The 72,089-nt window shown below is 30.5% G+C and overlaps 8 protein-coding genes, 1 long non-coding RNA gene and 1 pseudogene across 23 annotated transcripts in view; 7 read left to right on the top strand and 3 right to left on the bottom strand.

Annotated features, from left to right (window-relative positions):
- The first annotated feature begins 6,753 nt into the window (after positions 1–6,753).
- LOC107616578 (uncharacterized) lies at positions 6,754–7,560 on the top strand. Its single transcript, XM_016318533.3, has one exon. It carries the CDS (start codon positions 6,924–6,926, stop codon positions 7,365–7,367), a length of 444 nt encoding a protein of 147 aa, XP_016174019.1. The 5' UTR covers positions 6,754–6,923; the 3' UTR covers positions 7,368–7,560.
- A 16,251-nt stretch (positions 7,561–23,811) lies between these two features.
- On the top strand, positions 23,812–25,542 carry LOC148546766 (uncharacterized). Its single transcript, XM_088497949.1, has one exon. The coding sequence runs from the start codon at positions 23,812–23,814 to the stop codon at positions 25,540–25,542; it is 1,731 nt and encodes a 576-aa protein (XP_088354075.1).
- Positions 25,543–26,753: 1,211 nt separating this feature from the next.
- Positions 26,754–27,725, top strand: LOC148546765 (uncharacterized). The gene is made up of 2 exons (XM_088499345.1): positions 26,754–27,335; positions 27,441–27,725. The coding sequence occupies exons 1-2, from the start codon at positions 26,754–26,756 to the stop codon at positions 27,723–27,725; spliced, it is 867 nt and encodes a 288-aa protein (XP_088355471.1).
- Positions 27,726–36,536: 8,811 nt separating this feature from the next.
- Positions 36,537–41,659, top strand: LOC107616727 (uncharacterized). Of its 10 annotated transcripts, none has more exons than XR_015899920.1 (10): positions 36,537–36,774; positions 37,098–37,165; positions 37,261–37,293; positions 37,389–37,499; positions 38,223–38,288; positions 38,372–38,457; positions 38,830–38,876; positions 39,038–39,068; positions 39,438–39,503; positions 40,648–41,659. It is a non-coding gene; the product is annotated as an uncharacterized LOC107616727 (long non-coding RNA). The 10 variants fall into 10 exon arrangements; XR_015899919.1 differs by having other exon boundaries at positions 40,069–41,659; XR_015899916.1 differs by having other exon boundaries at positions 39,438–41,659.
- Positions 41,660–44,939: 3,280 nt separating this feature from the next.
- Positions 44,940–47,351, bottom strand: LOC107617957 (glutamyl-tRNA(Gln) amidotransferase subunit C, chloroplastic/mitochondrial). Its single transcript, XM_016319857.3, has 5 exons — positions 47,130–47,351; positions 47,001–47,041; positions 46,149–46,204; positions 45,241–45,289; positions 44,940–45,143 (listed from the first exon to the last, which is right to left on the bottom strand). The coding sequence occupies exons 1-5, from the start codon at positions 47,349–47,351 to the stop codon at positions 45,068–45,070; spliced, it is 444 nt and encodes a 147-aa protein (XP_016175343.1). The 3' UTR covers positions 44,940–45,067.
- Positions 46,346–46,960, bottom strand: LOC148546764 (uncharacterized). The gene is made up of 2 exons (XM_088497960.1): positions 46,949–46,960; positions 46,346–46,795 (listed from the first exon to the last, which is right to left on the bottom strand). The coding sequence occupies exons 1-2, from the start codon at positions 46,958–46,960 to the stop codon at positions 46,487–46,489; spliced, it is 321 nt and encodes a 106-aa protein (XP_088354086.1). The 3' UTR covers positions 46,346–46,486.
- Positions 47,352–47,541: 190 nt separating the features above from the next.
- LOC107617956 (protein GET4) lies at positions 47,542–52,749 on the top strand. The gene is made up of 12 exons (XM_016319856.3): positions 47,542–47,680; positions 48,482–48,561; positions 49,408–49,486; positions 49,864–49,945; positions 50,120–50,270; positions 50,393–50,483; positions 51,131–51,214; positions 51,387–51,433; positions 51,623–51,751; positions 51,900–51,984; positions 52,265–52,342; positions 52,429–52,749. The coding sequence occupies exons 1-12, from the start codon at positions 47,633–47,635 to the stop codon at positions 52,447–52,449; spliced, it is 975 nt and encodes a 324-aa protein (XP_016175342.2). The 5' UTR covers positions 47,542–47,632; the 3' UTR covers positions 52,450–52,749.
- A 376-nt stretch (positions 52,750–53,125) lies between these two features.
- On the bottom strand, positions 53,126–56,174 carry LOC107618640 (uncharacterized). 2 transcript variants are annotated; one of them, XM_016320753.3, is made up of 6 exons: positions 55,881–56,174; positions 55,586–55,651; positions 54,989–55,085; positions 54,271–54,487; positions 53,466–53,808; positions 53,126–53,310 (listed from the first exon to the last, which is right to left on the bottom strand). In XM_016320753.3, exons 4-6 carry the CDS (start codon positions 54,417–54,419, stop codon positions 53,245–53,247), a joined length of 558 nt encoding a protein of 185 aa, XP_016176239.1. In that variant the 5' UTR covers positions 54,420–54,487; positions 54,989–55,085; positions 55,586–55,651; positions 55,881–56,174; the 3' UTR covers positions 53,126–53,244. The 2 variants fall into 2 exon arrangements, with proteins under 2 accessions (XP_016176239.1, XP_016176240.1); XM_016320754.3 differs by having other exon boundaries at positions 55,055–55,085.
- Positions 56,175–64,030: 7,856 nt separating this feature from the next.
- The window catches only part of LOC107617998 (protein-tyrosine-phosphatase PTP1-like), a 15,238-nt pseudogene continuing 7,179 nt past the window's right edge, over positions 64,031–72,089 (top strand). The window contains exons 1-7 of the transcript XR_015900170.1: positions 64,031–64,342; positions 64,480–64,575; positions 64,739–64,821; positions 64,960–65,100; positions 65,202–65,336; positions 65,811–65,959; positions 66,057–66,198. The product of XR_015900170.1 is annotated as a protein-tyrosine-phosphatase PTP1-like (transcript). The remainder of the gene's footprint in view (positions 64,343–64,479; positions 64,576–64,738; positions 64,822–64,959; positions 65,101–65,201; positions 65,337–65,810; positions 65,960–66,056; positions 66,199–72,089) is intronic.
- LOC148546762 (uncharacterized) overlaps positions 71,061–72,089 on the top strand; it is an 8,208-nt gene continuing 7,179 nt past the window's right edge. For all 4 annotated transcript variants that reach the window (XM_088500588.1, XM_088500585.1, XM_088500586.1 and 1 more), the window contains exon 1: positions 71,061–72,089. This exon is cut by the window's right edge and continues 1,509 nt beyond it. In XM_088500588.1, coding sequence (XP_088356714.1) covers positions 71,211–72,089 — 879 coding nt within the window. In that variant the 5' untranslated portion in view covers positions 71,061–71,210.

Genomic DNA, 72,089 nt, shown 5'->3' with positions numbered 1-72,089 from the left:
TTTTAAAAAATTAATACATGTAAAGAGGAGTAGGTTTCGCTCCCAAATCACTAAATATCGAACCACTATCAATTTGCTAAAAATCGACAAAACAGATAGGCTTTAAAGAACTTAGAATATCAAATGAATAGAAAATGAGAATTCTTGCGTACATGGATGAAGCCTTCAATATGGTATAGGATTTGTGTATTATACATTTATTCAGTTATGTTGGTTGAGAGTAGAGAATTAGTTAATGAAAGGTATGAATGACATAAGATTCTGTTAGTTATTAGTTAGTTAGAATTCTGTTAGTATCTGAACTGGCAACACTTATCAACACTACAAGTATTTGTAGCCTAGGTCAGATTTTTAAGGTTTAATGAAAATTGGATTAACGTAAATCTCACAATAGACCCTAATTAAAAATTAATGAAAACATGGACAAAATCTGCTATATTTGGGTAAAACTAAAATGAATTTTTCCTGATAATGCCTTTTTCTTTTTCAATAAACTAATAAACAAGAAGAACATTAATGTAATATTTATCACATGGTTATTACTTATTAGTAGTTTATTGACAACTGGCTTGGTCCCTAGACTCAGAATATTTCACTCCAACATGTCATATGCACTTCATTCATAGTTCATACCCTAGATACCATTGATGTAATTCTCTCTTCTTTATATATATATATATATATATATATATATATTTCACTATTAAGATAATAAGATTTGGCACAAGATATGCTAGACAAACTTTAGGGTTGTCATCCTCTTTCATTTTTTTTGGGCACGTGGATATCAAGAAGAGTATGGTCTATCGATTGATGATACTTTGGGGGGCATAACAGTCAAATGGATGGTACTAAAGAGGCAATTAATGTGAGTGGAGTAACCTATGATGTAACACTGACACGGACACGGAATACGACACGATATAGGACACATCGATACGCAAATTTTAAAATTTTACATGACACGGAAATACGTATACATATAAAATATAAAGTATTTTTTAGATAAATCGTAATGATATTTTGATATTTTATTAATATTAAAATATAAATCAAATTTTTTAATTATTTTTAATGTCTTATTTTAATTATATCAAGTATTTAAAATATTTTTTATTTTAATAAATGATAATATATATTATATCTAAATTTATTTTAAAAATATATGTTAAGAATAAGATTGGATACGCTAACACGTAATGGTATTTAGATGTGTTCAGACGTGTCCGGAGAAGAATTTTTTTTTATTAAGACACGATTGGACACAATAGATACGCGTGTCGGACAAGTGTCGATAAATGTCGTGTTCGAAATATATCTGATGGACACGACAACTCAGTGAAGTGTCCGTACTTCATAAGGAGTAATCCTTAAATGTTTCCATGCCCAAATTAGCATTATACTCATTCATCTTTTTTATGTTTTTTTTTTGTGTACCGATATTTTTCAAGTATGATAAATTAAGTAGTAATTCGTTGTGGGTCAAAATTCATTTTATTTAAGAGTTTATTATTGAACAATAAATTATTTAAGTGGACTAATGAATTAACTATTAAATTAATAATTTTCATCTTTTTTATATTAAAACTTAAAACTGTGTGAGACAATTCAAACTTTTTTTTTTAATATGATTCTTCCTTTTGGACAAAGTATATCTAAGTGTTTTTGTGTTTTTCAATATTCTGATTTTGTCTTTAAAATTTAAAATATTTTAATTTTATTTGAGTGTTTCTAAAATAAATAAATATTATTGATTTTTAATGGAAAATGTCGGTCATTATTATATATTATTATTCTTAAATTATCGTGAACTTTTTCTCTTATTATAAAAAATAATAAGGATAGAAGATAATTAAAAAAATTACACAAAAAAGAGTAACATTTTTCATTACATGGAAGAGATAATTAATACTAATCCCCTATAATACTAATTAGATTTTTCACGATAATAAACAGTGGACATATATATTCTTTTATCCATAAATAATGTGAAACGAAATAAAGTTGTTTATGTATTTCGTCATTTACAATAATAGATGTTTCATTACTACCACATGAGTATGAAAACAATATAATTTTGAATAGTGTAGCATTATTATCTTTTGAATTTTCATATAATTTTTATTAACTATTCTTTATTTACTACGAATCCTATCAAAACAGGTAAAGTTTTTGTTCCAAATATTGTTATCTATATGATGATTTTTCATAAACAGACGCATCACAGTAGCTAACCGGTACATATATGCACCACTGCTAAGTTCTACGTAATAAATTGATAGGACATAGAGTGTTCATCTTAATTGCTATTGTAGAGGATCAATACAAATTGGTACTTTTTCTTTAAGGACTAATTAATACGAAGTCAAAATTTTCATAAGCTAATTGTTACTTTATTCAACATTTTTTTTTTTGTTGTATCATTTAATTTGATGGTGAATGTTATGGTGCCTAAAAAATATTGCCTATTTACTAAAAAAGGTTAAAAAATAATATTTAATTTAAAAGATATAACAATAAATAATTTTTAAATAATTAAAACTTACTATAAAAGATAAGTTAGGCAAAATTTAGACACCAACTCATAGGCACCATAGAATTGGCCTAATTTAATAGACTAAAAATTAATCTATGTAGTTCTAAGCTCCATTTAAACAACTTAAACAATTACCCCTTGTGACAAGACACAAGACACTAACTTATAATTATTTTCTTCTCCACCCATTTTTTTTCCTTTTGGGTACTACATCTCCGCTCAATTAATATTTGAAAATAGTGTCACAACATGGATAAATAAAAATGTTTGATGCACATGGCTTGGGCCAAAATATACGTTGAAGTAAAATGGGGGGTCCACTTTGGAAGTGGATTAAGGAATCTTGCATCTGGCTGGTGCACTGAGGTCTGGCAAATGGGCCCAAAGTCAGTCAAAAAAGTCAAAAAATGGATCAACTTGTTAAGTGGGCTTCTCTCAAAAGTAGCCCAAACTCGTTGGCCACATGCTCCCACGTGACCAACAGCAAAGGCCATTGTTCAGTGCTGCACCAATAGTCTTACACAACAATACCCGTATCTCCCAAGAAAATCACATGTAGGTAATTGGTCTTAGCATGATTTGTAGTTTATTATAAACTTTTATTTTTTTAAATATTAAGTCTCGTTTGTTATTGAATTTCGTCTGTAAAACTTGTTAAAAAGACTATAATTTTTTTTATAAAAGTAAAAAAAATTAAAACATAATTTAAAAAAAAACTATTTTTTAATAAAAATTATTTATATATAATATGTCAAATTTAATGTTTACAAAAATTTTTAAATTACTTAAAATATATAAAAGTATTTATAATATATAATAAATTTAAAATATCTAATTAATTAATTTAACAGACCAAACAAGTCTCAAAGATTGTTAACGCTAATTAATGAATTTGGACCTAATCTATTAACATATTAAGATTTTTATAATAATTTAAACTTGGACTTAGTTTGTAACCTAAACCAAATCAGGCCAACTACACATTGTAGGTCTAATCATCTCACTTATTTTCACTCCTATAATAAAATTTATTAAAAACTCGTTTATCTAATACACATATCTAAAATTCTAATTAAAATAAAAAAATAATTTATTTGATAAAATAATTTCGAAAACTTCCAAAATAATAAAAAATTATTATAACTAAAATATCATATCTAAAATTTGTTGAACAGCAATTTAAATATTTATTATATTTCCACCCTACTAGATGGCAACTTGTTATTATGAAATGCCATTTCTCGAAAAAGAAATTGACAAGCACCCATTTGGGACAGAGACATGCATGATGCGGCCAACAGTGGCAGATATTTTATTTTCAACTTTAATAACTCATATCTAATAACACTCTTTAAAAATCACAAATTAAAATAGTTTTTATAGAAAGAATATGTTAAACATATAATACATTAAATTCATTGATGATCACTCTTAATTCCTTAAGTGCATGGGGAGGCAGTGTAGATCATGATCGAGATTTTTATTCGTACTTAGTCTTGATTTTATATATAATCAATTATACTATATGTCTATTAAAAATTACATATTCATATAGAATATATGTTACTATAAAATATATATAAATTAATTTTGATGTATATATAATATTTTTTATACATATTATATAAAAAGAATTGAAAAGGGGGATCAAAAAGTTGGGAAGATAGTGGCAAGTGGTGGGTTGAATCCATAATGAAACACAAATTATGCCAAACATCTCTCCACTCACAACCAAACCCAAACTGTCAGGAGCCATATACCATACTTTTGGCATTTTCCGGTCTTAGAATATCTCAATCAATATTAATTTAATTTGATTATATTATTCATGAATTAACTTATAAATATAAAATTATTTTATTTTTTATGAGTGATTAATTTTTTATATTTTTATAATATAGCGCTATATATAAAAGAAGAAAAAGTCTAGGGGACCAATATTTTTATTAAAATTTGACCAGCATTTAAATAGCAAAAAAAAAGTGAGTAATTTCACATTATTAGATAAAATCTCACACTATTAAAAACACTAATGATAATTAATTAATGGTTATAAATCACAAAATTTACTAGTCCTAAATCTTTTCAAAACATTTGAAAAAAGAGTTTAACAATAAATTTGATACTTACCTAAAATATTTGGGACACTGTTGAAAGTTGATAATTTATTGTAAGAAAAATATGAGAAAAGGAAAGGCCAACATGGATACACATCGCGATCATGCTCATTCTGTAACGGATAAGATCCCTACAATATCTCTAAATCTCAGAAGGTAAAGTCACGGAACCTTTTTTGGCATGAAAAATTGAAAGGGAACTATTATACATTGATACTAATTTCAATTTGTCTTGAAGAGAATTTAGCATTTACATTATAAAATGTCATCAGCACCTACTCCATTACCATTTTAATACATTATTAATATGAACTATTTATTGAGTTGGCTTACCTTCAACTTCAACATGTATAGCTTACCATAAATAACACGACACATGATTAATAGCAACAATGCTTTTTATTTGTTTTTCAAAGGATAAGGTGTTCGTGTTTTGTCTTTTCGGTAATGTTAGGAAGATTAAAAAAAAAAGTCAAAATTTATTTTATTTAATATTTATTATTTATCTATGTTAAATAGAATAAGTTATGACTATTTTTTATTAATTTTTTTATTATCAAATATTTTTGTTTATTTTTTATCCCCCTTCTTAATTGGTACAGAAAGCTTATTAAGGTAACTATATATATATATATATATATATATATATATATATATATATTTGAAATGATATATACTTTGGGATAAAAAATCAATATGAATTAAATAATACGAATAATAATCTCAAAATTATAATTTATGATCAATTAAACTCGAAATAAGATATGTATAATTACAGTTATATTATTAACAAGAATGAAATTATTAGAATTACTCATTATTTTATGGGTCAATATACTTCTAAAAAGAGATATTTTTATGCCTGCCATAATTTTAAGTCTAATTTGGGAATTAGACGGTATTGAAGTTAAATAATATTTGTGTTAAGGAGTTGACCAATTTAATTAGCGAACCCAACCTTTTATTTTAAAATAATTAGTCAATTAAAAATTTAGCCACATTTTTTCAAAAAGAAAAAATGACAAAAATTAATTAAATTTAATTTCGGTCGAAAAAATTAGTTTTCAAATTATTTGGGTTTTAGTACAATTTTGGCATTTATGAAAGAAAATACAAGCGTCAAGTATATGCGGTGAACATGAAATTAAAACCTGAAAATATCTATGTGTAGGGTTTGTAGGAAGAATAATAATAGTGACACAATGATGCAATTGCAATTGAAAGAAAGTAGTATTAGGCGTATGATAGATGAATCAATCAATTTACCGGTAAAGGCGGTGGTGGAATTCAAGGTCATGCTTGCGACTACTACTCATTTCTCATTATCTCCATATAATATCAATATATAACATATATATACCATGCAATCGCCCCAATAAATTAAATATTATTTACTCATTCCTCATGCCCCTTTGGAGATATCTTTTAGGGGTCAGTTAGACTATTTAATTTACATGATGCATTCATATCATTAATAGTTTTAGGCATAGTAGTATTTTTTTTATAAATATTTGTAAATAAAAAATGATTAGAGATTATAATTTATTTTTTTTAATTATTCTCTTAATTTTGAAATAAAGAAAATTTAAAATTTTTTATTCTTTTAATATTTTTAAAAATAACATATATATTTAAATTTTAGAAAGATAATTAGAAGAATGAATTAGAATATTTAAATGTCTATACTTAAACATAAAAAATATTTCAAATTTTATATCTCTTAAGAATAAGTGTTTTAAAATATTTTTGAGTATGAGATATTTTCATTCCTTAAACGAACTAGTTTTTAAAATGAATTAGAACTATGTCAAATTGACAATTCTGAAATAAAATAAAAATAAAAATTCAGGTGCAGTTAATTTTATGTAAAATTGATAATTAAAAATTATTAAATAATTTGATTGATTTGACTAAATTTTTATTTAATTATTTTTAGTTATTAACTTTACGTAAAATTGAGTGCAGGTGAATTTGCATCTAAAATAAAAAGAAAAAGGCAAATGGGGTGGCAATGTTGCACTAAGTCATGATCACGTTCACGGGTTTTAATTACAATCTTGTGAGTCATATCCAATTTGATGAGTTATCATCATAAGAAAACCCACTATATAAGGCATCACTCCCATGCATTGTGTCCACCCTCGTGTCAAACCTCACAAGATTCACAACACAACCCACTACTGCTTTTACTTTCCAACAAAACACACACAAAGAAAAACCCTACTTTGCTCATAATATATTACTATATCTCAAGACAAAGCCAAAATACAATGCTAAAATTCAACACTCTCAAACATTTCACTTTCTTTCTTGTTTTCTTGATTGCTTCCGCGGCCGCGGCCGGAGGACACGGCGGAAGAAAACTCTTTTGGGACATGTCAAGTGGTAGAGCACCCTCCTCAGGGACACCTAACGGTGCCTCTGGGTCGGGTCATGGTCCAAATTGGGACTACAGTTGGGGATGGGGATCCGCACCCGGGGCAGGATGGGGCTATGGCTCCGGATCGGGCCGCTCCCCAACAGGTTTGGGTAGAGGCTTCGGATATGGGTTTGGATCTGGGACTGGATCCGGATCCGGGTACGGATATGGATTCGGAAGTGGCGGAGCTCATGGAGGTGGATATGGGTCAGGAAGTGGTTCTGGTGGTGGTGCAAACAACGGTAACCGATCACCAAATTCAGTATCTCGGGACAGAACCAACCATCATGGCTAGATTTATTGGCTCCTACATATATAGTTCATAGTATGATAGTAAAATATTTACTCTATATATATATTTTGCATGTGTGAGAGTGCTTGGTGTGTATGCATGAAAAAGCTAGCTAGCTATATGAAAGCTTTGAAATTGCTCTAAACCTAATGAAAAAATTAATATAATTTTCCAATTATCGTTTTGGGTTGATTAATTATTTTGTTTCTAATAATCTCTTAAAGAGCTATATAGCTAGCTAGCTATTTAGATGCTTGCAAGATTTGGGAATCAAATTTTTTGTAGTTTGGTGTGCTATCAACCAAAATTCTCATTGTTATTATCAACAGAAATTAAAAAGTTAAAATAATTATTAGATGTTAGTTAAATAAGGCAGCCTTAATAATTATACCCTGATTATGTTAAATGTTTATGTATCAATATTTGGATGCAGATAATAAAACTGACAAAATTAATTAAACATTAATGAGAGATTGTGGAGAGTAATTCAAGATTTTGCAACAGTAAATTTGTGAACTTTTTAGTGCCTACAAAATTGTTGTCTAACTTGCCTAAAAGTAGAGATAGAGTGAAGTGGAACCCATTTCTTAAATTTTGAATTTTAGGAGTAAATGTTAGGCACCATAACAGATACCTAATAAATTATCCTTAGTTTTTTTTTTTTAATTTTATTTTATGTTGGTCTTACCCAAAATCCAGTCTATAAAATAATAGTAAAGTCACACTGAAAAATACAATAATTTTTAATTGTTTCTCTGTGGTACATATGGTGGTAGAACCGAAGTAGTGGTTGAAAGTGGTGGTTTGGTAATAAAGCACAATTGGTAGTAAAAGTGATGGTAGAGTTTGTCAATGGATCGGAGTTCACCCTAGCTAGTTAATAATTTGGTTAGTTTTCTTAATTAAATATATAGATCCAATCTTTTTTATGTATTTAATTATTTTAAAATTTTTATTATAATTTTGTCGACATCAATATTTCATTATCACAGTTGTTTATTCAATCTTAATTACATATAACTCCAAAAAGTCAAAGAGGTAAAAAAATACTCTATCTAGACAATCATGCATCCATAAGGCACATTACACTTTTATAAAATGTGGCAACGAATAATGATGATTAGTATTATATATTATAATTTTCAGAAATGTTGTGCAAACAAATTAAATTGACGATGATAATGTCCACGATGACATGCATATTACTGATATGTTTCAATATGGAATGTGAATAACTTGAATTCCCACTTAGACCATGCCATTAATTAATAAGTTATATAATGCTACCAAATCTATGTTCTCATAATCAAAGTGATCAATTTTATGGTTCTCAGCATATACACGTGCATTTACACACCGTCACCACCCTCCACTATTTTTTTTATATCCAAATTAAATATAACATAATCATCATCATAATTATTTAGTGCTACATGTAGATGTATCAGTGTTATGCTAGGAAACTAATGATTTTTTTGAACAATATAAATAACGAATTTTAAAATGTATCTAATTCAAGTAAAATATACTACACTTTAAATTATTCACTTAAATTTTAATATTAAAATAACTATTTGCATACCTAATAAATTGAACATTTAATATATTTATTGTTCACATTGTTTAATATTTTTATTATCTATCTATACTTTTCCTATATGTTAATATGAATAATGTTTCTTTTCAAATTAACCCTTCATTTGACCTTTTTTTAGTGCATTCCCAGCACTTGTTTAATCATAAATATGAGGTGAAAATTTTCAATACATCAATCATTTATTGCACAAGTAATCTACATATAAGTTAGGCCCTTTGAAAAATTTTAAAAGTAATTTTTTTGAATTTTTGATTTATGAAAAGTAATAGTATTAATTTTTGGTGTAATTTTTAAAATCAAATTGCAGTTTTTTAAAAAGTTATTTAAAAAATTATAGAGAAGTTAAAAAATATTTTTTTATATAATACTATTATTTTTTATCATATTTCTATAAAATAAACACTTTTAAAACTAAAAATTTAAATACAAAATAATTTATTTATAAATTATTTTTAATATAATTATTTATTATTTAAATTATTTTTTCAAAAAGAATTTAATTAAATTATTTACCTAAACTGGACATTCATAGGAACCAACTTTCAATTTGTGCACTATGCATAATAAGCTAAAATTAGAGATAAAATAAACGGTTCACCTATTAAAAAGAAACGAAAAACCCTTAGATAAGGCACATTAATTAACCGTCCAAATATAATGGACTTCAATTCCAACAAACCATGGTGGCACATAATAATTAAGCTGGCCTTGTATTGTCAAATTAAAGATTCATGCATGTATACCTCAACTAGCACTTACCAAACTTTTTCAGGGTAGTTATTTTTGCTGGCCTATTAAATTATATAAAAAAATTACGATTATTTTTTTATTATTATTAACAAAGCTAAGTGTTTGGAGGCTGAAAACTGCAACGTTTTTTTTTTTTTTTTACCGAATGTGATACTACACTATACAAGTATAGTCTTTTTTTGTTTGTTTGAAAGAAAGTAATATTATATTAATTGTTAACAATGGATATTAATCTGCCAACTAAATTATATTTGGTCTAGTAGGAACTACTTGGGCTAAGGTGTGGGCCACTACATTACTATTTCTCTTAACATGGGCAACATGAAAAGAGCTAAAACTTTTTAAAAGGGCCTTTGCATTAAATCAAAAGCCCAAACTGATTATGTGATGTATCTGAAGCCAGTAAAGCATTCACGTGCAGCCGAGGCTTGGTCAGATAGCAATTTTATTTGGCTCACTTAAAGCTACATCGAGTTCAAATCTTCATAGAAGAATATAGAATTATACTAATAGAATAATAGTAGAGGTGAGTGTGTGAATTGGTGTGTGTTATGTAAGACAAAAAAAAATATTCATAGTAAAATTAAGTTGGATTGATCTAATAATTAGCTCATTAGTTTATTTAAGTAACTGTCGAAAGTTTAAATTTTATCTTGTGCATGCAACAGAATTGCGGTAGCTTCTGATTCCCGCACTGACAGAAATAGATCTACTCTTAAAGTAGCAGGGGCAAATGCCCCACTGAAAATTTAAAATTTTTTTAGTAATTTTTAATAATATAAGTTAATTATTTCTACCACAAAACTAATTTTGTCCTTACAAAAAATTAATATAGGTTATTAGCAACTTTTGTAGACATTTTTATGTTTGAAATAAGACTGAATAATAATTTTAGTCTTTTGATTAGTTGAGAAAATAAAAAATTTACCTCTAAAATTATATATTAGGTGTTGTGATATGAAATTTATTGAAACGCTTTAAAATTTTAAAATTTTAAATATAAAATTATAAGATTGCAAGGGTTTTTTTTTTTTTCTTTGGAATGTGATTATATACAAGTGTATAGTCTATATAATCGGCATAATAATGTAATAATAATAATTCAGTTACGAAGAGATTATGAAATATTTGATTATACAGCATGAAATGTAGAGAAAGCACAAAAAGAAAGCAAAACAAATAAAGAAAAAGAATAGAACTATTGAAGGTTTATTAGTAATATAATGATTACAATAATATTTTTCCATTAATCATTTCTAGTATATACTCTCTATATACTACTAATACTCTATATAGATTAATTATTTCTAGAACTAAATACTCAATAATCAATTATGCAGGAAAAAATTTTTTTAACTGTTCTTGGATTTTTTATTTTTCTAAATTTTGATCAAATTTAACTTCTCTTATCTTTATATCCTTTTTCAAACTCGAAATTGGTTTAGGAATAAGGCTTTTTTTTTTTTTATAAAAGTAAAAGTAGTGATATAATATAATATTGTAATTTTTTGTATTTTTTAAAATTATAGAAGTTACACAAATTAGAAGATTCGATTTTTGTACTTCAATTTTTTTTATTTTTTAACACAAATCAAACAGTTTAATTTCTATATCTCTCACAAATAAGACGGCTTGATTTCTACTTCTCTAATTAAATGGTTTCACATTTAAAAATAACACTCCAACTGTCCATATTTTAAAAAATATCATTGTTATTCCAATATAAAAAACAAGAGTGTAAGAATAACTCAAAATTTGACCTTAAACATCAAAAAAATAGGAGCAGATAATGGAGTAAATCTCCAAAGTGGTATTTGAGATTGACGTTGTGCACCAAAATCGTCTCTGAGATTTCAATTACACCAGTTACGTCCCTGAGATTGAAAAAATTGCACCATGTTAGTCCCTGATCTGTTTTCCGTTAACGACGCGCTAACGTGGCTTGATGACGTGGACCTTTGGTGACACGTGTCACCTCATGGTTTGGACATGTGTAACGGAATAATGACGTGTCAGTCAACGACACGTGCATGCTGATGTGGATAGTTATGCCACGTGTCACAATGTTATTTATCCACATGTTATCCACTATGTCATCATTACATATGCACCAAATTAGTCCTCTTACTTTGCATCAAATGACTCATTTTAGTCCTTAAAATTGAATATCGTGTACCAAATTAGTCCATTTATCAGTTTGTTCTTATTTATTTTTTTGTAAATTTAAAACTCTTAATTTTTTTGATACATTAATTTTATTTTTATTTTTTATTATACAATTTTTTATAATGAATTTTTTAATTAATAATTTTAACTTCTTTCATTAGAGCACATGTTAGCTAAATCCAAAATTTTATTATTGCCTCTTGTATTTATTTGTATTTGTTTTTGGTCCAATTTGGATAAACAACTTAATTAAGCTTCTTTTGAAAAAATAGTTTAAAAAATAAATATTTATATTAAAAGTAATTTATAAATAAGTTATTTTATATTTGGTTTTTTAGTTCTAAAGTGCTTATTTTAAGATAAGAGCGATAATAAGCTTTTTATTATGAGAGAAGTCTTTTTTTTTTTAACTTCTCCATAAGCACTAAAATAGCTTTTTAGAAAGCTGCAATTTGGTTTTGAAATTTTACCAGGCATTAATACTATACATTTTCATAAGTTAAAAGTAAAAAAAAAAAAGGTAACTTATGAACCTATCCAAACGGGCCTTTAATATTGTTCAAGTCATGGTTACAATAAGTGCTATATTAATTAATAGTGTAATATATGAAAAGGCCGCCTAGCTAAGTTATAGATAAAATGAATTATTATAATCGACAGTATAAATCTATTTTATTAATTTAGTGAGAAGTCAATTATATGAGAAATCGAACATTCTTAAAATGGATGAGAATAATGAATTTATATTAGTTAATAAGTGATTTATCAAGTATTCTTAAAATATTTATTAAGGTGTTAAATATTAAAAAATTTGTATTAAAAAATATTATACTCTTAACTTACACTCTTTACTAAATTAATATCAATATCTTATATAATTCTTTTAATAAAATATTATAGAAAAAAATTGTATAATTAAAACTAAAATTTTTAAAATATTTTATAAAAGCACTTATATTTAAATAACTTGTGAAAAGATAAAATTAAAATTAGTGTATTTAAATATATTAAAAATTTTGAATTTATAAAAAAAGAGAACAAACTGATGAAGGGACTAATTTGGTGTGCGACATTTAATTTTAGAGACTAAAATGAGGAGAATGGATCTTCTCAATTGTTAAAAAAAATTGAGAGTGTAAAGTGTGATCTCTATCCCTTCATTGCTCTCTCTCTCTCATATTTATTATTGGTCCCACTAAAAAAATTAATGGTGAGAGATCACACTTTACTCTCTCAATTGTTAAAAAAAATTGAGAGGATCAATTCCCATGATATGTAATGATGATATAGTAGATGACACGTGGACAAATAAAATATTGTGACACGTGGTATAACTATCTACGTCAGCATGCCACGTGTCACTGACCGATACGTCATTATACCGTTATACGTGGTCAAACCATGAGATAACACGTATCACTAAAGGTTTACGTCATCAAGCCACGTCAGCGTGTTGTTAACGAAAAATTAATCAGGGATTAATATGTTGCAATTTTTTTAATCTTAGAGACATAATTGGTACAATTAAAATTTCAAAAACAATTTTAATATACGATATCAATCTCAGATACCACTTTAAAAATTTAGTCGCAGATAATGGCTTGATCAACAAATCTACTACTTATTCTCATACCAAAGATTATAAAGTATTTGGTTCTGCAATATAAAAGCAGAGGGGGTAAAAAAAAACATATAGAGAAAAAGAATAAAACTATTTATGGCAGCAATAAAATGAATACAACACTTCTTTCATTTTTAGTACTATGTATATATTACTAATATCCTAATTAATTATTTTTAGAACTAAAGACTCAACCACCAATTATACAAGAAAAAAAACTTAGCTATTTTTGAATTTTTTGTTTTTCCGAATTTTAATCCAGTCTAACTTCTCTCATTTCTACAAATTTATGCTACAATTTCTTTAATTATAATTCTAAGCAAATTATGATTGTTTAACTAGTGCATAATACAAAACATAATAATCAAAGCCTCTGCTAGACTGCTAGTTAACTGCTTAGGACTTAGGATGGTTGGAAATGTATAATAAAGAATTGGGTTTTAATTTATAAGGAGGAATCCTAACACACATTATGAATAATTGAACATAAGAATGTGTTACAAATATTTTATAGGTACTCCAGTTTTATATAGGTTTAATTATTTTATTTGTTTTCATAATTTTATTAAACTTGTAATTAAATTTTTATAATTTAAAATTTATAATTGAATCTCTATCTTAAATAATAACTTTTAATTAAATTCCTTTAAACTATTTTTTATTTTAAAAATATAAAATATTTTTGAAATTTATTTTTATTTATATTTGGTGTAAAATAAATTATAGAATATTCTAAAAATTAAATTTTAATATTATTAAGTTTTTTAAAATTTAATTTAATTATAAATTTTATCTGAAAATAATGTTACATAGCTAGTAAATATTATTATTTTTATCAATACTTGGCCAGTAATAATTTACACCTATATTTATAAACTTTTTGCATATGAAAAAACATATAATTTGCACATATATTTATAAGAATTTTATGCACATAAATCAATATAGTTTGCACTAACGTTTTTCAGAGTTTGTACACATGATTAGTAAAATTTATGGGTTATGCTAGATAATCAATAACTTTTTTGAACAATATGAACAACCACCAATAAAATCAAAACACACTACACCTCCAAATTACCCGCATAAATCTTAATATTAGAATAACCATCCGCACACCTAGTGAAATAAACATCCGATATATCCATTGTTCAAATTGTTTAGTATTTTCATTGTCTACCTATACTTTTCTAATTTTTTTTGTTAAAAATAATTTAGTGTTTATGCTGGCTAAATGATAACAAAAAATACTAAAAATGGTTGGTTTTTAAGATTTTTTTATTTATTTTAAAAACTGATTATAAATTTTTAAAGACCTAATTAAAAATTTAATAAAATTATAAAATTTAATAAAATAATTAAACCTCCTTTACAAAAATTAATGAAATTATAGTTATTATTAGCATAAGAAAGGAAAAACCATGCATTAAACTTAAAGAGAGATTATTATTAATATATATTACATTAAGATGACAGCATCATCACACAACATCACAAATAGAATTATATAAAGAGTAATGAGATTGGATTTTTTTTAATTTTTTATTTGAGAGAGTAAAATATGAGAAGGTATGAAAAAAATTAAAAATTAAAAATTATATTTTACATCCTCAATTTTAAAAAAAAAATTCATTTCTAAATTAAATCTTGCTCTATATAAATTTTATACTGGAATTTATTGAATTATGTTGCTATATATAAATTTTAATCACATAAAAAAAAGATGTAGTTTAGGAAAAAACAAAAAAGAAATTGGAGGGCTAATTTGATGTAGAATTATCCACGACCATGAACAATGAAGGTTATATTTATACTACAACTATATATAATTTAAGAACTTGCCTCCAGTATTAAAACACATCCATTCAGCACAAAATATTTTATGAACTTTTTTCAAGAATTTGTTTCTGGTCTCAAAACACGTTCATTCAGTGTAAAACATTTCATTTCTTCAAGGATTTGCTTCCAATATCAGAACACATACATTCAGAGCAAAATATTTCATGAACCTTTTTCAAGAACTTGCTTCCAATATTAGAACATGTACATTCAGGAAAAAATATTTCATGAACATTTTTCAAGGACTTGCCTCTAGTATTAGAATACCCACACCAACCATGGTGAAAAGCGGAGTACCACCATTTCGTATTTTGCTGGTTGAAATCAATACCTACATTATGTACATGAACTGGAGACAATCTACACAATGCCAAAAGTAATTGGCTTAGCAACAATGTTTTACTTTTATTACCATGTACATATTGTTTCATCCCAGTTACACATTTTTTTTCTTTTTGTCATTGAACTTTGTTGTTCCTTTTGGATGATTCTTTCAGCATTAGAGTTTCAAATGCATTAGGAGCTGGAAGTTCAGGAAAGACACGAGTGGCGGACGTAGCTGTCATGACTCTTGCAGGCTCACAGACTTCTTTGGTGAACTCAATCATTTTTGGGTGCCAAAATATTTTAAATTATGTTTTTAGTTATGAGCAGGATTTGTTGGATTATGTCACAGATATGACTCCCATAATATGTGTTTCTATTATATTAGACACCTTACATGGTACCCTTTCAAGTTGGCACTTTTTTTCTCTTGACATTATTATTCAATACATAATTCATGTCTTTCTATAAAGTGTAACACTTGATCATGTTAATATATAGGCATTGCTAGAGGATGTGGTTCCCAGAAATTAGGAACATATGTGAATCTAGGAGCTTATTATGTTTTGGAAAATTTACTTGCTATTATATTGGGTGTTTTAATACAGTTGAGAGGAAAAGGCTTGTGGCTTAGAATAATGAGTGATATCTTCTGCCAAACAATTCTGTTTTCTCACATTACAAGAAGTACAAATTAGAAAAAATAGATTTGTCCTCATTCTCCTAGTTCTTAGGGTCCGTTTAGTTGATTGGCTTCTTTTCTATTATTTAAAATGTTTGGTTGAGTAGTTTCATGACATGATACCAGAGTTCTATGTCTGAAAGGTCTAGAATTCGATCTTTGGTAAACTCCAAAGGTGAAAAAATAGCATAAGACAAAAAAATAAAAGGAGAAAAGAAAGCCTATGCAAAAATCAAGCAAATCCAAAAGAGACTCTTACTTGAGAAAAGTGTTAGAGATATAACCATTTATATTATCTTCTTCTATTAGTTTAAACTTTTGGGATGAATGGTATCATAACAGAAAGAAATGTGAGCATTTTTCAAAATAAAATAGTAGAGGTCACTTATATTAAGGACAAGTTATTCAAAAAGTCATGTTTGATTCCATTAATTGTTGATAAAAATATTTTTTAATTGTTATTTCATGCTATATTTTTTTTTGTTTCTTTGCATTGATATAGTCTAACACACCACTTTAATTTCTTTTATTAAGTAATGTTTCCGGTCTCAAGAAATGATGTCACACAAACAAATCTGATTATATTTACAGAGTTACATCTAAAGCCATGAAATCTTTAGTTGTTTGATATTGCAGGCAATAAAGGCAAAGAAAAGGGTATTTGAAGGAAGATTTTCTGTTGAACATGCATTAGCGTGAGGGGTTGGATTGGAGCAAATAGAGTAAAATCCTTGAAGCTAAATCATTGTCCATTTGGCACTTAATAAATATTAAATGTTTTAGCCGATATTTAGTATGAACATGTGTTAGCAGAATTGTCATGTGTTAGGACAAAATATTTCATGAACCTTCTTCAAGGACCTGCCTCTAGTATCAGAACACTTGCACCAACCATGGCGGTCAGGTTGTAAAATTTGGAGTACCACCATTTTGCATTTTCCTGGTTGAATTCGGCACCTGCATTGTGTACATGATCACTGGAGGCAATATTTGTTGAAGTCGGAAAAATATTTCATGAACCTTCTTCAAAGACTTGCCTCCAGTATCAGAACAAGTTCATTCAGCGTAAAACATTTCATTTCTTCAAGGACTTACCTCCAGTATCAGGACATGTGCATTCAAGGTAAAACATTTCATGAACCTTCTTCAAGGACTTGCCTCCAGTATCAGAAAACATCCATTCAGCGTAAAACATTTCATTTCTTCAAGGACTTGCCTCAAGTATCAGAATATGTGCATTCAGTGCAAAATATTTCATGAACCTTTTCAAGGACTTACCTCCAGTATCAGAATACGTGCATTCATGACAAAATATTTTATGAACCTTCTGCAAAGACTTGCCTCTAGTATCAGAATACCTACACCAACCATGGCGGTCAGGTTGTGAAAAGTGAAGTACCACCATTTCACATTTTGCTAGTTGAAGTCGACACCTGCATTGGGTACATGATCACTGGAGACAATCTACACAATGCCAGAAGCAATTGTCTCAACAACACGGTTTTACTTTTATCATCATGTACATATTGTTTCATACCAGTTACAAATTTTCTTTCTTTTTGTCATTGAACTTTGTTGTTCTTTTTGGGTGATTCTTTCAGCACTAGAGTTTCAAATGCATTGGGAGCTGGAAGTCCAGAAAAAGCACGAGTGGCGGTTGTAGCTACCATGACTCTTGCAGGCTCACAGGATCTTTTGGTGAGCTCAATCATTTTTGGATGCCAAAATATTTTAAATTATGTTTTTAGTTATGAGTAGGATGTGTTGAATTATGTCACAGATATGACTCCCTTAATATGTGTCTCTATTATATTAGACACCTTACATGGTACCATTTCACGTTGGCACTTTTCTTTTTTGTCTTGGCATTATTATTCAATGCATAATTCTTATCTTTCTATGAAGTGTAACACTTGGTCATGTTAATATATAGGTATTACTAGAGAATGTGGTTACCAGAAGTTAGGAACATATGCAAACTTTGGAGCTTATTATGTTTTAGGAATTCCACTTGCTGCTATATTAGGTTTTTAGGTATAATTGAGAAAAAAAGACTTGTGGATTAGAATAATAAGTGGTAAATTCTGCCAAACAATTCTGCTTTCTCTCATTAGAAGAAGTACAAATCGAAAAAAACAGGTTTGTCCTCATTCTCCTAGTTCTTAGGGTCTGTTTAGTTAATTGGCTTCTTTTCTATTATTTAGAATATTTGGTTGAGTGGTTTCATAACATAATACCAGAGCTCTATGTCCGAAATATCTAGAATTTGATCTTTGGTAAACTCCACCAGTGAAAAATAGCATAAGACAAAAAAATAAAAGAAAAAAAGAAAGCCTATGCAAAAATCAAGCAAATCCAAAAGAGGCTCTTACTTGAGGGAAGTGTTAGAGATATAACCATTCATGTTGTCTTCTTCTATTAGCTTAAATTTTTGGAATGAATGGTATCATAACAGAAAGAAATGTGAGCATTTTTCAAAATAAAACAGTAGAGGTCACTGATATTAAGATCAGGTCATTCAAAAACTCATGTTTGATTCCATTAGTTATTGATAAAAATATTTTTTAATTGTTACTTCATGCTTTATGTTCTTTTGTTTCATTGCATTGATATAGTCCAACACACCACTTTAATTTCTTTCATTAAGTAATGTTTCCTGGTTTTAAGAAATGATGTCAAGCAAACAAATCTGATTATATTTACAGAGTTGCATCTAAAATCATAAAATCTTTGGTTGTGTGATATTGCAGGCAATAAAGGCAAGAAAAAAAAGTATTTGAAGGAAGATTTTCTGTGAAACATACATTAGTGTGAGGGATTGGATTAGAGCAAATAGAATAAAATCATTGAAGCTAAATCATTGTCCATTTGGCACGTAACCAATATTAAATGTTTGAGCTGATATTTAGTATGAACATGTGTTAGCAGAATTGTCATGTGTTAAGACAAAATGTAACACCCTACCACACTAAACTTTATGCTTAAGTCGTAAAACGAAGGTGGTGTGGTATTACGACCTCTAAAATAAAATGAGTACATATAATAGTAGAAGAATTATAATATGCTAGGAGCTTTGAAGAATAGGGGAAATAAAAGTCACGAAATAAAAGCGCAACGCTCAAGGAACGAGTTAACTTGCGTGCTAAGAAAACCATAACTATTAAATATAAGATAACAAAAGTAGGAATAGAGTGCCAAAGATACAAAATAACAAGCTCCTAACTCAGCCTGCGAAGTCAAGACTGGTCGGAGAATATTTACAGATATATACATACATATCCAAAACCCAAAAGTACATATACACATTCCTGCCTCTCCATAAACCTCTAAGAGGATAAAAAAGAACAAGTTATGCGGAGAGAAAGCTAAGTACATATATATACATCATAGCATAACAAAATAACCCTGTAACCACTCCGCTTCAAGAGTCCAGACGCCTAATGAGATGCCTCTCGACCTGCATCTGAAAAACAACAACATAGTATGGAATGAGAACTGGAGGTTCTCAGTATGGTAGAGGTGCCACACACATAATATATAAGGTCCTGGGAATGCCAGAGGCAATCCTAGAACGCCGACACTCAGATTATAGAGCTTAAAGTATTAAACAGAAGCCATAAAAGGTGGTTTTCTAAGAATATTTAATCCTAACTTAACTTAACCTTAAAATCTAAGTCCCATACTGCCATTCCTCCATACCTCCAACTCTATCATGCATTTTCACAGACAAATAAACAGATAAAGGCAAGCACAAGACGGTTACAGTTACCGCAGGTAACAAATACACATTTAACATGGCAAGTACACATAGGCACACCCAATTAAAGCACAAGCAAGTAATTCAAGTATTATGCATATGATGCATGCCTGTCCTATGGCTGATGAGGCTCATCTGTCGGTCATCTAGCCAACCCGACAAGTTTGAATTGTCCTTAGACTGTCCCCCGACGTGCATCCCCAAGAGTCTATGCATAACTTTTTCTCATATAGTCAATATTGCTCAATGGGGGTAACATTCCCCGGAATTTATATAGTGCTCGGTCACACTTACGTCGTAGGGTCAACAGAGTATCGAGTTTTCAACCTGGTACACGTGGTGGCAAGCCACGGCACTTAATCCAGGGAATCTCGTATCTCAGATTATTCAAATTCATAAGCCATTTAAATAATTCAATTATAATTCATCAACATCCACATCATTCTCAATCGCTTCTCATTCATCATTATACGTCAATCATACTCAATCCTTATCCTTCATTATCACACCTCCCATTCCGTCCATCAATAGTCCCAATTCAAAACATAATTCATTCCTTTCTAAATGAATCAAACTTAAAACATGCTCATTTTCTTAACAATTCTAAATCAAACCATATAACCTTTGAATATAAATCTTTTTAAATAATCATATAAACAAAATCTCTAATTTTTATAAAATTTCGACAGCATCTCCTTTAAAACTCGGACTTTACCACCCTGTTCGGGTCCAAACCTGCATTTTTTTCAATTCAACATACCCTTCCTCATTATCATAACAATCACCACAATAAATATATCTCAGATCAACAATTAAACTCATACAATATTCAAATCCAACAACCAAAATTCAACTAAGAATCATAGTTCACAAATCCTAGGCTTTTAACACAAAATACCTCATTATCACAACAACCTCCACAATAGTTATACCTCAAATTAATAATTCACCAAATCATTAGTTAATCAACAAGCACTAAACCAACTACGTTCATCAACAATAACATTCAACTATAATTCTCTCCAAATTAACATAACAACATTCACCATCCAAAATTAATAACTAATCATCCAATAAACTTCAACCAATTATATTCATCGACAAATTACTAAACGTTAAACGTACACCTGCATTCCAACTTATCCTATGGTCATCTAGCCTAAGTTTTCACAGAACATTATATATTAAATGCAAGAAACCTAAACCATACCTTAGCCGATTCCCAAGTATTATTCCAAGACAATTTTCCTAAAAGAACACAGCCCTCAAAATCTCAACTAATTCGCTTCCTCCAAGTTCCAGTATTCACAATTTTGAGCTCCAATTATTTATTTTCAACCTAATACACATTCATAATACATATACATCCAATTTAATACTCAAAGCTCAAATTCAATGAAATTAAAATAGAATTATCGTACCCTCACCTTACCCAAGCTTTACATAAGCAAGAGTGAACGTTTTTCTCAAGCTAATTGGATCCTAAAACATCAGAAATCAAAGAAATTCAACACCCCTTCTCAAAACTCGAAAATTGGTGGAAAATAAGGCTGAGTGAAAAATAATGAGTTACCTATGAAATTGTTCCAGTAGAAACGTAGAGCTCAACGCAGTGAACGCGTGGCCGCAAACGGTGCGGCGATCGGAACTCGGACAGAGGAGTTACGTCAGTTGGAATTTCACCGTAGGGTTACGGGATTCCTTTCTCTCCTTTCCCCTGCAACTTCAACGTTGCTGAAACGGGGAAGAGGAGGACGTGGGTCCTTTTAATAAACTGGTCCGGTTGGGCCCACGGCCCAGTTTAGGTCCGGTTCAACCAGTTCAGCCCGTTCGGTCCAATCTTGGACCGTTTTCTTCGAAATTGGTGTCAAAATTCTCGTTTCAATGAGCTCTATCCTAATTTAATATAATATTCACATTTCTAATTCTCCTTATTAAAAACTAATTTATTGACTAATTATCTACTAATTTAACCGGGGTTTACACAAAACATTTCATGAACCTTCTTCAAGAACTTGTCTCTGGTATCAGAACACCCGCACCAATGTTAGGTTGTAGAAAGTGGAGTATTACTATTTCACATTTTGCTGGTTGAAGCCGGCACCTGCATTGTATACATGATCACTGGAGGCAATAGTTGTTGAAATCGGCAAAACATTTCATGAACTTTCTTCAAGAACTTACCTCGAGTATCAGAACTCATGCATTTAAGACAAAATATTGATAATTCTTTTTCAAGGACTTACCTCCAGGTATCAAAACACCCGCACCAACTATAGCTTTTCTGCTTTGACTAAATTCCTTTTTCAAATTTTTTTATTAATGAATATAACAATAAATTTAAGTTCCTATACTACTCCAATTTCAAAGATGATTACATTGTGTTTCTTTTTATAGTAACAAGTTACTAGTACTTTAAATTTAATTATTATGTTCTTTTATTATTTGAACAAATTACAACATAATTAAATCTTCGATTAGTATATACTTATGTATGAATTATATTATTTAATTTATTTTTAATATATATTTTATATTTTAATATATATTATTATATATAGTAACTGATAACTAATATATATATCATAGTTTATCTATTAATAAAATATTTCTATGTGTAATTAATTGTTATTATTACTTAATAACTAGCTAAAGAATCAATTTAATTCCTCGATAAATTTGAAAAATATACATGTCCATTAAAAAGTTAAACTATTAAATTAATTAAATATAGTGTATTGATGTACTAGCATGGGTCAATGTAAATTTGGTAGAAGGAAATGAATGCATGTTTGTTGGCCATACGGAATAATGGGATTTTTTATTTTTCTAAATTAAATAAATGTAATAATTATTAAAATAAATAATTTAAAAAATATTATCGAAATAAATGTAAACGAGATAAATATGTGTTGTATACATCTGTCTTATCTTGTTTACACTGTAAACGAGATATATGTATTTTTTTTTTAAAAATTTGAAAATAATAAAAAATATTAATAATAGGGTAAAGTATACTTTTTGTCCCTGAAGTTTACTAAAAGTTTCAAAATTACCCCTAAGTTTCAATTTGTTTCAATTTTATCCCAGAAGTTGTCGAATTGCATCAATTTTATCCTTTAAGTTGACGCTGTTTAAATTAGTAACAGACGTTAGTGATATGGCAAAGTGAAGCGTGTGATGTGGCAAGAAAGGTGAAACCCCCAAAATACCCATGGCTGAGTAACCCCAGTAAACGAATTGGCTTCCTTGTTCAAACATAAGCCTTTTATCTTCCCTGTGGCACGAAGGAACACAGCCAGAAAAACAGAATCAGTCGAGGAAGCTTGCTGGGTGGTCAGACGACGCACCGTTTTCTTGAGTCCGCCGCGAGGAGGGGCAGGACGGCGCATGTTGCGACGCCGTCGAGACTGAGGGAGGAGTCTCGGATAGCATTCAGTCATCAACAATTCAGTCTGGGGTAGCGCCATTCTGATCATCGTTTCCGACGAGGTAGGCCACGATTCTGATCAATCTTGCTACTGCATGTTTGAACAGTTAGGATTTAGGGTTTTTCTTTATCAGTCTTGATTGCTGTTAGGGTTCTATTACATTCAGGGATTGAGGGATTTCTGTTGAGTTTTTGTGAAAAATATAACTTTTACGTGGTCTATATTTTCGAACTATTAGTTACTCTGTTCTTTGGTCTGAAAATGTTTTTATAACGGCAGGATGGATGATTTCAGTGTTAGAGTTCATCACAGGGGTAGGTTTTGTAGTGATAAGGGTAAAACTGAGTATGTTGATGGTGAGGTGACAACGGTTGACTGGTGTGACAGAGATAGATGGAGTGTTATAGAGGCTTATGATGTGGTTGGAAAACTTGGGTACATTGCTGAGAACATTGGAAAACTGTGGTATAAAGATACTGAATTAGGATTAGAAGGGTTGAAGTTGTTGAAAGGTGATGAAGAAGCAATGGAAATGGCAAATATAGGAGTTGAAAAAAAGGTGGTTGATTTGTATGTGGTGCATAAGGCTTCAATCCCTGATGATTTTTGTTACGACATTGGGTATTTAGATGTTGGGGGTGGCAGCAAGGTTGTTGAGGAAGAGTGTGTGGATGCTGATAGTGGGCCAAGTGATAATAGACAGGCCCAAAATATTGAAGTAGAAGCCCAATGTGAAGGGGTGGATATGGAGGCCCAAATGCAGGGATTAGTTAATGTCCATTTAAATGCTGAAGAAGTGCTACAGAATGTTGGTGATGGGGACAATAGTGAAGAAGAGGATGACTCTGATGACCCAGATTATGAGGCTGATTCTGATCTTCATTTTAGTGATAGTGAAGATGATTATTGTGGTGATGATGGGCTGTTTGATGTTGATATAACTCTTGGGGAGATGCATCAAGATATAAGAAAGTCTAAGAAAAGTAAGAGTGTTGTAGAGAAGTTAAAGAAGACTCAAAAGGTGGCTGTTGGAAAGAGAAAGAGCTCTCGTTTAAGCGATGATGAAGGTTTGAACAGTGATGAGTTGGAGGAGGTATCAAGTGAGGATGACGAAGCCAGCAAGAAGAAATTTCCCGTTCACAAGGAGTTGAAGGATATGAGCATGTATAAGTGGGAGTCTGGAACTCTCTATGCAACAAGAGAGGAGTTCAAGGAAGCTGTGACATCATATGCTGTTCATACTGGGAGAAACATAAAATTTCCAGTGGTGGACAATGTCCGGGTGAGGGCTAAGTGTGGAGATGGGTGTGAATGGTTTGCATATGCGGTGAAGATGGCCAATGAAGATAGTTGGCAGCTAAGAACTGTTAATGATCATCATTCTTGTAACACTGTATTTGACATAAAAGTGATGAAGTCGAAGTGGCTGGCGAAGGTCTTCAGGAGGAAAGTAGAAGAGAATCCGAAGTTGAAGCTGGGCACCATACAAAGTAGGACCCTTAGGAAGTGGAATGTGCAGATTTCAAGAGCAAAGGCATTTCGGGCCAAGCAGATTGCACTGGTTGATATTAATGGAACGTTTAGGGAGCAGTATAGAAGACTTTATGACTATTGCCATGAGTTGCTGCGCACGAATCCTGGTTCATCTGTGAAGCTGAAAGTCCAATTACCTCCAGCAGCCCAAACTGAGCACCCCGATACATCACTCGACTTAAGTCCACAATTTCATAGGATTTACATTTGTTTGAAGGCTTGCAAGGAGAGTTTCATGAAGTGTAGGCCTATGATAGGACTTGATGGTTGCTTCTTGAAGACACCATATGGAGGATGGCTTTTGGTTGCTATGGGGTGGGATCCGAATGACCAGATGCTATCGATCGCATATGCAGTCGTGGAGGCTGAGACAAAAGATTCATGGACATGGTTCCTCTCAAACCTAATTGATGATATAGGAGCAGAGAAATTACTTCGTAGCACATTCATGTCTGACCAACAAAAGGTAATCTACTGACCTGTATTTTAGTGTAATTAAGATTTTGCTCTGTATTTTAGTATATTACGAGTTTGCTGTGAATTAGTCTTGATAACTATAATCATTATATTAAGATTGTATGATAACTATAATCACTATAATCATCATACCACTGAAGATGGTCATTGAAACTTGATGGCATATTGAATTTGTCCATGTGAATTATATATGTGTTCTTTTTGGTCTACTCTGTTTTGGTTTCTGCTATGGTGTATCTGCAGGATAGAAGCATAAGCAAAACACACTTGAAAATTAGTGAATTCATCATGTCACAGAACTCTCTCACTCTAACTCTCTGTGTCTAAGCCAATTTAGTCTATGGCTTCTTAGATGTAGGGATAGTAATAGTATGTAGCTGCTATTTATAATTAAATTTGAATTATTGAGTGTGCATAGTCAGCATAGAAAAAGAAGATTCTTTTACTGCAAACACACATTCCAATTATTATTTATTTTTTTATTCTTTTGGGTCCTATTCCAATAATTACTTCAGATTTTCCTTCTATAACTTTATAAAAGGAGGAGTTGGCCTAGGCCCTAGTGGTAATGGCAAATGGGACACTACTGTATGTCTGAGTAGATATGGTTTATTTTGCTGATATACCACTTTAATACATATGTATGTATGGGAGAATTAAAATACTATTTCTCATGTGTTATATCATGCTTCAAGTTACTTGAAAATGTGAGGGTAGTTGTTGCTGTATCAAACTGTATTAATAGAAAATTTTAATTAGTTGAGCATTGTATGAAGTTGCTGTATCATTATATTAAGATTGTATGATGGTTTTTGCTGGTTTATTAAACATTATTTGAGCATTATATTAAAACACTATATTTTGCACGAACAGGGCTTGGTGCCAACTTTTGATGAACTACTTCCAGGTGTTGATCACAGATTCTGTGTGAGACACCTCTATGCCAACTTCAAAAAAAAATTTCCAGGGCTCAATCTTAAAAAAAGGATGTGGAGAGCTGCAAAATGTACATATCTAGCAGCATGGGAAAAGGAGTTGATGGAAATCCGAGCGATTAGTGAGGGTGCCTATCGACACTTGATAGGAATTCGTCCAAAGTATTGGACTAAATCAAGGTTTGAATTCTATCCTAAATGTGATGCACTTGTCAATAATATGTGTGAAAGCTTCAACTCTGCAATTGTTGAATCAAGGGAAAAACCTATATTGACAATGCTAGAGGATATTAGAGTTTATTTGATGAAGAGATGGGCTGAAAATAGGGTACTTATTAAGAAGTATAAGGATGATATTCTTCCTAGGATTAAGCTTAAGTTACAAAAGGAAATAGATGCTTCTAGGCGGTGGTTCCCGGTTGCTGCCGGAATTTCAAAATTTGAGGTCATAAGAGGTAGGGACAAATTTGTAGTAGATCTTCTGAAAAAAGAATGTACTTGTAGAAAGTTTCAAATGACAGGTTTACCTTGTCCACATGCAGTTAGTGCAATTAATTGTGCTAAAGATGATATTAGAAAATATGTTGCCACCTGTTACACTAAAGCTGCTTATGTGGCTTGTTATGCCCCCATGATTAACCCTTGCAATGGACATACAATGTGGGAGAGAACTATTCATCCAGATGTGGTTCCTCCACCACACAGAGTGCCAATTGGGAGGCCTAAGAAGAAAAGAGCAAGAGGGGAGGGTGAAGAACCACACGGCCCAAGCACTTCTAGGCTGGGGTTACAACAAAAATGCTCTCATTGTCTAAAATTGGGTCACAACAAGCGAGGCTGCCCTCTTAGAAGACCAACCGTAAGTACTTGTCTATTGTTCCCTTTTCCATACATAAGACTGTTTCTAATGCTATTTACCTTTTTTAAACTGTAACTGGCTGTTTTTTGTTCATGTCCATCATAGGAAACTACTGCTACTACATCGTCGGCCCAAAACAATAATGCTGGAACTGCTACATCATCACCATCCCAGCACAACACTGCTAAGAAAGCTGGATCTACTGGCTCAGCGCATAAGAGGACCAGGTTGGCCAATGTTGCAGCAAGGCCTAATACCCAACCAACTGCACAAAAAAAATTCCAGCCACCAAGACTAACTAGAATCCTTAGGAGCAACTCCACTTCAACTGCACATGGACAACCCTCATCACAAGGGAGTCAAACTCAGAGTATTCTCACAGGGTCTTAGTTGTGTCAAATCTTGTAATTGGTGTTTCTTTTGAAAGCTTGAACAATGTTAGCATTTTGTATTATGACTTATGACCTATGACTCCAACTCTTTCTTTGGTTATGACTTATGTTAATTGGAGATTATGTAATTCAGTTTTTACTTCGGTTATGACTTATGTTAATTGGAGATTATGTTGATTAACAACTTATGTTATTTTGCTTATGATTAACAACTTATGTCATGCAAATTTTAATTAGAGTTTGTCTTTGTCACAACAGGTTCTTAATGCCAATTTTAGTGCCAAACTATTTTAATCCTTTTAGGGATACTTTTGAAACATAAATTAAACTTCAAGGACAACAACATTAACAAGTTTTCGACTTTAGTACAGTTTTGAAACTGTTTACAAACAGCCATCCTATTCTTACTCTGCTATTTTCATCTGTCACAAACGCATTAGTACCCTAACCTCAAATGGGTTCCATTCTTCACCCACAGATAAACCATTAGAATCACCATAAACCAACCCAACACACCAAAAATTACAGCCACCAACAGTTTGCATTTGGCATAAACTAATTTAGCCTTCAAGGTGGAAATCTTCATCTTCAACCTTGCAACCTCAGCCTCTTCTATCTCTGCAACTCCATCCGCCCAGGAAAAAAATGTGCACTCCTTCCCAATCTGCAACATAAACACAAAAAAAAAAAAGAAATTGAAGATACTCAAGAAGACATCAAAATGAGAAAGCACTCAAACTTACATCAAAGTATACACAGCCCCAAAATCTCCGGCCGGGATTGTCTGGTGTCTTCGACCATCTCAGTACAGGGGGTTCACCACAGTTGCACGTCAGCGTTCTTCGTCGCCGACTACTTTTTTGTGATGATACAGAGCCTTGGGAAGCCATTCCTTAGGGTTTCTGATTCTTACAGAGAATGAAGAAGACGAACACGCAGACGTAAATGAAGAAGTTAGTTTTAGGGTTTCATGATGGGATTTTTACCTATTTTATTTTTTTAATATAAATTTTTAAACAAAAATTAAAAATTATTTAAAAAAACGTTTTACAAATGAGTCACACACATAGTTGCCACATGGAACTCCTTGTTGCCACGTCATTAACGTCTGTTAGTGATTTTAACGCTGTTAACGTTCAGGGGTAAAATTGATGCAATTCGACAACTTCTGGGATAAAATTGAAACAAATTGAAACTTAGGGGTAATTTTGAAACTTTTAGTAAACTTCAGGGACAAAAAATATACTTTACCCTTAATAATATCAGTAATCTAAACTTTTGGTATGCAATTAGTACATAAAAAAATTAGTAAAAGAGATTAAAATGAATATGTTTGATCAATTTTAGTCTATTTTAAATGATAGGGATTAACACGTTTACTTGAAATCTATTACGGGTACCTCTTTTTTAACTACCCACGGTTTAAAAATTTAAAATATAATTTAAATACACGTGATTATTTAATGACCTAGTTAATGCATGTCACTACTCTATTGGTATATAATATGAAATCTTTTTTACTTAAATTATATTTTAAATTTGTATGTACTCCCATGCAACAAATAAAATTTATATGTACTCGCGTACAAAAAAATAAAATGAGTGAGTGAATATGGAAGAAAGCAAATGTGCTACCCACTGTTGATAATGGGAAGTTACAAATATGCTAACTTTAGATGCATTATCTATAATTTGCATGGCCCTTAGTCAAAAGGATACACAGAAAAGGTTCAAAATGTTAGTACTTTTCGCACAAAAAAATACATATAATTCTAAAAAATAAAAATAAAGAAACACATCATACTACGTGTGTGCTTCATATCTTCATGAAATGACTCAATATCTTCTTTTTCACACGTTCTCAATATTTATTGTGTATAAAATTGTGACCCAATGATTCATACATATCATTCATTCACAGCTATAAAATAGATATATTATCAAAGTGGTTGACAAGATTAAAAATTAAATAAAGTTGGAGACATACAGACAGATTTACCCCTAATATGTCTCTCACACTCATTTTTTAATAATTAACTCCATTTTCATAATTCCATTCCTACTTTAACCAATTTGTCCTTTTTTTTTTTTCAAAAGGTTAATTAAAATACTGAGGTCTAATTAAGACATTGCTGCCAATGATTAATAGACATAGTGAACAACCTAACAAATTAAACTAAATGCTACTTATTGTCGTTCTTATTATATTTACTAGTTGAAAAAACATTTCATGAATCTTTTTCAAGGACTTGTCTCCAGTAACATTTGGGGTAAAACATTTCATTTTTTCAAAAACTTGCATTCAGTATCAGAACACATGCATTCAGGACAAAATATTTCATGAACCTTCTTTAAGGACTTGCCTCCAATATCAGAACACGTGCACCAACCATTTCATGAACCTTCTTCAAGAATTTGTCTTCAGTATCAGAACACCTGCGTTAACTATGACGATTAAGTTGTGGAAAGCGGAGTACCACCATTTCGCATTTTGCTGATTAAAGTCAGCACCTGTGTACATGATTACTGGAGGCAATAGTCGTTGAAGTCGGCAAAACATTTCATGAGCCTTCTTCAAGGACTTGTCTCCAGTATCAGAACACGTGGATTCAGGGCAAAACATTTCATAAATCTTCTTCAAGAATTTGCCTCCAGTATATAAGAACACTCGCACCAATCATGACCGGTATACTATTTTTTTTGAGTCTCTACATCATTGCTTTCCATCATTGCAACTCTCTCTTTCATTTATCATATGCATTATGCATGTCTCATGTATGTATATTTATATGTATAAATAGTTGGTTTTAGATTCATAGTATCAAGAACTTTATTTCTAATAATGTGAGTTTAATTTTGTCAATCTTTCACATTCATCATCTTTTTTGTGTCATTGTGCTCATGAACATATTTACTTGTATGGTGTAGGGGGAGGGGTTTAGCTAGTAGCTATATATATGAGTCAACTTTAATTTGTTGCATGTATTATTTATTTGTTATGGAGTTAGGTTGTATACTAGCTAGCAGCGAGACCCATTATATTTTACATGCATTATATTACATATTTGGCCAAACAAAATATATATAGATCCATCATATGCTTAGGTCTAGCTAGATTTGTGTTACACATGCACATCTTCTTTCAAATATATTAATCTAATTATTATATTATTAAATACAAACATCTATTCTCATACTAAAATCAGTGATATCATATATTTATATATTATATATGTGATTTAATTCATTCTTAATACAAATTTTATATTTTGATGATTGATTTTTGTAACTAATTTTAATATATATTATTAATGATAACACTGAATTAATTAGTACTGACAGCTAGTTAGTTAGTATACTAGCCAGTGTAACTGATATGACACCAGAATTTGTTAGGAAAATTTTATGGTGCTGACACAAGATAAAAGCATGCTATGAGAATCATACGTATTTTGTTTGAAAAGTGACGCGTAGTTCTTCTTTTACTGTTTCTGTCACAACTTTTTAATTGATTTTCTGTTTCTGTTCCCCTTCTCCTATGTGAGTTTTTTTATCAGGACGACAGGACCTATGTGAGATTAAACGAGGATAATTGTAAGGTTAATTAACTTGGCTATTTGCACCGCTTGAAGAATTTGATCTTTTTTAATGTATTATTAATTTATTATACCTTTATAAGAATAATTGTAATACTTTTTTCTTCACATTATATATCTAGGAACACTTTGGACACAAATACATTACATCAAATTATGATTTTTAAAATAATAGCTTAACAGAGAATATTTATTTTACGCATATTAAAATATTCGAAACAAAAATTTGTTAAGAATTATTAGAGAAAATTATTGCTTATCTTAAAAGAAAAATTGTTTTTAAAGAGAAAAAAATAAAATACTATTTTTTATGATTATCATTTATGGCTAATAGAAGAAAACAATATATTTTTTTTATGACTATATTGATAGTTTGAAAATATAAATATTGAAATAAGAATAGATTAATAATCGTGGTTATAGTTGGGTAATCTCCAAAATTTTGTTAGTTTGTGAAAATTAAAAGGTATAAAAATAATATAATATATTTACCAAGTGAATAAAAGTTTCAAATAAAAATTATAACTTGATATCCAATTAACTACAAAGAAAATCTATTAGTATTTTGTGCATGGATGAAAAAAATGAAAAAAAAACTATTAAAAAGAGGAAGTTTTTCAATAATGTTAGTGTAATACATTTTATTTTCTTGAAATAAAAAACTAAATAAATGTTGTTATGATAAATTAAAATATTAAAAATAAATAAAATTTGTGAATACATTACTAAGAATTTTAATTAAATAAAAACTTACAAAAACTCATACAAAGGTATAATGAATTAATAATACATTAAAAAAAAACTAAATTCTTCAAGCATTCAAGGTAAATAGCCAAGTTAATTAACCTTACAATTATTCTTGTTTAATCTCACATAGATCCTGATAAAACAAAAAAAAATTCTCACATAGGAGAAGAGGAATAAGAAAAGAAAATCAATTAAAAAAATTGTGACAGAAACAATAAAAGAAGAACCACGCGTTACTTTTCAAATAAAACACGTATCATCTTCGTATCTCCTTTAGCTATAACAATATATAAAGCCAATAGAGAAGTTTGGTATCCAATTCTTTTTTTCCTATTTTACCCTTATTTTTAGAATCTAAAATTATGTATTCAGTTAGGTAACCACGTTCTGTAAATTCTGCATTAACCCACAAGAGAATTATGTAACTACTTCATTTTCAATCGTGAGAGAAATTTAAAAAAATTGCTCGCTTTCAATTGTAAAGTAAGATTATAAAAACTGCTCCACTTGCAATTGTTTGTTTTTCTTTTCGTTTCTTACCTTATGTTCTGATAGACAAATAGAAATAAAAAATTCAATAAATTAACAATCATGGCAACGTCGATCCACTTGGACAGAATATGCTAGGCGAAGAAGACAAAACATGAGCAACAACAACACCTGAATAGAAGACGTGCAACTTATCGAGAGATGATTCGACAAAGAAAATAAGTTGCCATATCTACAACTCCTATCCCAACTCCATTGTCAAGCACAGGTAAAGTTACTGATTAACTATAAATATAGGTATAGTCCAATTAACTACAATTAGACAAATGACCAGAGCCACTAACCATCCTCAATTTGTTACAGGTAACATATAACATGACATGTATAATGATAAGTTTTAATATTGCTCTTGATGGGAGATGTTTGTTATTAAAAGAAATTCTCCTGTATAATCGTCAGTTAATATAAAAAAAACTTCCATTCATTTCAAACAGCAACTTCATTAAAAGTTTTCTATTGGATGTAAATCATTGTTGCGGATTTTTAAAGAATAAAAGTAAAATAATTTAAATATGTTTATTATTAAAAAAAAATTCGTACATTCGTCAGTTATGTTGAATAAAAAAATTTCTATGCATCTTTTATCGTTGCTTCATTAAAAATTTTTTATTGGATGTAAATTATTCATGCGGAATTTTTACGATGGATATGCTTTTGAAAGAATAAAAGTAAAATAACTTAACAGGGCAATATTTTTTTTTATTAATTACACAGTAATTTTGTATCAATATATATCCTAATTTATTTTACATATAATATTCATCCATCTAAGTTAAGTCATAGAGTACTTTATAAAAATTATATTTCAATAATTTTTTTATCTTATAACTATTTTATATTTTGGAATTCAAAATTTTGTATTTTTATTTTTATTCAAGGTTTATTTTTATATTTTATTTTAGTTTTGTTAATCAAAAAGTATTAATATTAGTTTTAAATTTTAATTTTTAGGATAAATAAAAAATGGGACTTTTTTATAAATTAGATGTTTAAAAAACTACTTTTTATAAAAAAAAGTTAAGTCTATTTTTTTACTATAAGAGTACATATAATTTACTCTTAAATAAAATCAACATAAATATATATTTATTCCATTTTTTAAAATTTATATTAATTATTAAAATAATGATATAATGAATGTACTCCTACTAAAAAAAATAACTTCATAACTATATTTTTTGTTGGAAAGAAACATAACTCAATTAATGTAAAGTCTAATTTAAATAACTATAATTAAATAAAATAAGTAATAAAAAACGGACATAAAATTTAACTTTTTTGTTACTTGATATAAAAATAAATCATTGTTCAAATACACAATGACATAGAATTTAACGTTATGCTTTTCTATATGCATTTATTTTTATAGTTTTATCCTTAATTCTAGACATTATTTTTTAATCTATAACAATATCTATTGAAATATCAGGAATTTTTGTGTCCAAATTTAAATTTTAATATTATCTTTATTAAGAAGAAAGGTTTATTATTAAAAGAAATTTTTCTGTACAGCCGTCAGTTACTTTACATAAAAAAACTTCCACCCATTTTAAACAGCAATTTCATTAAAAGTTTATGTAAATCATTATTGCGTATTTTTAAAGAATAAAAATAAAATAGTTTAATCATGATAATTTTTTTTAAATAAATATAAAAAGAATAATTTTTTTTTAAATTATTATATCATATTATTTTAATGTACTCTTAGTACCTAGAAAATATATAATGATAATTGGTGTTCAAATTTAAGTTCAAATATGAGAAATTTATTATTAATTTTTTTCATAAGTCACGTTAAATAAAAATTTTTTTACCAATTTTTTCACAGTAACCTCATTAAGATCTTTTTATTGGAGGTAAATTATTGGTGCAGATTAAAATAGTTGAAAGGGGTAATTTTTAAAAAAATAAATTTACCCAGGATATTTTTTCTTTTCAAATTATTGTCATACTCTTTTAACGTACTAATATAATTTAATTTTAATTTTTAACTTTTAATCATAAATGAAAATATGTGACTTTGTATGTATTAAATAATAAAAAATACTCATAATAAAAAAAATTAAATTTACTTATTCGTTATATTGATAGGATTGTAGATAATTCACATAAGAGTTATGAGATTTTTTTTAACTTTATTTTTAAAGTAGTATTCACTTTTAACTCAAATAATTACGAACTAATATACAGTGGTAACTAATTGCGATTGAAGAGAACGTAGAAGGAGAATAAAAATTGAGGAAGGAAAAGAGAACAAGACAACATAAGAATGGTGGTGAGGCAACGATGGACATGTGGATAGATAATGGTAAGAAAAAAGAATAATAAAAATAAAAATTAAAAACTTTAAAAAAATAATAATAACTAAAAATAATTTAAAATGTTAAATATAAAATTATAAGAAATAAAAGTTTTTTAACCATTAAAATTATGTAAGAGAAAGAGTGATTTAAATATAAATTTGTATAACAGCTTCAAGTTAAATAAAATTGAAAAATAAATAAATTTATAAATTTTTATAAATTTTTATTTTCATTGTTACACATAATAACAACGTAATGATTTTTGTATTATACCTAAATTAATTTAAATTTAATTATTCTATATATTAAAAAAATTAAATAACTTATAATTTTTTTATTTAATTATTCAATACAAAATTTTTTAATGCTAGATATCTTAATTTTTTTAAAATGATAAAATATGACTTAAAAAGTAACTATGAAAAATAAGTATCTATATAATAGTTATGCATCTAGATATCTAAATCAAACAAGAAAATAATTCTTTAACAACTTAAAAGTTAACACAATGGATAGTTATGGATCAAAGTGATAAACAAAAATAAGAGTTGTGATAATGGTATCGTGGTAATTGATTGTGGTTGGGGTTAATAAAAGAAGAAAAAAAGGAAGTGGAATAAAACAGGCAACATAATAATGACGACAAAACAATAATAGTTATACATGTAAAAAGAATAATAAAATAAATAATAGTGTATGATATGATGAGATGATATAATCAAAATAAAAATTAATAACTTAGAAATAATAATAAAATTAAAAATAATTAAATATGTTCAATATAAGATTAAAGAAATAAATATTTTTATCTATTAGAATTATGCATAAAGATAAAGTGGGTTTTGAATTTAAATTTTTAAATTTGCTTCAAATTAAATAGGATTGAGAAAATAAATAAATTTAATATATAAATAACTAATTTGTAAATAATGTTAGTAAATTTTTATGTTGATTTTATTACACATAATAACAACATATTTTTTTTCTTATTTTTTAATTTAAATTTATTTATTTTATATTTCTTACAAATATTAAATAACTTACATTAATTGAGTAATTTTTTTATAATTATTGATATTAAATTAGGATAACATTTTTGTCGTTTTTTTTAACTATATCTTTTTCTGATAACATATACATATCTTTAATGTGTGCTTTTATAATTTAACATTTTAAAAATTTTTTATAGTAATTTTAATTTTAACAAAATATCATATAACTAAGGCTAAATTAATTTTGAGATGATGAAAAAAATATTTATTTGACAAATTTAAAGGGTGAATAATATATTAACACCAATACTAAAATATGATATAAATAAAATCACGTTAATATTAAAATAAAAAAATAGTGATCTAATAAATTTGAAGAACGAATAATATATTAAAAAGATAAAATTAATTTCTTAAAACTAATAGAAAAGCGACTGAACATGGACGTTAGTATATATAAAAAGAGAGCAGTAAATGGTTCTTTATTCGACAAGTGTCTAACCTGTCTGAACGACACATAGCACGCTAAAGAGTAAGGGTATCAAAGTAAATATATATCTAGAATGATAAAACTTGAACATTTAGCGGCAACCTTTTTCATAAGCTACTGTATTTCAAAATTCAAAAACTCAAATCTCTCTCCATCGTTCTCTTTGCCTGCTGGTACGGAAGCTCAGCACCCTCACCGGAGTAAACACAAAAACTTTGCTTGCAATGCAAACAGAGGAACCGCCGTTAGAACAGCGGCAGCGGCGAGTGGTGTTCCTGCCAACAGTGAAGAAGGAGTAGCTAGAAGCAAGTTGATGACACGGCGAAGAGAACGAGAGCTCTGAGATCCTACCATCGACGGTGTTGCAGAGGTAATTATTTTTAAGTAGAAATTTATTTAATATTTTCTTAACACGATGTGATTCACCCTTATTCACAGATCTGGCTTTTACCATCGTTAGCTTTGTGTAGTGTCTTTTAAACCGGGTAACCTTAGGTTGGTTTGAGAGTTTATTATCCATTGGTTTAAGCATGTAGTTTCAGTGAAACCCACTCCAATTTGAGCGGTTTTTTTCTTTTGAATTTTTAAATTTGAGCGTAATTTTACCATTTGAAATTGGTACGCGAATTTAAACTCAAAAGAGAATTAATAAAGAATCAAGAAGTGCTTCTGAAATTGTCTCGACTGAAGCAGGATTGAGTATTATTGTTAGTACAGTCTTAACCAGCAAAGCTATTTTCCAAAGAATGAAGATCTATACGGTTTGTTGCTCTCCTATTTCTTCATTAACATAATCTCATTTGATCTTGCTTTGTATATAAATTAATTTAGTTTGTTTTGTTTTGTTTGCGTTCAGATCTATACAGTATCTATCACCATCCGAATAGTGGTAATTGGATAGTGATGTTATTATAATGTGTAATTCATTATGAAAACCATTGAATGAATATTAATCAAGTTGGTTTTCTTAATTTCTGATTGCAGTTTGGCCTCATGCTCATTGAACTAATATGGAAATTCAACTTCTAGCCTTCATGTTTTTGACCATTGCCATTCTAAATGATGCTAAAGTTCCAAGCAGATATTCCTTTCAAGGTAGACTTGAATTCTATTAATGCCTCTGCTGATTGACACCAGAGATCTAAACACATTCATTTTCATACTATTAGGAACAATGACGACAATTTTAAAGGATCATGTCAAGCCATTTTAGTTTTTATGATGAAGATGTAATATATTCTAATTTTTCGATATACGTTATGGGTTATGTTTTTAATTTATAGAGTTAATGTTATTGTCAAAGGGCTTTTAATTCTTTGAAAAAATATGGCAGTGAATCTAGAATTTTGCTTTTGAAATTAAATAGTGACTCCTCTAAAACGATTTTGAAAGGCTTTTGAAATTAATTCTTAGTGCCGTTCACTCTCCCTAATCCATCAGCGTTCACATATGAAAGGCTTTCTTCTTTTTGCATTCATGGTTTAGGTAGGATGATATGGAGTTGGAGTTGGGATTTAAACAGTAGCTGTATCATTTGTATCAACTGGGTTAGGGTTCACAAAATGTTTTCTTTTATGTCCAGGACCAGGAGCTCAGGCAGTTTTCAACTGTGTGAGTTTTTAACTCACTTATAACTTAAATTGGCAAAGCTATTGAGGTTCTCTCTTGAATCAATTGACTATTTTATCTTATTTTTATGGGTTTTCTATATATGGCGATCTCCTAGCACTATTGTTACAATTTATGAGCACGGATTACTCTACCAAATTCTCAATGATACTTTGTTTTGTAAGGAAAATAAATGAATTTTCATGGCAGGTGGTTGAAATTGGCAAAGGTATCAAGGTTAGGTGTGAGCTGCACAAGACAAGTGGACTTCTAAAGGTGTGGTTCACAGCTTTCATTACTTAAATTGTTCCTCCATAGGTGTTGTTTTCAATTAAGTGTTTTAATTTGTGAGTGTTCAGATAACGAAGGAGACATAGGGTTCAGAAGGGGGGATGCAAGGCACTATACCCTTTACACTGGGATCTTAGGCAACATTCTTTCTTCGGTAAGTTCTAATTTCAACTTTTCAAAATGATCAAAGTATTTGGTGGTGTGACGTGAGTTTAAAATCTTGCTTTGGATTAATTTCACTTTTTCTTAATTCTTTTCTTATTCTGATTAATAATTTGTTTTCAATGTTTTAGCTTTATACGTCATATCAGAAATTTAGGAACTTTATTTTTTTCGTTCATTTTTTTGAACTTAAAGATATTTTTCTAATTTTCACTTTTCTTAGTTCTTTTATGTGTTGAGTCCCCCTCCTTCTTCAGTATGATGATAATTCTCCCCCTTTTAGTTACTCAATTCCATTATGAATTTATGATAATTTGGTCCTTAAAATTTTCGTTTGTTCCATGTTGTGGTATGTTGGGTAAAGTGGATCACCTGCTCTAAGAGAATGCAAGTTTCAAGAGTCTACAACAGGCACGCATCTACATTTATATATCTATATATACATCCATGCATGTATTATATTATTACTCTTTTAGATCAAGTTTTTGTTCATTGCATTTTAATTTCAAGTGATTTTGTTTTCTATGTTTGCTTTAATAGTGATGTTGCAATTGTGTCTATCATTGTTGCAGCTATGTGAAGCGGCCATGCATCAACAAAAGAGTACCCTGTTCCAAACATTTTTTGGCTCCATTTTGACTGTATATCTAGATTCTTAGTCAGGGTGTCATTTATTACTGCTGCAATGCAACTGATGATTAAAAAAAAAAAAACCGAAAAAAACAAGACCATATTTTAGAGTTTTTGTAAGTTCAAAAAATGAAGTATAGGAATATAGTAAAAGTTTTGTGCAGGGTTTTACAAGGGTAATGCTGTTTTTTGTTTTAATTATCAAACAAAAAAAAAATGAAATGTTGTATTTTTTTCATTTTCTTTTTTCATTATTTTTAAGGTGTTCATTTTATTTGGCCAAACAAAAATGGTTTTTCTGTCAACTAATTCAATTTTGTTTGTTTTATGCTCTATTTATAGGATTTTCTGGCACAAGTGCCTGCCTTTCAATATCAGTATCCTGTCATCATAGATGTTAATATCTAGGTATGTATCCTTTATTTACTGCAAATTGTTCACTTATATTTTTGAATACCTATGATCTTCTTAAGGTTGTACCAATTGATAAAATGTATGATAAGGAATGGAATGAAGTAAATTAAGCATGATAGGATAATTATAGGATGTCAGATGATAAATATACAATTTTAGGTGGAAAAAAATTATGGGAGTCTGTCAATATGTGTGTTTGAACATGTCTCGGTAATTTTAAAATATAATAAAGGAAACCCAATCACCAACATGATTTCTAATTTATTTAAAACTCAAAGTTGGGACTTCTCTCCAAACAAGTGTCTATGTTGAATCATATTAATTTTAGCAAGAAGTGCATGTTGTAGCTAACTATGTATCTTAATATATTAATATCTTAAATTTGTAGACTCAAGCTCTGATTTTCAAATGAAAAATTGCCGTCAAATTTTGTTCAAATCCTAATTTCAAAAGGGAAGAACACCCTCAAATTGTGTAGTTTTATTTTTATAACTGAGTATATGAATATGAAATATAGCTGATTTTGAAAGCAACAACGTACTTCCCTATCTTCTTTCAGTCACAGTCCTGATTGATTTGGCTTATATAGACTTCTCCTCCACAACATTCTGTATAGTAAGTTTGGGTTCAGTTTTATTTTGCATTAGTTCTTGATTAATAGGCACTGTTGAGAGTAAATAATAAATATTCTTTTTATCCTTTAGTAGTACTGCCAATGATGAAAGTGGACTGTCATTGTCTCCGGAAATAAATTTTGGCTAGACAGTTTCAATGTAACAAACAATATCCTTTAAATCAGGTGTAAGAAAAATGAATTAGTTGGTAGTTAAAAAAATGCTTAGTTTGATAAAAAGAATTACTCACAATGTAAGTTAAATAATTTAAGGTGGCTTCTTTAGGAATTTAAATGAGGTGTTACTTTTTTTACTTTCATTGTGTATATGTTTAAATTTCTAAACATGCTTTGTGGAATAAAAAGATATCTATTTATTATTTTAAGAACTTTAAATTTTTCTATTGTAAGGTTTAAACTGCATATGCGAATTAAATAGTTTTTGATGATTTTGAAGTTTGATTCTACAAACTCAAATTAAGGTGCGATTCTTAGAGTTTCACATATTAATGTCGGCAAATTCAGAACGGGCAAATTGAGCGGAGTGATTAAAGGCAGCAAATTGAACTGAGATGAAGGGCACATAGTCAGTGTCTCTGAGGAAGGCAGACTTACAAGGGGAGGTTGAGAGAATGGATGCTAAGGTAAAGATGGAGAAACTTTAGATTATATCTTTAGGAAGATCAAATATAGGACAAAAGTAAAAGAAAGAATAAAACATCAAATTTTAGGACATAAAAAATGCCTTCTTTATTTGCATCATGTGTGCAGAGTATGCTAGAGTGAAGGAATCCATCATGTTCGGAACATGGAATGTAGGAGGAGACAATCATTATAAGTATTTGTCTCTTTTCATTTGTTGTTTTTAGTGTTATTTTTACCCTTAAAAAATTTGTGCTGTGTATGTTTAAATTTTTTTGGATTCCTAATTTTATTTATTTAATATATATCAATTTCTGAATTATTTTATTTTATCACTCTTGAAAAACAAAAATCGGGGCAGGTGGTATTTTTTATTTTTTTTATTTCAATTTTTCTTGCTTACTATGAAAAAAATGTGAATAAAATAATAGCACTTGCAATGCTTGGTAAGATATTTTAGCGGTCAATAAATTTGGTTATAACATACTATTTTAAATGCTATTCTACTATACTACATCAATTGTGTTTTTGTATTCGTTTGAGTTTATACGACCCAACAAAGCAGGCTCAAATTGACAAGTTCATGGTACAACACTTGATCAAACTGTTAATGAGAGGGGTTGGTGCAAGTAGAGTGTATCACTACTTGATTCCTTTGGCTTTCTAAGTTAAAATGGCTGCATTTTTATTTGTGTTTGTACTCCATGCATTTTATGCTAGATGACAGGAGGAATGGGCTGCGCTTGCAAATTGATGCAAGATTGATTGCAGCCGCAGCAAGGGGCAAGGACTTGAAAAGTTTCATTTATTGTTGAGATTTGTCTTTTTAACTATTATCAATGCTTAATGTGTTGAGATAGTAATATTCAGGGAATAAGTGCTTACATTCAATTTGGAACTGAGACATGTGGCAATAAAAAAATATTTTCATGTCTTTTTAACATATGGTTCTATTTGTTGTTTGAAAAGATGTGACATTTGGAGCAAATAATAAAGGAATTGAAAGAATGAAATAAGAATAGGTTAGAGATTGAGACATGAGGTTCATGTTCAATTGCCAATGATCTTTGAATCAAGGGTTAAAGGGTGCCTTTGGTTTAAATATATATCAAAGTTTAAAATAAAAATAGGTTCATGTTCAATTGCTAATGATCTTTAAATCAAGGGTTAAGGGTGCCTTTGGTTTAAATATATATCAAAGTTTAAAATAAAAATACTTTTGTCTTTGTAAGTTTACTTCTATTGATTCATGAGTTTACTTTTGTTGGTTTTGTTTGATTGATAAGAAAGAAGTAAGACTTTTAATCAAATAAAAAATGGTTATTTGTTGTGTGTTGTGGTTGACTACGTATATTTGCTATACCATTATTTGAAAGTAATAGTGATAATATAGAACTAGGTCTATATATATAGTTTTGCTATTTAGTGATTTTGTGTCTGTTTTGAAATTAGAATGTCGATTTAATATGTTTTAAATGAAGTTCAATTAGATCGATCTTTTAGTTTGTTTAGGGGGTATCCAAATTAGTATTCTCAATTTTGAAGCATCCAGGCTCTATTTAGACAAATCCAATTGGGTAATATATCAAGGATTACTACTTCTAGCATGTCATATATGTGAAAAAAGAAATTCAAAATAGTTGTGGGCCAAGTTTGAGGAATATTTATAAGTGCACACTTAGTTTTAAGAATACTATAGAATCAAATTTTATGTTTATTTTTTTAACGAGATTGAACATCAATATTATAAAAAAAATAATCAATCAATCTATTTATATACTAAATAAATTAACTCCTCATAAATATGTATTAATTTTTTTTATAAATAAAATATACATAAATACAATAAAATAGATTATGTACACAATTCGCGCAACGCGCGGGATTCACACTAGTTGCTGTTAAAAGAGAGCTATCTCTTTTAGCTTTCTATAGGATATGTATATATAATACAGAGCAGTGTGCTGTATTAAAAAATGAATTGAAAATTGATTTTGTATTCATTCAATGAAATTCACTCTATTAGCATTCATTCTTTAGTCCCGCTTTGCTGTTACTCTTTCCGTTTCATAGTTTTTTGCTGTCAAGACTCAAGAATTCATAGCTTCAAGTGCTGCTAATTTACATTCCTTGGTATTTTCATCTTTCTCTTTATCATCGAATTCAACATTCAATCCACTATCATTTGACTATTTCATAGATGACAAACTCAGTATACACAATCATAAGATTTGGTAATAACAGGCTTCGGTTGAGATTAAAATCTATTAAATATAAAGTTAAGCAATTGAAATCACAGTTGAAGATTACAAAAAAGCATGGTTGAGATGCACGAGATGAGACACAAAAAATAAAAATAAAAATTGTAATAAATATCGTCACTATCGGATATCAATACCCGGTCAGCCGGGTAACAAGCGAAAGTATTCACCACTATACTACAACGACTTCTTGTTCCAAGCCTTTATTACAATTAATTTAACCGATTAACTCTTTACGATTGTTCGTGAGATCAAAACCCGGAGTGCGTAGTGTCTCCAACTCACCATTGTTGAAGGTGAGCGTAACATGGAAGCAACCTTCTGTTTAACATTTTAGAGATCTTCTCGTACTGGTGTTCTATTTTCAATCTTTGATTTCTCAATTGATTGTTTTTATCAATCCCATCTTGCATGCATTTAGAAATGTATAAGTAAACAAGAATACCTCTGTTTTTGTGATCGTTTTAGTGTAATTGTTGGGTAGCAAAAAACGGTTCCGATGGCGAGCTCCCACTGTTTTCAGCAACAATGGTTCTGTGGCAATGATAAAGCAAAAGTGAAGAAGAAAGTTTGAAACCCATCAGACCTGGAACTTTAAAAGGAACTTTAAAAGAATTCATGTGAAAAATAGTTGTTTTGACTTCCTCCATAGTAACGGGAGCAGTAAGATCATTGCAAGCTTCCTCATTCAAAGAAGGAAGAAACACATCACCAAGGCAACCCAAATCAATATCATCCAAATGACAGAATAAGCTTTTGTGGAAAGACTCTGCTCTCCGACTCAAAATCTTCGGATCAGTTTTCCACACTTCATCCTTGAGAAAAAGGCCATAAATCTTATTATGCTTCATTTGCGCAAGAGTTTGAACATGAAAAAACTTGTATTCCTATCTCCGAACCTTACCCACTACTATCTGGACTTTTTGAAACCATAAGAGCTCTTCTTGCACTAAAGTATTATTATAATCAACAAGCAATTGTTGCTCTTTCTGATGCAAATAAATGTTATCCACCACTTTCGAATGCTTCTACAAATAATTAATCTGGTGCTCTAATTCACATTTTTTAACAAAAATATTACCAAACACCTTCGAGTTAAACTCTAAGAAATTCTTCTGCACTTTTAAAAGCTTGCCATGAATCTCTCTATTATCAGATCACTATGATAGGTTCACAATATTCTTATATTCGGGATAAATAGCCCAAACAACAACAAATCGAAAAGGTCGATTCTCTTTAGACTGAGGATGCCCAACTATTTAAATATTTATATTCGTCTTGAATATTTATGCATTGTCTTATTTTTTGTTATCTATGAATATTTTAATTCTTTTTCCATATCTAACGTGACCCATGAGTATGTACGGTCCCGTATTCAATCACGGTTCCTTTCGGAACTTAATTAATTTATAATTTTTCTCCTAACATAAATTTATAATATGAAGACAAATTAAATTGAACTCATCAATAAAATTTCAAACATAATTAAATAGAAAAATAATTCTAAATTATTCACAATAATACATAACATATAAATAGGGAGGAGCAAATACTCACTTATCAATAAATGGTTTGCTAAGGTCCCTATTAAGATTCCCACGGCCTCTGAATAATTCTGAGCCGAGGCATGGATTAATGGATTAATGCATTGGACGTAGTATCAACTATTCATATTCATAATCAGTAGTATATATTGGCACATAGGACATATCTAGAATGTTTCTTTCTTTTTGGAGATTAGAAAATTGCAAACAAAACCTTGAACTTATGAAAACAATCAAATGCTCCAAAAAAAACATAGTTTAGTGTCTGCTGGTAGTTTTAGCATCAATTGCTATAACTCTTGCCTTCTGAGAACTAAGGACACAGATGATTGTTTTATGAGAATGAGACTAATGGCAGGACACAAACTCATGATGACAAAAATGAATGTTATATAGATTAAGAGGTAGATCATTTTCCAATAAAAAGAACCAAGAAATGCAGAGTACAAAACCATAGTCTTGTTTCCTTCTATCAAATCAAGTACCTTTACAAAGTTTTTAGTCCATACTTAAGACCCTTGGAACTTTAATATACGGGTCCTCATAGCTTGGAACAGCACCAATCATCGCATCCCTGTGAAGCACAGACCGAAAACCAACACATTTGAATCAACAGTTTTTCAACTATGTCCAATTGAAACATAATGATTAATGGATAACTTCATTTTCACCTGTGATCAAATGTTTCCGGAACATTGTCGCGCAAATTGTTTTCGGTCTCTGCAGATATCGTTAGAAAAAACAAGTTTAGGAACTACCAATTATGAAGGCAAGCCAATGATCAATCCTATTTCCATTCCTAGTTTGCTCTCGTGTAAAAGAACATATACCATGGAATGAAAAATTTATTGAGAACAGGAAAACACTCTTAAATTATTGAAAAGAAAAGGATGTATTATATGAACAGCATCAATCACTCCACCATGTAAAACTATTTGAAAAATTGGCTAACTGACATCAATAGCATCAAACTTGCATTTCCAACAAATGAATGTAAAGTAGTAACTGCACACATGATAAATAATAGGACGCAATAGCATTATTCGATATATGTAGCCGACCTTATCTAGTTAGTGGGATAAAGTTTTGCTGCTATTGTCGTTTAATATTAAGCAGTAACAATTTATGATGGAACCGGAGAACTATAAGATATCCTTTTCATCATAAACTGTAAACATGCTTTTTACATTCTAATTAAGTCGTATTTACTCTCAATGTCTTGAATTATTAAAAGGCAATAAATTTTATTTCATTTAGTAATTACTAGGATGTTTAAGAGAATCAATTAGGATAAACCATTTCTTAAGCTGCATTATGTTTTGCAATCTGGGTGGAAAAATGATCTTTGAATGCCAAATTCTTGTACTCGGTGGCAACACCTACTTTATCACTATCGGATTTTAATCCGGCATCCATTTAACACTGAAAACTTCTATTTTTCACCATTGGATTAGATTTGGTGTTCAAAAACACCATATTTTTTGGTGTGCAAATATTGCAACTCATCAAAGTGAATGCTATCGAAGATAAGCATGTGAACACTAGTAGCTGAAAAGTAATGATGAAGGATATTGAGAACCTGCTCTAATGGAGGGCTCAACACTTTGGAGATCAACATCTTGAAGCTGCCCAAACCTGCAACACAAACCAATCCATATAATCAAACCAAGCAAAATCCCTCTAAGATACAAAAATGTAAAGCTTCCAACAGTTGCAACAGTTGCTCAATTCCTCCTTGGGTTTTAGCTATACCATAGTTGAATGTTCTGTTCCGCACTTTGATGTTTTCAAAGAATTTAACACATAAGAAACATAGTTTAAAGAAAAGTAGCAAATTCTTTGTGTTAGAGAATCATTAGAATCAAAATTCAAATGTCAAAGTACTCAATACAGATTCTAACATAATAATTTCAAAAGCTAAGTAAACTTAGTCTTCTTAGACTTCACTAGAGGTTTCTCAGGTGTATCATCATCATCTTCTGAAGAAGCTTCTAATGGCTCATCAGGGACATCTTGAGGGATGTTATGCTTTGTTATGAACTCCTTCAATATGCTCATACTTTCCTCTTTCAGTGAAACTAGTTGCTCTGATAAACAACCTTTATTCGCCTGAACGGAGTACGATTCTGAGCCAAGGCACAGCGTGGCCTTCACCTGCGGCGACCTAGGATCTGATTCTGCCGGGGGGGGGGGGGGGGGAATGGTGGCTACTGAGTTATAATTGGTCTAAATTGATTCTAATGATTCTCTAACTCTTTGGTTGAACAACCAAATTTACAAACCCTCATAATTTGAATTCAAATGAGTTATATAGAATAAAGATTAAGATATCAATCAAACTAAATTCAAATCCCAACATACTAAAACCTAAATTCTAACTGATGTTATCATTGCTTTATCAACAATAGTAAGATTCCGGGAACATACTTACCAGTCAATCACCTGTTGAATCTTTGGAGCAAATTCTTCAATCTGCAAATAACAAACTAATAAAAAAAAATGCCAAACCCCAAAATAGTGAAACATAAAACACATGATACCACAAAGAAAGAAAACAAACCTCATCTGGGGTGAGAGAAATTTGAGCTGTTTTTGCCAAACGAGACACATCTGGTGGTTGGAGAGAGGAACATGTGCTCTTTGATGAGAAGCTCCTGAACTTCAACAACTTCTTCTTCTTGTTATGAATGCTAAAGCTTAACCTCGGAGACCTCAAAAAGCTACCACAAAACACAGCATATGAATATGAAGCTCCCTTCACCATAGCACCAACGCCACCCATCTTCCTCCAAAATTCTCTAACCCCCTCGCTCTATCCTCAAAAGCTTCGAAACAACATGGTTATCAAACTTTTCCAAAATTTTCATTTTAGTCCCTCGGGTAAAAGCCAAAATTACCCCTTTGGTCCTTATATAAATAGAAAATCTCTTTTATTTTCAAAAGGGCAACTTTTTTTATTTTTCTCAATTTTTGTTTGGTTTCCATTTGGAAAAACCGAAAAAGCTCTAATTTTTCTTGAGCTCCATCAAAAAGGGGATTGCAGGAAAGAGCATCATCGTTGCCATGTCGCGGCATAGATCCAGAAGATTAGAACTACCTCCGGCTCAAGAGGTACGATACCCATCAATCTTCTCTTTTCATTTTTGGGTTCAAACTGAATAAAAGTGAAAATCTCATCATAGTAATTTAGCCCTTTTCATGGTTTCATCTTGTGTAGTCTAAGTGAAACGAAAAGTGTTGTTTTTTATAATTCTAATGCTTATTGATTTTATATTGGTTTTGTTTCTTTAACAACAAAAAGGAAACTTTTGTTGTAATGCTTTTTCTGTTGTAGTACCCGATGTTGCATTTGGCTGAAAAATCATGTTTTTGGATGATTTTGATTTGCTTGAATCACAAAGACATTGTTTTGATTTATTATTAGTATTATTATGTTATTTTTTTATTTCTAGCGGGTATGGTTTTGTTGCTACTATATAAAAGGTTTAGATTAAAAGGGAAATAGATTCTGCATAGGATGAGTTACGTTTTACTCATTTACTTCACCTTTGAATCGTTCTCTGATTTTCTTAAGCCCTTTTATCTTCTTAGTTACTGTTGAATCCTGTGTTTGGTATTCCCCATTTCCTTCCCATTATCCTTGTTTGCACCATGGAGCAGTAGCAGTATTTACAGTAGTGACAATTGCACACTCTTGAAGTATTTTCATGCAAACAATTGGATAAATAATACTGCGGTCCCATTGCGACTTCTTATTTGCATCTTTGGTTGTTCATATTACCTCACACAGTTTCTGCAGATGTCTGTGTTTTTTTAAGGGCTAGGTCTTCTTATAAGCATTGTGTTGCCTATGCTCTTCTTTTATTGTCATTTTTCTTTAAGGATTTTCCTATTTCTTATGCTGAAATGCAGAATATTGAAAAATTGGAGAAAGTTATAAATGAGGGCAACTGTTATGGGGCTCAACAAATGTACAAATCGATTAGTGCCAGGTTCATACAGTTTCTAACTTTTACTTATTAGTTATTACCACTAATTGTATTCGACTCTCTTTTATACCACAAGTAATTAGTTTTGCAGTTGTTATTCTCTTTCGTTTTCAAGTGTATACTTTATAACAGTAGCTCATAAAGCAATCAGATAGCCAGTTGCTCATTGGTGTAGCCAATAGCCTAGAATAGCTAATCCTTTGCAGCTTAATGGAAGGAAGATTTTAACATCAGTAGGAGGCAATTCAGCAGAGATAGAACCATAAATTACTCTCCTTTCAAGAACTGGATAATGTAGTTTCATGTGGTGAACGATTTTGCTATTTTTGGTGAATCATGAATTTGATATTAGAGTTTGGAATATATTCTTATATGCCACTTTAGACTTTAGGGAGGAGAAAAGAAGGTAATTTCTTTGGCAGTATACAACCTATGATGTTTTTTGGTGCCAATAGGTGGATTGAGTTGCTGGAATTTTCATGGATCTATAGTTTTTTCCCTGTTATGTCCCTTGTGTAACATAGTCTTTAATCTTTTAACTCTCTGTGGTGCTTTGCTAGTCTTTTACTTGATGTTCTTCTTTCTTTTTTTCTTTTTTGTATTGTTATTGTTTCTTTTAGGATATAACTTCCCCTATGCTTATGTATTTTTATTCTCCAATAAAACCTGTTCTTCTAATTTGTGCAGTGTACTTTTCTTATATCGTCCAAATAGATATGTGCTTGTTTAAGTCATAAGAGGATAATTTTGAGAAGTTTCATTACTCTGGTCTCCAACTCTCCACTAACTAATACATGTGCATCAATTTTAAGTTGTTAACATTGATGAAGAAAAAATGTTTTGCTGCAGATATGTATCTGCTGAGAGGTATTCTGAAGCATTAGATATCCTACATTCAGGAGCTTGCCTTCAATTGACTCATGGGCAGGTTGTACATCTTCTATATGATTGCCTTTCTAGATATACTTTTATGACCTTTATTTAGGCATATAGGATAACTATTATCTAGTTTCCTTGCAAGTGTATCAGACAAGTAGATGTTGATTGTGCATGACTGTTTCCTTTATTGTGATGTTTTTGAGAGACTCTATGAGCTCATTTTTTTGTTTTTTCATTTTTGGTGTGGGAAAGGGAAAATGGTTGATGGAGGATCATGAGTCCTTTTATTTAGATTGATTGCTCTATTTAATTTTCACATATTTAAAAATCAGGAATCAAATTCTAATTTTTATGATGAATTGTTCTTCAATGATTTTTACATTTGACAAACAACAAAGCCTAATGCTTCATTTCTCTATATTTAAGGTTACATGCGGAGCAGAGCTTGCTTCAATGTATGTGGAGACCTTGGTGAAAGGGAAAATTCCTTATGATGAAAAAACACTTGGTGCGCTCTAATCTTGTCTTTTATCAGTGTTTTATTACTCTTGTGTTTACATATGTCGAAATTTAAATAATTTTAAGGTCTCCCTTTGTCAGTGTAGAAAAGAAATATGCATACCTCTCTCTCAATATTTAACCATGAAATCTGCTACTTATTACTGATGAATCTCAATGATAGATCTTGTCAAGAAAATCTATCAGGCATTTCCTCGGGTTCCACTGCCACAACACTTGTGGGATGTTGATGATGTGCAGCAGCTTTCTGAAGACATCGGAACGGCAAAGGCACGTGTTGAAGGCTGTTCCTCATTCTTAAAAGCTGCTATCAGGTGAGACTTCACAAAATACAAATATCCAGCATATGTGCTGTTTAAGTTTATCCCATATATAAAGTCACATGTTCCTTCTGAATAATATTTCTGGCTTGGTTGGTATTGTATTCACTATTCAGATGGTCAGCCGAATATGGAGCAGATAGTAATGGATCTCCTGAACTGCACATTATGCTAGCCGAATACATATATTCGGAAAGTCCTGAAGCGGTATGTTTCAAAATGGTGCTTCAAGTGCTTGTTCATTGTCATTCCTCTTAAATCTAATGACCATACCTGTGTCTCTAGAGTTTGTTTAAAGCCCCTTTTGCTTTGCCAACATCTGTTTGAATTTTGTCTTGTGCATGATTTTTGGTGGGGGGAAGCCCATGTCAGTGGAGATATGTAAAAGTTCTTTTAGTTTGAATATTTAAAAAATTAACGTAACACAAATAAACATTGATGATTTGGGATGATTTGGTTTACTGTCCGTCATAGAAATTTGGCAGATGTTATAATTAAAAAAGAAATTAGGTATAAGATGAGAGGAAGAAATATAAACTTCACCAATGTACTCTCAGTTTGTTTGAAGGAAGTATTTTTGGAACACAGTTTAGATAATAATGTAAATGCTCATTGCATAGCAGATAAAGCGGTGGCTAATGTCTGAAAAGTAAGAAATGGTGGCTCGTTTTTAATTGGGTTTTGAAATAAAATATAATTGACGGTTCTGGGGTTTAGATAGAATTCCTTTTCTGGAAGAGGGAAGCAGCTCCATTTTTATTCTTCTTTGGAGCTGATAGATCTATGAATTTGCATTCCGCTGTGGAAAGCTTCACTTACACTTGAATGAATATCAATTCACTTTTTAAATGCAGGATATAGGTAAAGTAACATATCATTTTACGAGAGGAAATGATCCAAAGAAGTTTGCTTCTACTCTGGTGAACTTTCTGGGCAAGGTACACACCTCCATGCCTTTTTTATTTTTCTCCTTGTTAGGAGCTTCACAAATTCTGTTGAGACATGCAAACTTGCAAGCAATTTTGAACTTATCCTTTCTGAAAAAATTAAACATTCTTGGCATAAGCTTAGGAGGAAGGTTAAACTGATATGCTTTCCATAATATTATAGTGCTATCCTGGTGAAGATGATCTGGCGATTGCTCGAGCGGTTTTAAGGTAAAGGCACTAAGAAATTAATTCTCACTTAGGATTCCTTGCCTACATGATCATTTTTCTCTTTCCCTTATGATACTTATACAACGTTTGCTTTTTGTATTGCAATTCTAGTCCGTAGATATTTTTTCCCTTTTCTTTTTATGATTCTTTATTTATTTATTTTTTCTGTGGTTTCCTAATGCATGACAGGTATTTGTCTCAAGGTAATTTGAGAGATGCCAACCTACTAGTTGAAGAGGTAAAGACACAAATCGAATCCACCGAGATTGAGTTCCCAAAGTCAGAGTTAATGCAGTTCATCACTTATCTTTTGCAAACGTAAGCTGCCTGTGATCCTTCATTGATTCATTGAGCAATTTGTGTTGTATGTTTAGAAATAATGAAGCATACTTTCTATTGTAGTGTTTCATTGGTCATGCTACATGCAAACTTTTTTGAATTTTCGTAACTTTCTAATTTGGTGTAGGATGGAGAGAGATGCTTTGCCTCTTTTTAATATGTTGAGAGTAAATTATAAGTCAAGTATTGACAGGGAACCTGCATTCCATGAGGTCAGCTAACTCACAATACCAAGCCATTTTTAGTTTTATCATCTTCTGTTGTTGGCTAACTTGCATGATCCTCAAACACATTTAATGTGTTCTATGAGTATGTGCAACCAGTGATTCTTACTTTTTTTTTAATATAATGTTGATATTGTAAATAAAAGTGAGTGGTTGCGAATGATTTTGGATCACATATCCAATACACTCGAACTCGATACTTATTGATCGTTTTTGTCCTGGCACGATGCTAAAATGCTGCAATTGACATGCAAAAATTATGATTTAGATGCTAGATGACATTGCAGAGAAGTTTTTTGGAGTACAGAGAAGGAATCCCATGGGGATGTTTGGAGATATATTCAAGGTGAGAGACACTACTCACCATATATTTTAGTATAAATATCCTCTGAAATGAATTATAAAGTTCCATCTTAATTTCTTGTTTTGCAGTTGATGGGGTCTGCTGAATGAGTTACTCATTGTTGAAACACTGCCAGATAGGACAGCAACTTCTATTGAAAATTCTGATAATTATAGCACCTTTATTTTCATTCTTTTTTAGGATAGAGCAATCTATCTCAGTAAACAAAAGCTGTGTGATCTCTTGATATAGTTTATTTTTGGTGAATTTATTGTGATTTATAAATGCTAGATTCACAAATTTGCTTAGTACTCATTTCAAGAGTTATTTGCTGTAAAAACTTCTACAGTGGAGATTGATTGCTTTTTATTAGTCTTTCATTTCCATGTCACAGCAACAATTTTCTTCTCATAGCAACGTATTATGGCATTCTACTTCAGATTATGTGCTTTGGAAATAAATCAAAGTAGAACAACTCTTTCCAATATTCATCTTGCAATAAACTAAGGCTTTGATTTGATCACTCTTTCAAAACTACTGTTATCCACATATTTTGAGAAAGTTTATCTTGATACTAAAACAAAATTGTATCCTTCAATATATTATATATCTGATGACTATTATGAATTTTATGAATGACCCGTTTCTAAATTCTATCATAATCAGGGATTCTTTTTCACCATAGACAAGCTCAGTGTTTATTGATGGCAAATCAGAATATACTCTTATTTAAATAGTCAACAACCTCATAGGAAAGCATTTGCTCATGTAAAATGGAAACACCAATTGAAGCACAATACTAAAATTTCATAAATTGTACTACAGTATCATGAGTGGTATTATACTCTTGTTACATTATACACATTATACATAATCAGTTGAAATGCTTTGAGGAAGCTATGCTATTAATCATCGATCAAAAAGACCACTCCATTATCTTTCTTGAAGCTGTGTGTGGTATGATCAATCACCTGTACATAGAATTAAGTCACATGAAAAATCTACCTTATGCATGAACAAAAAGATAAAATAAAACAATCAAACTGGGCTCCATTTCCCTCTAAATCTGGTGGCTAATCTCAAGCAGAAGTGAAGTCTCAGTTTTAGTGGAAATCCAAAAACTTACATTTGTATTGCTCAATTCCAGATTGTAGAAGTCCATTGCATCTTCTTTAAATATAGGGCCAGCATGCCATGTCCCGCGATTAAGCTTAAGAAATTTGGAGCCAGAAACCTTGAAGATTTGGACATCATCAATGGCAGGAGGCACGTACGAATGGCCACATCGTGATTGCACAATCTTCTTTCCGGTGTTATCCTTGAGTTCGTCCGATTCAACAATGGATGGCTTAGCAACTCCAAGATACCAAGCATGGCCACCAATAGAACCAAGGCATTGTGTCACACTTGCATGATGTGTAATATTCGAAAACTTCAGCGGACGATTTTCGATATGCATGATGTAAAACCTGTTATATACAAAGTCATTTCAAGAAGTTGGAGCATAGGTTGGAGCTCAAAATCACCCTAAAATTAAGGAATCTAATCACTATCTCAACTAAACTAAACTAAACTAAACTAAACTAGTGGACAAACACTATGCATAGCAATGCAGAATCAGAAGTACGAATTCATGCTTATGTATTCACATATTGGCAATATAACACAAATTAGGAACAGAGATTAGTACAGAACACCTCTCATTGATTAACCAAATACAAGTTAACTAATCTATAGTTGAATAAAACCTCTAATAATACTCATTATCCAAGATTTGCACTTTATATATAGCTAATTAGGCAGACAGAAAAAGATCCAACCAGAATAAACAAGGAGCAAAAGGGTGTATGAAAAGGGAATTAGAATACTTGTGAACTGATAAAAATTGAAGCTTGATTAGAGAGTAAAAAATTGGTGATGGTAAAGGGAACCTGGGAATCCCTTTGGAAAGGTCCAACTGAGCATCATGGGGGCCGAACTCGTCGCCGTCCGGCGAAGCCTCGATGACCTGACCGTAGTCTTTGAAGGTCGACGGAGTTGCTTCGATTGGCTTCAGCGTCACCACCTTCGTCTCCTCCATAGGAACTTCTGGCTTTCTTTTGCTTTGTCTGGTTCTTTTAATATTTTGGAGGATAAAATGGGAAATTCCTATATACCACAGTTTTTTGATAGAATATTAGTTCTAAACAAATTTTAAACTTTTATTTATGAGACTCAAAATCATAGTTGTAAGAACCGAACCGGTGATCAAACCGGTCATGTTACTGGTTCATCGCTTTACTGGTTCAACCGATAAATCACTGGTTAAACCGGTAAAACCGGTTCTACGTAAATAAAAAAATATAAAAGTAACTTCCCTTTTTTTATTATAATAAAATGTTTATTTAAACATATTCTAGTGTTAATGCATATGTTTAGTTGTGTATCACAAATAATATCAAAGGTAGATCAATTTCAACTTACAAGAATCCGTCTCATATGATGTACCAAAGGGCATAGAATATGGTTGACGAATATCATGTTACGAAAGAGTTTAATCAAAGTTAAAATTCAAACCCAGCCGCCAAGCTTCTAATCTACAAAATGCTAAAACCTTTGATGATAATTTGCATGGTAATAGAAATACCATAACGGTAAATAATACAATACCTATAACTAACTCTAAGTAGGGCAACTTATTAAACAACTGGTATATCGCTTCTATGGAGTAACAACCTCAAGCCTTGTTTGGTGCTTCTCCAACTTTCTGCAGCAAGACATGACAAGATGAGTCCTAAGCAAGTTGATATGATGCACAGGAAATCCGAAAACAAAATTTGTGAATGATATATGAATGCTAGAATATGCATTTAGCCTAATCATGCCAGTCACATTTAGCATATCTAACTGAAATTCGGAACCTCATAAACTAGGTTGGTAATTTCATGAATTGAAGAAAGAGAACCCAAACTTAGAAACCATGCCAATTACAATTCATTAATAATATATCTTCCTGAACATCTTCCTAAATATTCTCCTGATTTCTAAATATTGAGAACATAAAAAGCACTCGTTAGTTTCTTTGTTTATAAATTAGAAGGATAAATAATTTCTCATTAAGTTTTTGTAGATTTAAATGTAACAAGCAACCATAGAACCTTTATCAAGTAAAATCATGAGAAGAAGATAAATTGCCCCGCAAATTCAGAGTGTAAGAAGTAGTCACAAAATTGAATTCGGACTTCCAATGAAGGTAAAATTATGCACCTCTTCTTTGTTGCCCTTGCCTCTAGTGAAGAACTTGTCCCACCCAGCCAACGAAACAAGCACAAACTGCAATGGCAGAAGATTCAGAAATATTTAAAATATTACCATAAACGAATATCAGGGAAACATGACAATGAAGCAACTAAAAATATAACATAAATATAACACCAATACACCAATAAACAGAATTTCATAATCAAGAATTAACAAATATATCATAAATAGAATAATTAAAAAATCAGAGATAATGCAGAACGCAGAGAAGTGAAGAATGAGCAATGAGGAGACCACCAACCTGTCCGATAGTCCGAGAGAGGACGCAGAGGACGGAGAGGACGCGATGACGGCGACGAAGACGACGACGTGGAGCCGCGGAGCAAGGAGCCGCGACGAAGGGGACGGCTTGCGACCCAAAACGCGACGGTGAGGTGAGGTTGAGATGTCATTGGAGGCGCACCATCTCCGGCGAGATGAAGAAGACGACAGGCCGGCGGTGAGTTGATGTGAGGTGAGGTTTTCTTCAACTACGGTGTGAAGAGCAGATAAGGTGAGAAAGACTTGAAGGAGGGTTACTGCCGTTTGCCCATTTAGGGGATTAGGGTTAGGGGGAAGGGGGTTAGTTCGAGTGTTTTCTTTTTTTAAAAAAAAAAAAAAAAATCCAAAACGACGTGGTTTTTGGAAAAGGGGAAAAAAATTCCCGAACCGGCCGGTTATACAAAACCGCCGGTTCTCCGGTTTTTGTCAAAACCGGACGGTTCAAATCGGTTTTCTCTGGTTTTATTCTTTATCCGGTTAGAATGATCAATCGGACCGGTTAAGTGATCGGTTCATCAGTTTTTCGGTCCAACTGATCGGTTCGGTCCGATTTTTATAACTATGCTCAAAATGGCCCTTGAAATTTGAGGATAGATTCAATTTGGCCTTTGAAATTTTAATTGATTCAATTTGAACTTTAATTTTTAACAAATGACTCCCGTTAGCCCTTCTGTTAATCTCCATTAACGGCACGGTACTTGAAATGTTAAGTGACACGTGGATCTATTACGTGGTCCGATAAAGCTTTGCTGACATGGAAAGAATTTTTTTAGACTTAACTTAGTCCCTTTTGATGAACATAAAACTTTAACCAGTGCCAAATGTTTAAATTGATATCGTTTTTTGGATGTTGGAGAAGATGATGAAGAGTACTCACCAAAGTTCCGGAAGCTGCAACAGGCCTCATTCACATGAAAATTTGGGGAAAATTTGGGAAAGAATTCAAATTGAGTTAGAGTTGGAAAGGTTCCACACTGGTGTAGCTGTAGGATGCGTCCTGTTCTTCACTGATTTGGAACAGAAGCAAATCCAGAAAGACCATTTTTTGGATACTCAAACTATAATATAAGTTCTTGAATAGCTTCCTTCTTTAATTTACATCTTCTTTTTATAATATATGCATAATTTATTTTGTGGTTCTTGTTGTGACAGGCTTTTGGAAATAGATGGTATGGACTTTTTGTGTGGACAAATGGCGAGGAAGAAGAAGATATGATTGGGAGACATGAAAATGAAAATAGCATTAAGCATTGGAAGATGAATGTGGGTTGGAGGATTAGTGCAACAGAAGCTGAAATAGAATTTTAAAAGTATGGAATAGTATTTTGAGTTTTTCTCTTATTTTGTTTGTAGTTGTAGTCATTGGCTATGACTTGAGTATAGGAAAGTAATGGATGAAATTGAATTAATGTCACTACAATTATATTTTTTTCAATATAAATTTATTTTATAAATTATAAGTTGTGACTAAACCTGCAAATTCAGTGAGGATATTACAAACATGTACGATTCTATAAATTGGAAGTTGTGACTAAACCTATAAAAATAGAATGGTAAGGATAAATAAGAGACTGATCAAGTATATTATAAATCTGCAAATAATATTAATGAACTAACTTGTCATATATATACCAAATCTCTGAATTGCAAAATATATAATAATAAACCTTTGAATATGATTTTATAGGTCAATCATAGTCATGACAATGACCATTGTAACACATGATAAACCAAGAATGATGTCTAAAGTATCATCATTACAAACAAAAATAAAAGGACTATTTAAAAGGTTCCAAAACAAAGTCTTCTACAAGACATGACAAAAGATATAAACAACCATTGACACAAACTTCAGCCACAAAATAGCCACAAAATAACCTCAAAACACAACTTCAGATTACATTTATCAATTCATTTACAAAAGACAATATAATTTAATCTCTATTTCTTCCTTGGTGCTTTGAAGTTCGGAGTGGGGACAAATTTCATAAATTTTGTCAACTTTAACGCTGTCCCATAACTAACTCCTTGCGTTGAGTCTACACCCGGAGTTGCTCTTCCTTTATGCGGCAGCTTATCCAGCCTTGTGAGTGGAGGGAGAGGTGGAGGCACCTACATGTAATTGGAAGTATTTGATAGTTTAAGAATAAACACATGATATTTTCACAAATGTAATTAATTAATGTATTATATAATGTTACTTGCTCTATAATTTCTAGCTGTGAAACAGTGGGTTAGGTGATGTCAATCCCTAAAGCCTGTGAAGCATCCACAGTTTGTATACCAGCAGTTGTCGCAGCATCATTTGGTGCATTTGTGTTAGCTCCATATTGGGATTTGGTAGGGGTGTACATGGGCCGGGTCACACCGGGTTTGACTTAACCCAGACCCGACCTGAAATATAGACCGGGTCTAATTTTTAGACCCTAACCCGATCCTAGACCCGATGAAACCTACGCACCTTTGGGCCAGGTGAAAACCTGGTCTTTAGCATGTAAAAATTACCTAATCTCCAACCATTATTTCACAATTCACATAGTAAAATTTACTTAGAAAAATATAACAAGAACTAACCATTCTCTAAAATTAAAGCATAACCATAATCAATACTAAATACTAATATTGTCTAATAACACCAAATATTTAAATCAATACAAATGACACAATATTATACATTAGTCTAAAGTCTTATGCATTTTAAACATAAAACATTAAGTTATAATCTTATAATGACTAATAACACAAAATATTAAGGTTTACAATATTTAAATTCCACATAAGAATAGCCATCATCAATCACTAATAACACAACATATTAATTGTGTATGATGACCGGGCCATCGGGTCGAGTTCGGGTGACCCGAGCTATGGCCCGGACCCGACCCGAAATAATGACCGGGTCTATTTTTGAGACTCTTACCTGGCCCTAGACCCGATGAAATCACACTAAATTAGCCCCTAAAGTGTTCGGGGCCGGGCTGGGCCATGTACACCCCTAGGATTTGGATTTAGCTACAACAGTTGCTGCTGCAGCAGCAAGAGCACAAGCAATATCATCAACTTTTCTATGAACACTTCTTTTTGTGTGTCCTTTAACACCACAATAGGTACAAGTGAATTCTTTGTAGACCCTTTTTAACTTTGTTGTAATTTTAGACTTCTTACTGCTCGAAGGCTCCTCGTCAACGTCCTTTCTCTTTTTCTCCTTTGGGTTTGGGTTTGATGTTAGCGGTGGTGGAATTGAGGTGGGCTTGAGTTTAGATAAGTTGTGCTTGACTGGTAGATTAGGTTGGGCTTGGGTTAGTGATTCAAGTTGGACCTGGGTTGGTGGATCTCCTTGGGCCTGGACTAGTGCTTCGGATTGGGCCTGGATTGCTGGTTCTTCATTGGACTTCGTAGCTGAGACATCATTTGGGCTTCCTATTGGATTTGGTGTGGTGATAGGTGCACCCTTGTCTTCTTCAGGAGCAATGGGAGTAAACTCTGTTAACTCATATACTTCATCATTATGAGGTTGAAAAACTCCATGCTCAAAATATAAGTGGACTCTTTCTTGATTTATTTTTGCAAGATAGTACATCTCTAACAATTCCTTGTCACGTGAAAGTGCTCTCAGTCCACTCTTTAAAGGTCTACTAGGAATAAGCCACCAACATTCAACAATATCAGCATAACCGAACTCTTTGTAGTGATCCCTCAGTAAAAATACATCCAATCTATCTTCATCCAATCCAGTTAATTCATCCGTGTTGTCCCTTTCGTAAACTACACTGCCATCATTCTTTGTAACAAAGTTGCCTCTGTAATGATAGACAATGGTTAACAAATCACCCATCTACAAATATAATTCAAACAATTAACAACTTAACTTCAATATCCAAGGCTTTTTATATCATGCATCAGCTGACTCTACATTAACATGCCAAGCAATCTTTTTTCAGAACAGAAAATGTAAAAATTTATATACAAAAGTGTTCCCTGTAACAATAGCTATACAATTTTTGGCTATCTATAATTAACAGCTACGCATTATCACATTGAAAAACATAATCTATTTACTCATTTATGAATTTATCTCATTTTATATTTTCAGAAAAAAAATATCATTACAGAAAACTTAACCAAATTATTTGTCAAAAAAACACAGTTAACACTAATCACACTAAAAGCTCAGCTATTGAAATCATCTATAAGGAAAAATTGGTACATAAAGAAGTGGTAGACTTCACTAACTTGGATGTGTTTTTTTCTCTGTACAGTTAATATTAATCATAACCAGTCTTTTAAAAAAAAAGAATCCTAACAGAAGAGGATCAATAACTAAAACTATCTACTTTTACAATGCATCCAATCCATTTGAGCATCAAATAGAGCACAAATCAATAGTCTGTAAACCCCAACCAAGAGAAGACACAAAACATAACATTGAACCCAAACGTAGAATGTTTGCGTTACTAACCTTTTTGGGAGAAACAGTGGTGCGCAGGTTCTTCTTCCTCGTCCTAGCAAATGGGAACGCGTGCGACGAGTTTTGCCGGCAACCTACACTAGCAGCGACATTGATCTTCTACAGTATGGTGCATGCGAGAGAATGAAGAAGAAAAATAAGAGTTTCCTTGTTTGAGTGGTTTGATCATTGGTAATGAAATGTTGTTGAATTTTAACCCCAAAATACCTAAAAGGATGTCGTTTGAAGAGAGATTACGCGCTAAGGAAGAAACGACATCGTTTAATAAGGCTGAGTGTCAAGCCTACATGTCACTTAACGTTCCAGGTAAGGGTGCTATTAATGGAGATTAATAGAAGGGCTAACGTGAGTCACTTATTAAAAATTGGGGGTTCAAATTAAGTCAATTAGAATTTCAAGGACCAAATTGAGTCTGTCCCTAAATTTTAGGGGCCATTTTGAGATTAACTCTATTTATGATATAAAAATTTTAAATGTTTTGGAGATTATTGTAACTTTATTAAATAATAATAGAGTTTAATTTTGATACACGGACGATATTATAAAATATTTACAAAATTAATATAAAAAATAATTATTTTTATTAACTTAATGTTATGTGATTAGATTTACGTATAGTGTATAGAAATTAAGTTCATAATAATAAACACTAATTTTTTAGAATATTTTCAATCAATTTTTAATCGACCATTTTAGTTTTTTACAAATTTTAATTTTTTGAATTCGTTTTTAAATTTTTATTATACTTGGCAAATTAGTCCCACATGGTATTGTTTGACTATATATTGAAAATAAAAAGTAAATTCCTATAATAGTCTTTAAGATTCAGGCCATTATCTGATATGGTCAATATTCCAATTTCACCTCCAAATACAATTTTGGACATTATAGTGGTTTTTTCTAGGCATCTTTTTGGTGATAACTCAACTACCGCAACACTGACGTAACATCATCTTGCCACATTGGAGGGTCCAACTGCTAGCTTAGTTGGCACGATTCTAATTTATACTCAATTTAGTCGCTTCTTTTATATTTCTTTTTTATTGGTTTCTTCTTCTTCTTCTCCTTGTTCGTGATATACATGAGTGGTAGGAACACTGAAACTTTAGAAAAATTGCATATTAATACCTCCAAGAAATAAACAGTTAAACAAAATTTGCACAGTCAAATTTTCTTTGTTAATGCTTAAATTTACCGTCTACACCAACAGACCAAGGACTAAATTATTGTCAAGTATACTTGCCACACTCTGCCATTTATGAACAAGCTTCGTTGCATTCTATTTCAACATTCTGAGAATTCTGAACGGTGTCACGGTTGATGGAACTGGAATGAGCTTGATCTTCCATGCTAAGATCACTCCAAAGCTTGCTCCACCACCACCTTTGATGGCCCATAAAAGATCTTCATCCATGGCTTCTCTATCAAAAAACCTGCCATTCACATCAATTATATGAGCATCGATTATGTTATCAACAGAGAGTCCACATTTTCGAATCAAGAATCTATAATCATTGTCGCTGAATTGTCCTCCAAATTTTAACAGCAAAAATTTTGGTTTTGGTGCCAATGCTATAGTAAAGTTCACCAACAGTTGCACTAACTTGAATCCATGATACTCTGTACTCTACGTCCACTTAGATCTTTCTAGAGTTTATGAAATCAATGATAACAAATGAAACTTGAGAGACGTAGGAGAGGCTCTTGTAGTCGTGGCCGCCACTCCAAATTCGAATCTGCAAGCGATGGAGTTGGGGATAGATTATAGTAGCTTGAATATGGGGAGGTTGCAGCGGTGTCATGATGACAAAGGATTTGGGAGTGTTGTATTATAAAAATCTGAGATTCTAAATGGATAATTGAAGTATTGAAGAGTAAGGTGAATTGATTTTGGTACAAACAAGTTTGGATAGTGATATAGAGTTGTTATAGTATAAATATTGAAGGAGAAGAAGATGAAATTAATTTTTTCGAAGATTTGAGAAGTTAGGATCTATTTTTAATATATAAAAGTAGATATATAAGCATGCACCACATTATTTTGATTTCTTTCTTTCTACTAATGCTATGTCAGTAATATTGCTTACTTGACACAATTTTAGAATCAACCACTCAATTTTTGCCAAATCAACTATTATTTCCAAATCCACAAAAAAAATAAAATACACAAATAAAAACTAAAAAATAGAATCCAATAAATTTGTAACCTACAAATACATTGAATTCATATTCCTATATTTATTATATCTTATCGTTATAAATAATACAATAAATTTATAACTGCAACAATTAATTTATTAATTTTTATAAATAACTCACTAAGGATAACAAACATACATATTACAAATGTCATAATAATATTATTAATCATAATAAATTTTACGTTATAAGTATTCAAATTCCATATTATTTAAACTACATATATAAGTTTTTTATCACTATTCCTTCACATAACATCAAATTTAGCACAAAAAATTTATTTTTAAACTGTACATCTTAAACTTACTCAATAGAGTATCATTCTTTCAGAGCAGAACGATTAGAAATCGAATAACTATCCAAGATCTAATAGCCATGCAATGAGAATCTGATGATTAGGTATGACAAAAAAAATACAACATGCATCATACATTCATACTTACTCAAATACCATATACCTAATGATAACATAAATTGAATATTGGAATACAATTTTAGCAACTATAAACGAAATTGATAACAAATTAGGATGGAACTATGTTAAATGTAAAAAGTATCAGAAGAAAGCATATAAAAAAAAGAAACAACTACATTTGTGGCACATGTAATCAAACACCACAATATTTAACAATAAGGTAACTCTATATACTTTTCATAATCTCATCTATCAAATTATTAGTTGCTAACCCAATACTTATTTTAGGTTCAGAATTCAATTAAAGGTTTCAGATCAAAGTGTTACAACAACTTTGTACTATTTGATGGCGACGCAAAAAACTTATTGGGCACAACTCCTTCAAATCTAATGACATTTCAGAAAAATAATGACATTGAAGCACCACCCCATCAAGAGATTAAGAAGAAAGAAAACCCTACAAATTCAAGACACATCTTCAGAAAAAGAACATACATACAAAGATGGAACCAAATAACACAATAGAAAGTGTATCAAACTCAACAATTCATAAAGAACATGTCTTCGCAAGAACCTACGATAAAAAGAAGAAAGCAGCAACTCTAACAACTAACAAAAAAAAGAGGACGAACGCCACATAAGATGACTAAGTCCATCAACTAAAACAAATGCAAAAATAAAACTACCAAATAAAGATGTCACTTTGTACAATTCCAATATCCAAATCTTTTGTACTACAAATTATTTAAAAAAAAACTTTTTAAATTTAACTTTAATTTACACATATTTAATTTATTTCTATAAATATAACAATTTTTAATATTTATTATATACTATCATTAATTTACTCCCGCGCGATAGCGTGTCTCATTATAGTGATTACATAAATATTCATTTCCATAATAAACCAGTGATTAGTAAGTGCTAAGTACTAACTAAATTTGAAAGGTCAAGCCCGCCAAATAAGGATTAAAAATAAAAATAAAAAATAAAAATAAATTCCGGAAACAAATGATGTTTTATTATTACTCCATTGCGATAGTGAGTGCACGCAAGATTCGACTCCCAATAACATCGAATCCACGCTGCTCTCTCTACTCAACTGGGGAACCGCGCCTCCGCCCGCTCTCGTCCCCGTCGGACGTCTGCCATGGCAGCCTCTTCCGCCGGAAATCCGCCGACCTCCTCCCTTTCCTCATCCGCAGCATTATCTCGCGAGAAATTGAATTTCTCGGCGGATTTTCCCGCGCGAATCGTACTCTCCTCCGATCAGCTGAAACACTGTACGGAAGCGCTCTCGTTCTTCAAGGAGAAGCTCCACACTCCTCAGAGGATAGCTCAAGAGTTTGCTCGCTTGCAGGTTAGGTTACAACTTTTTCTTTTCAATTTTTGTTTTCACTTTTTTTTGTTTCTAATTTATGATTATTGTTCATACGTTGTTTTCTTTCCTTTTTTTTGGCGCTATTCTTGTATTCTGTGATGTTGAATCTTTCTCAGGCAAATAGGATAACGCAAGTGAGATGAGGAGAAGATGCACTGTGGCTCTCGATGCTGTCAATTTGAACAAAAATCGATATACTGATGTGTTGCCATGTAAAATATTAATCTTCTCTTTCCATGGCATACTTAGATTAAATCTTGTGCTTGAAATTCATCATTTGAGTAAAATTGAAGTTGCAACTTGCTATTTAAAATTACAACCTTGATCTTGTGGAGTTTTGCAATTTATTTGTTTAATTTTTTGTGTTTGGTTCAGTTGACAATAACATGGTTGTTCTCAAGTCTAGCACGGATTATAGGCCTGAAGCACAGGGATATATCAATGCAAGCTGCATATCTGTAGGCATTTCCTTATTATTATTATTTTGAATTTCTTTTATTGTGATTATATGGTCTGAAAATTAAAGCTGTGGAAGGAGCTTTGGAGATGAAATTCATGATGCTGACAATTGCATTTCGTTTTCATCTTAAATGCAGGCCTCTTTGCCCGGAAATGTGTCGCAATTTATAGCCACACAAGGGCCGTTGCCTCACACATATGAGGATTTCTGGGAAATGGTAATCCAATATCATTGCCCTGCAATTGTGATGCTTACTAAGTTGGTCGACAATTACAAGGTTCTTGATTCCGTAATGGTCATGATCACTTTTTTGCTATTGTCTATATACATTTGTTTTAAGAAAAAAGAAAATTGATGTGTATAATTTTCTTATTATAGACGATAAAGTGTGGAGATTACTTTCAAGCTGAGGATGGACCTAGAGAATGTGGTAATATCTCTATTATCAGTAAATGGATAAAATCTACTGAAACTTCACTGGTGTTGCGCCATTTGGAAGTAAACCATAAAGAGGTGAGTTGATCTTCTTCTTCTTCTGTGAAGAATGATTCAAGAAAAAAGCCATCAATGAATTGTAAATTTCCAATCTCATAACATGTTTGAGAGGGAATGCCCTTTTAAAAGATCATAAACAAAATAGTGGCCAAATGTTTACTTTCTATTCAAACTAGTTGTTACTTTTGTAAATTGTTTTGATTATATACTATCTTTGAAGGAAACTAAACACCAAAGGCTGGTTTGTTTTAGGCTGGCAAAGCATATTGCATCAACAAATATCAGCTTATACCGTTCAACTCAAGCTCGATATATGAAATCTTGTTTGTGGAACATAGACTATTTTTTCCTTATAATATATTTGTACTTAATATATTTTCAAGAAGAAAATCATAAGTTAATGTCTCAATTTTGGAAGTCTCTCAGTGTCTCTCCACCATGAAGTTGCATAGCATTGTGGTTCATATTAAACTTTGGATGATATTGTTTCAGGCCGAAGATACACCGTTATCTGTTTTGCACATTCAGTATCCTGAATGGCCAGACCATGGAGTTCCAAGAGATACATCTGCTGTTCGTGAGATTTTTAGAAGATTGCACCATTTACCGGCAAACCTTGGCCCAATAGTGGTGCACTGCAGGTTCATCCCATTCTTTGCTTCTTTAATTATTTGTAATTTTGACGACAATGGCAATAAATCATATGCATATATGTCTGAGACAAACTCAATCGTCCAGTGCAGGCATTGGTAGAACTGGAACATACTGCACAATTCACAACACAATTCAGAGAATACTTGCTGGTGATATGTCCGCTTTAGATATCTCAAGTACAATAGCTATATTCAGGTCCCAACGAATTGGAATGGTTCAGACCCAGGTACCTTGCTTTGCTGCTTTAATTTTTTAATTACCATTATTGAATGAACTAATATTGCATGAGATGGCATGTATTTGGTTGGATCACATGTTGGCTTGTTAGAAGAAGAGGAAGAGTCACTTATTATTTCGGATTCCCTTTGCATTCATTTAAAATTTTTTTGAATGTATAAAAATCAACACGGCAACACAAACTAGACAATAGTGTCAATCCGTAGCATGTGGTTACCCTCTACCATTTAACATTTCTTCACTTGTTCAGCCTACTTGTTATCATATACTTCTGTGTGCTAACACATAATTCAAAGTTTTTTTTTTGGTTCCTTCTCTGTTTTCGTTTTGTTTTCCCTAAAACCATAACATATATTTTAAACAATAACTTATTAAATGGTCATATATTTACTGTAATATATTTGTTAAATTGAATGCATTCTAATTATTTTAGCCACAAGTATATATATATATATATTTTAAATGTGTATAACATAATTATTATATTTATATATTATTTATATATTTTTATAATAAGAAAGGAGAAACGGATAGCTTTTTATGATAAGAAAACAACCAAACTGGGGATATTAGTATTCTTAAATTTAAGAATGTTAGAATGTTTTATAGTCTTTTATATAATGAATGCTATATATATATATATATATATATATATATATATATATATATATATGTCTTTTCAATAAAACTTTTTACATTTTTTTGACAGAATAAAACTTTTACATTGATAGGGTATTATTTTTCAACATTTTTTTTAAGTAAAATAAAAGATTTGTCATATTCTAGCTTAGCATACGTATGATGTGACATGTGATGATACAAATCTTTAGCTTTTGGACCACCTCCATCTGCCCCTGGCTGCAACTTGCACGTAAATAGGATAAAAAGTTAGGGAAGGGTGCTGTAATAAGTTGAAAGTTTGGAGGAATTTTATTGTGCTAAATTGGGAATAATTTATTATTTTCTAAATGCATACACCCTCGTCACAAATGAAATGTCAAAGACTGGAATTTCTTGTAACTTACAAGCCGTGCACGTGATAAGATTGAAATTATAATTTTAAAATTTTTTTTGTTAAGATTAATTTAAATTATAATAATTTGATTAATAAAAATATAATATATTATATATTATTTGTTTTTTTTAATTTAGTATTAAATGTATTAACTCTAAAATAGTTATTAATTAGTTGTAGTAATTTATTTTTTTCAATAAATTAAACATATATACTCAATGTGACCATAAATAATCTAGTAATACTTAGACTCATCAATAAATTTTTATATATTGTTTTACTGTCGAGTAAAAACATATCAAAATCAGCTCAAAATAAATAATAAATTATTAGAGAATTTTAATGCACAAAATTTTTTAATCAATAATAAATAATTTAAACCCACTAAAAATAACTCAACACTTTTCTTTGATATCTGCAAAACATATATCTGAAATAATATTATATTAATGTTAGTATACAGTTTTACAATCATCGACCGTATTTACTATACGTGACTCTTAAAAGTTATTCTACATACGTGTGCAATCGAAAGATAAATTACTAGACTTTATTTTATTTTTCTAAATTACTATAATTATGTATTATTCATTAAATACTACTTGTAATATAATTGTAATATTGTAATATAATTATAATAAAGATATTTTCCTAAAATAAATTTAGAAGAGAGAACAGTGCTTTCATTTTGGAGGAAAAATGAATTCATGAGAAATTGACACTTCACTTTTATTAGTTGATAATGTATTAAATATTAATTTTATATAATTATAATAAAGATATTTTCCTAAATTAGTATAATCATGCATTATTCGTTAAATGTCAATTGTAATATAATTATAACAAAGATATTTTTCTAAAATAAATTTAGAAGAGAAAATGGTGATTTTATTTTAGAGAAAAATGAATTAATGAGGAATTGACACCTCACTTTATTAGTTGGAGGAAAAATCCAGTTTTAATATATTTCTCGTTATTATATATTTTTCTATAATCATATATCCATTGTTTTTTTTCCTTCGTTTCACCATTTTGAACTTGGGTTTAACTTATCGTAGTTCTTACTTCCCAGTCATTCTATTAGATGTAGTTGATAACTATTGAAATTCTTTGATTAACATATAGGAGAAAAATATATTATTATATGATAGAATTAATATGAGTATATTTTGTTATTAAATACACAAAGTTAATGTAAAATAAAATTACACATAAAAAAGCAAAGAAAAATAGAAAATAAAATTAAAATAGCAAAAACGATAAAAAGATTATTTTTACAATTTTATTTTGTCATTTTTATGTATAGAAGATTAGAAAATAATAAACTTTTGACTAAATTAATTTTGTATTTGTTGTATTCAAATTAAATAAGTAATAAATTATATTATTTTAATTTATTCCTTAAATTTATATATCATAAAAATCAAATCAATATACATAATTTTAAATTGTGTGATACTTAAATATCTAATCAAATCAATTAGTTGATATAATTAATGCATCATAATGAATTGTATTTAATGAGTTAAACAAAATAAATTAAGAAACACTCTGAGAAACATGCTACGTTGACTCTATCATTAAATGTAAAAAATTGATTTTTATATAATAGAATCGATAATATAATAGACGGCGAGAAAGAGAACGATAAACATTTTAGATCCTGTGTTGTTTCATTTGTATGTTATAATGTGGCTATCACATTATTTTACTTATTTTATCCCATGGATCTTTTTGCAACTTTATTTTAGTATCAATAAAATTTCACTACCTTTTAGTAATAAATTAAAATCCAAAATAAAACTGAAAAAAAAGTAAAGAATATAAAATTATTGATTGAAATTTTATTTTATTTTTTGTTATTATAACAGAAATTTTTATTTAATATACTAATACCATACAAAATTAATCGTAAAAAAAGTATAAAATATAAATAAATATACTGAATTAAAAGATAAAATTATATTTGTTATCACATTTTTACTTTTAGCAGCATAATAGAATATCATATACTCAACATAATTTAAAATGTAAATTATAATTAATTATACTTTTTATTTTAAAATATTTAAAATTAATCTTAATATAAATAAAAATAATTTAATATATTAAATAAATTAATAGAATAATATAAGTTAACTATTTTTTGATTAATTTTGTTGTTTTTTTCTGACTACCTTTAAAATTACAATTTTTTTAAATTAGACTGTGAAATAAAATTAAAATTAGAGTTGTTGGTCTACACCATTAAAAAAAATAATACTATGCAATTACATTTGTACATATAACATGTTCCTAAATTTTTATATGCAAAACTTAAGATTTTGTATTTTTTTTGTTTATGCCATAAATAAGTATTATTTACAATGATTCATATTGATTTAAAAGCTTAAAAGCTTTTGTACGTATTAATTTTATATTTAATATTAAAACATAAAAATTTACTATGTTATTTTACTATTAATGTATGTAGTATTACATTATAAAATATAAAAATTAAAATAATTATTATATAGCTTAGATGGATTGAACTAAATATAAACATATAAAATAGAATTGTATTATTAAATTTTAGTAATTTTAATTAGTTAATAATATAAAATAAGATAGAAGTGACTATTTATAATTGAATAGTTTTGGTTGATTAGACTAAAAAAATCGAAAAACACTCTAAATAAAAAGCCAAATTAATTTTAATATTAAATTCATTAATACGATTTTAATTTTATATAATTGTTAGATAATAAATTAGTAAAAGCAAATGGAAGGATGACTTTAATTAGTATTTGATAAAATATTCATTTAGAATAATTAAAAAAAAAGTAAAAGTATGATAAAAAAATAAAAATAAATATATTTTATGAGTTGAGTCTCAAATTTAGATTCATGTACCACAGAAAAACACTATATATAGACTTTAGTAAAACAAAAATAAATATGTAAATTATTTATTATTAAGGTAATTTTTTATCATATACGGTGATTACCATCATATATTAATTTTGTTAAAATTATATAATTTTTCATAATATGATTAGAATCATTATCTTCTATCATAATCAGAGAAATTCCGGACAATGAATAAAAATATTATACCTGATATACACAAATTGAAATAGAAATATATGTCTTAAAATTTAGAAATATAAATTCTATTATATCTTCCTAAATAAACCTAAACAATGTCTGAGATATTAACAAAAAGATGTGTAGAGACCACTATAGTATTTAAAGTTATATCTTAGAGATTATAATGGTAAAATTGAGATATCAAATATGACATTGAGTAATAACTTGAATTTCGGAGATGATTATAAAAATTTACTCTAAAAATAAACTTTAAATTTTTAAAATTTTAGAATTTTTATGTATTTATTAAATAATAATAATAATAATAATAATAATAATAATAATAATAATAAGAATTTATTTATCATTTTATCAAAATTTGACTAAAAAATCGATATATATAACAAAATAAACTATTAAAAATTAATTTGACAATTAAAATTTGTTGAATATTAAGTTGTCTAACTAAAAAATATTTGAAAATTGAGTTGGAATATTATTGCTAATCTTTTAATAAAATTTAACATAAAAATAAAGTCATTTTAATAAATTGTTAGTATAAAATAGTTTTATATGTATATTTAATTATGTAATACCATATTAACAAAAATAATTATATTTTATATTAGTCACATGAATAGTTAAGAGACAAGAACGAATATGACGAGACAATTTTATATTAAAATTAAGCTAAAAAATTAATGTCTAATTAAATAGAAATTATAAATTAATTTAATAATTTTTTTGGGTTAACCATTGATCTAATAATTAAAACTTGATAAAATGTAGATTGTTAAATTGCACTGTTTTTATTTAAGGGATAAAGTAATAAAAAAAATTAAATTGAATAAATAAAATAAGAGAAGCAGCTCTTTCCTCGTTTAGCTGATTACCACCCTAAACCCTAAGCGATAAAAATGACGACCACCACCGCCGCAGCCGCCGCAGCCTCATCGGAAGCTCAGCTGCTGACCACCATCCTCACCAGCCACCGTGACCCCCACACCGCGCTCAAACCCTTAATCCAAAATCTCACCCTCCCCTCGGTGCTTTCCGTCCTCTCCTCCACCCAACTCCACCGCTCCCACTCCGCTACCCTCCTCTCCTTCTTCCACATCCTCCGCCACTCTCCCCACCCTTCTCTCTCCTCCTCCCCTGAGCCCCTCCTCGCCCTCCTCCCCGGCCTCCTCGTCCATCGCCGCTACTCCTCCGCCCGTTCCCTCCTCCTCAACTTCATCTCCTCCGACCACCCCCGCCACTCCCTCCACCAGCTCCTCCTCCGCCGCCCCCGTCTCCCGCAGCCACTCCTCGACACCTCCCTCTCCGCCTATGCCCTCTCCGACCACCCCGACCTCGCCTTCCAGCTCTTCAACAAGATGAAGCGCCTCCGCATTAAACCCAACCTCCTCACCTGCCACTCCCTCCTCTCCTCCCTCGTCCGCCGCAACCCTCATTCCTCCCACTCCATTCACCTCTCCAAACAAGTCTTTAACGATTCCCTTAAGCTCGGTATAACCCCAAACACCACCACCTTCAACATCTTGATCCATGGTTCTTGTCTTGATAATAATTTTAATGATGCTCTTAGCTTCATGAACCAAATGACTGATTTTGCTTGTTCTCCTGATAACATCACTTACAATACTATTCTTGATGCATTGTGTAGGAAGGGCCAATTGAGTAAGGTTAGGGAGGTTTTGCTAGAGATGAAAGGTAGCGGGGTTTCCCCAAATAGGAACACATATAATATCTTGGTTCATGGCTATTGTAAGTTGAGGTGGTTGAAGGAGGCTGCC

This window comes from Arachis ipaensis, chromosome B9, assembly GCF_059453495.1.
Source record: "Arachis ipaensis isolate K30076 ecotype BB chromosome B9, ASM5945349v1, whole genome shotgun sequence".
NCBI classification, from domain to species: Eukaryota; Viridiplantae; Streptophyta; class Magnoliopsida; order Fabales; family Fabaceae; genus Arachis; species Arachis ipaensis.
This window is presented reverse-complemented; position numbering and strand designations above follow the sequence as displayed.

What these genes read in the sequence shown, in the direction of transcription:
- LOC148546765 (XM_088499345.1), top strand. Translation starts at nt 26,754, where the DNA reads ATGCTAGAGGATATTAGAGTTTATTTGATGAAGAGATGGGCTGAAAAT. An exon ending in GCCCTCTTAGAAGACCAACC is followed by an intron (nt 27,336 to 27,440) that starts GTAAGTACTTGT and finishes TGTCCATCATAG; the next exon opens with GAAACTACTGCTACTACATC.
- LOC107616578 (XM_016318533.3), top strand. Translation starts at nt 6,924, where the DNA reads ATGCTAAAATTCAACACTCTCAAACATTTCACTTTCTTTCTTGTTTTC.
- LOC148546766 (XM_088497949.1), top strand. Translation starts at nt 23,812, where the DNA reads ATGGATGATTTCAGTGTTAGAGTTCATCACAGGGGTAGGTTTTGTAGT.
- LOC107617957 (XM_016319857.3), bottom strand. Translation starts at nt 47,351, where the DNA reads ATGGGTGGCGTTGGTGCTATGGTGAAGGGAGCTTCATATTCATATGCT. An exon ending in TGAGCCCTCCATTAGAGCAG is followed by an intron (nt 45,290 to 46,148) that starts GTTCTCAATATC and finishes CGATATCTGCAG; the next exon opens with AGACCGAAAACAATTTGCGC. An exon ending in CCGGAAACATTTGATCACAG is followed by an intron (nt 45,144 to 45,240) that starts GTGAAAATGAAG and finishes TGTGCTTCACAG; the next exon opens with GGATGCGATGATTGGTGCTG.
- LOC107617956 (XM_016319856.3), top strand. Translation starts at nt 47,633, where the DNA reads ATGTCGCGGCATAGATCCAGAAGATTAGAACTACCTCCGGCTCAAGAG. An exon ending in ATTCGGAAAGTCCTGAAGCG is followed by an intron (nt 50,484 to 51,130) that starts GTATGTTTCAAA and finishes TTTTAAATGCAG; the next exon opens with GATATAGGTAAAGTAACATA. An exon ending in ATTGCTCGAGCGGTTTTAAG is followed by an intron (nt 51,434 to 51,622) that starts GTAAAGGCACTA and finishes AATGCATGACAG; the next exon opens with GTATTTGTCTCAAGGTAATT.
- LOC107618640 (XM_016320753.3), bottom strand. Translation starts at nt 54,419, where the DNA reads ATGGAGGAGACGAAGGTGGTGACGCTGAAGCCAATCGAAGCAACTCCG. An exon ending in CTTTCCAAAGGGATTCCCAG is followed by an intron (nt 53,809 to 54,270) that starts GTTCCCTTTACC and finishes TGTATATAACAG; the next exon opens with GTTTTACATCATGCATATCG. An exon ending in TGGAATTGAGCAATACAAAT is followed by an intron (nt 53,311 to 53,465) that starts GTAAGTTTTTGG and finishes TTCTATGTACAG; the next exon opens with GTGATTGATCATACCACACA.